The sequence below is a fragment of the Triturus cristatus genome, chromosome 7 (assembly GCF_964204655.1).
Source record: "Triturus cristatus chromosome 7, aTriCri1.1, whole genome shotgun sequence".
Taxonomy (NCBI): Eukaryota; Metazoa; Chordata; class Amphibia; order Caudata; family Salamandridae; genus Triturus; species Triturus cristatus.
The window spans coordinates 1387412137-1387484225 of NC_140590.1; positions in this window are offsets into that span (position 1 = coordinate 1387412137).

The window sequence follows — 72089 nt, forward strand, 5'->3', positions numbered from 1 at the left end:
CCCGGCTTCCCTGGGGCAGGTAACAGTGGTACTTCGGTACTTCCGTGGTGGTGGGCTCTCCAAAGCCTTAAGTCTCAAGCCTTAACTTTGTACTGTTGTTAGAAGTGTCCTTAAACCTTAATTATTCAACCGCGACATTCTCCCTAGGCTAACATTGCGATCCCGATAGCAACTTCTCGCACTGCACACGCCTCCCGTGGGTCCCCTTCCTCTTAACTGTGGGTGGATTCTGAAGGGGCCAGCGAACCTGAATGCCCTAGGCATTGCCTGTAGAATTGTCGTGGTTCTTATACCACTATTTTAGTATATGGTTTGGTCCCCCCCTGGGGCCCATTGATTTCTGTGCTATTTATTGTTTATAAATGCTTGTTTGAAGTGTAACTTTGCCACTAGCCACATAAAGTGACTGTGGGATTCTGTCTAGAATAAATACATATATTTTATATATATACCTGTGTGGGCTACTCTTTCATTTGGTGATTCAAGAGGTTATTATGGTAAAACAATAAGCTTAACACTCCTTCAAGACTTAGCCTGAAGGCTGCTCTCCACAGCTACCACTAGGATAGCTTTCTTTAACGGTTGTCTTAAACCTATCATCAATAGGAGTCGAATTGGACTGGTGCAAGGTGTCCCTATAACTAGGAACAGCATATGCCAGGCCAACTTCTCACATTGGTGTGCAGCGGTTGGATTCAAGCTTGCCATTGTTTTACCAGATAACAAATTGAATTTCTAAAGTGAAAGCCACAAGGTACCAAAGGTACATATAAATTCAAGCTAGAATACAATAAGTTCTACTGAACTTGGAGATGTGTGTAGAGGGTTTAGCACACCTTGACTACAACTCAAGAGAGGGTTCAGTAGGCCACACTTAGTGTAGGTAGATACATCACTACACTAAACATGTCTTCATGTGGCACTAAGGCTATGGAAGGACCCCAGAGGGTCCCAGTAGATAAGTATGATAATTTCACCTTTGCAGAGCTCAGGGAAATGTGCACCCTTAGAAAACTGAAGACAAACAAAGGTGCCAACACAAAACGTCTCAGGGAAATCCTGCTCATAGCAGACTTTATGGAGTCCATAGGGTCCAGAGGGACGGACAGAGTGGGAGGGCATCCTTCAGAAGAGGACACTCCCAGAGTGGACTCTGATGAGGAACAGGAAGAGGATGAAAATCCTGACCTGGAAGAAACAGACCACTCACAGCATGGAGGTGATGGCTCAAGAGGCACTCCCTCCACCCTTAAAAGGAGAATGGTGGATCCAAGAAGGAACAGATCCCCCTCAGTGGGATCCAACCATTCTAGGAGATCCAAAGGGTCCTCTGCCTCTTCTCAGAGAAGAGAATCCTCCCATGAGAGGAAATGCAGACTGATCAAATTTGAGCAGGCTAAGCTTGAGCTTAAAAGAGAACAGTTAGCATTGGACAGGGAAACCCTGGAGCTTCAGAAAGCTTCAAGAAAGTGGGGTCTAGAGATCCCTGGTGGCAGTGATGAAACCCCTAGAGTTAGAGAGAAAGTCCCTGACAATAGGAACCTCCACAAGAGTGTGCCCCCCTATCAGAATGGGGATGATATCCACAAATGGATATCTGCTCTTGAAAGGGCCTGTAGAGTACAGAGGGTCCCTGTAGAGCAGTGGGCAGCAATCCTGTGGCTCTCCTTTTCAGATAAAGGTAGAGACAAGCTCCTCTCTGTAAGAGAAGAGGATGCTGATGATTATTATATCCTGAAAGCTGCTTTGATAGATGGGTTTGGCTTAACCACTGATCAATACAGACTTAAGTTCAGAGACACCCAGAAAGCACAGAATCAGGATTGGGTAGACTTTGTGGATTGTGCAACCAAGGCACTGGAAGGTTGGTTAAATGGCAGTAAAGTTAATGATTATCAAGGATTGTATAATCTCATTATGAGGGAGCAGATCCTTAATAATTGTCAGAACCAACTTTTACACCAGCACCTGGTGGACTCTGATCTGACCTCTCCCCAAGAATTGGGAAAGAAGGCAGACAAATGGGTCAGAACCAGGATTAGGCCTAAGAACCAAGTTGGTGACCAGAAGAAGGATTCCACTAAGCCCAAAGAGAAAGGTGGGGATGATAAACAAGAAAAGTCCTCTGAAGGGCCCCAACAACCCAGTGCTGGGGGTGGGTCCCAAAATACTTCCTCTAATAACAAGAAACCATATTGCCATGTGTGTAAGAAACCTGGCCACTGGAAAACTGACTCCAGCTGTCCAAAGAATGGCAATAAAGAGAATGTTCCTCCAAAACCATCTCCAACACCTCCTGTTGCTACTAGTAGTAATCCCCCAGGTGGTGGGAGTGCACCCAAAAACTTAGTTGGGTTCTCTTTGGGGACACCAGTGGACTCTGGCCTAGCCAGGTCCCCTGCATTAGCAACTATGGTCTGTGATGGTGGCATGGGGTTTGCCAACTTTACCATGAGTCCCAGTATTCTGGGCAGGTACAGACAAGAACCAATAATCAATGGTCAGAAGGCTGTGGCCTATAAGGACACAGGGGCCAGTGTCACCATGGTGACCAAGAGGCTAGTGCCCCTAGATCAGCTTTTACCTGGGTTTAGCTACCAGGTGACCAACATAGATGGAATCAGGACAGATCATCCCATGGCAGTGATAAATCTCAGCTGGGGAGGGGTCACTGGCCCCAAGAGAGTGGCAGTGTCCCCAAACTTGCCTGTAGATTGTCTACTGGGGAATGATCTAGAAATCTCAGCCTGGGCTGAGGTTGACCACCAGGCCCATTTGAAAATGGTAGGAATCCCTGAGAGAGTGGATGAGACCCTGAGGGCCTCACCTCCACCCCAGGAGAAAACAGAAAGAGTGAAGCCTGAAACTATGGATCACTCTACCCAAACAGAGAGCATAGGGGAAGAGGAACAGTCCTCCCCCCACCAGACTACAGGTAAGGGTCAAGTTTCTCAGGGAACTGATCCTGCCCCTTGTGAAGTAACTGCCCCAGAAGTGGACAGGCCTGACCTGCCCCCCTCTCTGATGGCAGGGGATCCTTCCAAGGTGGTACCCAGTCTGGAGCAGGTATCCTGCCCCTCTCTAACCTGCCTCAGTCAGCCCAGGGCTGCAGAGGTCAGGGAGGTCAGTGGACCCTTATTGGGCCCCTGCCCAGAGGAACCCCCTCATCAACAGATTAGGGACACCCAGCAGAGTAGTTTCAGCCAGGTGAATATTCCTCTACAAACTGAGGGATCCCCCTTACCCCTAGGTATAGGCACCCCTCAAATGGATGTTGTTGAGCACAGGGAAACCTGGGGCCTAGCTGCCCCAAACCTTCCAGTGCCCTCCACTATTCCAGCCAAAGGGATCCAACCCCCAGCTGTAGGCAGCCAGAGGTTGACCCTTAGGGCCAGATATGACACAGTCATGGGCAGAAAGGCTTCCATAGTGGCCAGTGATCTGAGGAGGTTGAGACCAACCCAAGTAGGGTCTCACTTCCAGACTCAGACACCCCACCAGCCCACCTCTGACCCAAAAACCAATACAGGTAATTTCCCTAGACTTTGGAGAAACTCTAGAACCCCTTAGGGTAGGATTTCCCAAGTGGACCATGACACAGGGAGCAACCATGTTAGTACAGGTTCTTCCTTATATGGCCACTCAGGAAATAAAGGCTTATCTGGACAAGGTTAGCCTTATCTCCTTTCGTTTGGGGGGGGGGTTATGTAGGAGAGTGGAATCTGACTAATGGTTGCCCCCAACTTTTTGCCTGGTATTTAAGTGGTTTTTGACTAGTCTGGCTGGGATCCTGCTATCCAGGACCCCAGCCTATCTGCTTTCTCCCTAAAACTGTTGTGAGTACTCTAGGTACAAACCTAATTGGATGCTGGGCATGCCCTACCAGTCCCTTGTAGATGGTACCCTAGGTACCCAGGGCATGGGTCCCCCAGTAGGCCTACCAGGGCTGCAGCACTTATTGTGCCACCCTGGGACAGCCACCCAAACTGACACCACCAGGCCACTACTGTAGCCTGGGTAAGGTGGTGCTAGCACCCCTTACAGGGATGTAGGTACCCTATGTCCCATACCATACAACACATATACTCTCATAGGTCACCCCTATGGCAGGCCCTGGTAATCCTACAGGGCTGGGGGCTGAGGTATGTGTGAGGGGGGACCCCTACGTGAGTAGGACCTCTCTGCAACCTTCGTAAAATCGTTACTGGGTTGTTTGTAATGTAGCCATACCATATACTCTTAACCGCATTATAAGTTATTGCGTCATCGCTGTAACTTAGGAATGGCTACACAGAACCATATCGTGTTTGGTGTCAAACATGAAGGAATCATACCCCCAGTCCAGCCATGGGCATGGGGGCACGATTCCCCCTTGCTAGGAGGGTGATATGGGAAAAGCGGTAGAATTTGGACACCAATTTAAAAGTGCACATGTACCACAAAATGGCTACTGTTCGCCACCTACACGACTCTGGCTGGCTGTTGCTGGGGAAAACCCCAGCCTCGCCATCTGGACAATAGGGCTCCTGTGGCAGGGAGGTGCCAGCACCTCCCCAGACAGGATATGTGGATTGGAACAGGGTGGGTGCACCAAATGTCCTTTCAGAGTTGCACGTAGGCAGCTGCAGAGCCCCAATTCTGCATACACCGCCTGGAACCGGTTCAGGGGCGTCCTGCCCCTCGCCCAGGCGGGAAACACACAAAGGGGAGTGGGTGTAGCCACCCTTTCCCGCCTCTACTCTGATTGGTAGGCTCTCTTTTGGACCATCCCCTAATCTTGGGGATATATGGGAATAACTTTGCCCTAGAGCCTTAGATTCGTACAGGACTTCACAGAACTGACCTTCGACGAGCTGCTGCCCAGCTGACTGAAGAAATCTCCCTTGGGATAAAGGAGTTATCCCCCTGCTTGGCAGGCACCTAAAAGACTACAAGATACCCGGTTGGAACTTCGTTGCTCTCACGACCTTCGACGCCTTCCAGCAACCTCGAGGTGGGTCTCCAGTGCATCCCAGCGTCCTGTGAGTGTGCCCAGCAAGTCTGAGCACCCTGGACCACGTGGGTGTCGAGATCCCCGCATACCCCGAGACACCGGCCACCTCTTGTCCAGCACACGACCCCGACCAGTGGGGAAGTTGTGCTTTGGCCCATTCTTGAGCCAACCTTCAAGCAGCATTTGTGCCGACCCTCAGCTCCCTGGCCCACTCCGGTGGCCCGTGGGAGCCCTTTTACGCACTCCATTTTGCTGCCTTCCGCGGTCCCTTGTCTCTCGACTTGTGGGCCCTGACGGAGAACAATCTTCTTTTCTAAGAGTTCCTCTGGTTGCTCCAGGCCTGCTCTACGTTCCCTGCAAAGGAGAGCACCCTCAGACCACGTGGGTCTGCACCAGCAGCTGCTTTGTTCATCTTGCGTGGGTTGCGGTTGCCAATGCTTAGTGGATCCAATCGGGACACTAACACCGCAGCGACCCTCAGCCGACATGGGACAGTCGCCCTCCAGAAGCTGGCCTTCCTTGAAGCCTCCCGGAGCCCGTGACTGCAGAGCCCAGCTGTACCTTCCACACCTGAAGCACCCGACATCCACGAGCTCCTTCCTGTGAGCTCCCTGGTCACTGTGCTGTGACCCAGACTCTGTCCCCTCTGCTTTCAGGTTCATCTTTGTCTTTTCTTCAACTTTAATCTTCACGACTTCAACGACACTTCCAGCTAGCAGCAGTTTGGACTCCTTTTCCATAGAAAATCAGCCCGCGACCCGACACCAGAATCGACCTATGCACCCGGCTTCCCTGGGGCAGGTAACAGTGGTACTTCGGTACTTCCGTGGTGGTGGGCTCTCCAAAGCCTTAAGTCTCAAGCCTTAACTTTGTACTGTTGTTAGAAGTGTCCTTAAACCTTAATTATTCAACCGCGACATTCTCCATAGGCTAACATTGCGATCCCGATAGCAACTTCTCGCACTGCACACGCCTCCCGTGGGTCCCCTTCCTCTTAACTGTGGGTGGATTCTGAAGGGGCCAGCGATCCTGAATGCCCTAGGCATTGCCTGTAGAATTGTCGTGGTTCTTATACCACTATTTTAGTATATGGTTTGGTCCCCCCCTGGGGCCCATTGATTTCTGTGCTATTTATTGTGTTTATAAATGCTTGTTTGAAGTGTAACTTTGCCACTAGCCACATAAAGTGACTGTGGGATTCTGTCTAGAATAAATACATATATTTTATATATATACCTGTGTGGGCTACTCTTTCATTTGGTGATTCAAGAGGTTATTATGGTAAAACAATAAGCTTAACACTCCTTCAAGACTTAGCCTGAAGGCTGCTCTCCACAGCTACCACTAGGATAGCTTTCTTTAACGGTTGTCTTAAACCTATCATCAATAGGAGTCGAATTGGACTGGTGCAAGGTGTCCCTATAACTAGGAACAGCATATGCCAGGCCAACTTCTCACAGTGGTACAAAGTGGTGCATGGTATTTACTATCCAGCGCAAAAGGTGTTTGTGCTTTTCTCAGCACAAACAAATGCTTTGGATAACTTTCCGTCTAGGGAGTTATAAATATGGTCGATCAGCGCAAACAGCAACAGGCTTTGACATAAGCCCTGTTCTGCTACAATAGCAAGACTGGGCTTTGTTTAAAAATCTAACACCTGCTTGAAACAGGTAAAAACATGGTGGAAAGTGTTTATTTTTCAAAGTACTTAGCACAGGTGCAATGTGTGGGATCCTTCTGAGTTTGTCTAGGCATAGGAATGTGTGCTGGAAGAGTATGCTACCAGAACAGAGCCTATGCTAGACATGGTGTGAGGCTGTGCATCACACAAGGCTGCCCCGTTAGAGCGCAAGTGCCGGGGATGACACCAGCAGCCGGCAAATCTTAGTAGAAATGGATCTCTCCTGTGTTTTCCTCCTTGCACAACACAGCACAGCAAATCTGTTTGCCAATTGTTTTCAGTGATGCTGTGCTGCATCCTGAATGCTGTACAGCATGGCTACAGCGAAACCCCCCCCAAAAAAGCAACATGACGCACGCTAGATGCCACATCATTTTGTAGATGAACATACCATGCACGAACCCGCCCAAAAAATAATGCACATGCTTTTTTTCCTTTTTATTTACTGATCTGAATTGGATCAGGATTTCTAGTGGCACAAAAGATTTTTTTTTCAAAAGCTGGTGGGACGAAGCAAAACGGATGGTGCAGGCCGAGGGAAGCAACACAGAAGCAGGTGACAAAAGCGACACAGAGAGCGGGAGAAGTATGCAAGATGTAATGTGGACTGTGGGAAGGTAAGACAAGTACATGGGCAATAGAGAGAGCAACAAGTAGTGGGGAGTGGATTGGTGGAAGAAGAACAAGGACGAGAAAGCAGCATGGGGCGAAAAAGGGGTGGGAGAGAAGCACATGGGTGAGATAGAGCAACACTTAATGCAATGGATGGGGGAACAGAAGTACATGAGGGAGACAGCTGCAAAACAAATGCACTTTCTTGGAGTCCGCAACAAAAAGAAAAAAGTAGTGCCTGAAAATTAAGCAGTGGAAGCATACAATTAATAGGATCATGCCCCAGGAGAGGGACAAACACAGGAAGAGCAAGGAAAGCCCACTCAAGCTAACAGATAAAAAAAGCAATACAATGAGAGAGACAATAAGCCAACCAATGGTAAGCCCACTGTTAGATGACAAATAGGCATTTTCACAAGCAGACAGCCTGTGCTGTCTGATAGGCACGACCTACAAATGACCTGCTGTTGCCATCACCCCTGTGGCAGAAACAGGCTTCCTAGCGCCATGCACAATGTTTGCACCATAGTGCAGAGGTGTGTGTGTTTGATGTGTAGCATAGGAATTCTGACGGAAGCACACACCTCCAGTACAAAATCCTGTGCTTAAACAAAATGCAAATTCAGCTACATTCAATACATTGGGTATGCTCTAGAGTGCACTTGCAATGTGTGAAATGGTAGGAGGAATATAAACATGACTCCAGCTTAGCACCCTCTTCAAGCAGGCCACAAAGCCCAGTCTGGCTATTTTAGTAAATCACGCTTGCATCAACAAGTGGTGTTTCCAGTGCTGTGCCTATTTCGCGCCTGTCTAATGCCCCCTTGATGCAAAGGAATGCAAAGCACTATTTTTGCTTAGTGATCAGCACCATTTGTGCTGGAAAGTACATAACCTTCCAAGACTTTTTTCTGATTTACGTCACTTTGCTTGATTTTTGCGCCATTGCAAAGTCTTAGTAAATCTTCCCCATTGATTGTGTAATGTGTGTCTAGGCCGATGTAGCTTGTATATGGTATCTCTGCAGTCAGGCTTCACTAGTGGCATTCAGAAAAGGGAAAACTGAAATCTCTTTTCAGGAAAACCTCCAATCCAAGGGCTAGGTCACCACAATGAAGGGAGCTGGGAAGTGCTTTCCTTTGGCCATGTTCAGGCATGTGTGAGCGAGTGTATGTGGGTGAGGTTGCGTGGGCGGCCCGCAATAATGTGCAGTTCCACACGCTGACACCTAGCACACATCCATCAGTCGGTGTGACCGCACAGCCAGGGTTCCATCAGACCGTTTCGACAACGATCAAAAAAGAATGTCCTCTGTGACCTTTGATCTCTGGGGTGCTTCAGAAGGAATTCCACAGAAGATGCACTCAAGCGTGCGTAATCGACATAGTATAAGCATATTGCTTGACTGGTTAGTCCCCATAGGTGTTTACAGTAAATTAGCGCGAGGGCGCTCACACGCGCACGATAACTTCCTGCTGTTTGAAATGAGGCAGAGACTCTTGCTGCTGGTCCCAGCCATCCACCCACTCACCCTCGCAGCAGGAAGCACGTGCGCACCATTGGGAAGGAATGCGCTGGCTCAGCCCCTCACTTCCTGCCGCCATGCCTCTCAAAATGGAGGTGCATTCTTGCCACATCCCCATCCTATTCTGTCTGGAGCACTACTGTTCGAAATCTATATCTAAAGACCTCGGTAGATTTGATCCTGATACAGCTGAGCGTGCATCAGAACCACGACCTGGGATGTGTTTTTAATTGTGCTGATCCGCTTTGGCATGCTGTGTAGTAATTCCCAGCCTCTTTGAGTGACAAACATTTGCGCCTTTTTGATTCGGAAGTGCTCGCTCAGCCGCGCCTCAGAGGGCACCGAGGAGCTGAACAAATGTTTATCGGGTGACAGACTATGGAATACGCATGTCGCTTATACAGTTACCTTAAACCATGCAATGCATGGAGAAATTATGTGGCATTTTTTTTGAAGATCACAAAAGCTGCTTCTTCATCATTGATGCTTAGCAGGGTAAAATCAGCTACCCCAGCATGTCACTTATCCCTGACGCGGGCAGTTACAGGACCAAAAAGCAATCATGGCTCTGAAGTACTATTTACTTTCTGCAGTTCCATACCCAGACCCTGGCCCCTCAGTAGCAAATCGCGGGCTGTAGGGGGTGAAGGGTGGGACAATTGTAATTATAATTGTGATTGCATTTATATAGAGTTTACTACCCCTGAAGAGGCGTCAAAGTGTTTTTGGCGAGTGTCACGCTACTCCAGAACCCAAAAAAGATTTTATTACAAGACCAGAGGCTCATATTATGCTATCTTGTCTTGCTATTTATTAACAGTGGCCAAGTAAAACGAAAAAACTACATTACCCAGAAAACCTGGAAAAGAACTACAAATAGCTACATCATAATAGAACCACCAATGGCATGTCAATTAACCCAATAATTATCTTGATGGAGAGCAACAGTTCCTCTTTTCCTGCTGCTCACAGTCAAGATAAGTGTTCTATTCACTTTCTCTTCATATGGTTAAACATTTCTTGGTATACACTTAGCTATATTTATGGTTAACGTTTATTTTTTATTGTACTGTATTTGTTCAACCTCTGTTGAATCCATGTAGTTGAATGGCTATTGGGACACGTCAAATTACCTACTCTCCTCAAACCAACATGCTAAATTGCTTCACACGCTAGTGTGCGTAGCAGGAAAGTCAAGGAAAGGCAAAAAAAGTAACATTATACAACAAAACTTTTTTACAATGAGGATTTTCCAGGAGAGTGGTGCAGCATTTTACTGAACTTGCTGTATGCCTTAAGTCCTGTGTTTACTTCAGTACCTCAAAACCCATAGGGTGTACAGCCACGTCCTTTACTACATGCATTGTTATGCATACTACAGACTACATCATATGCAACTTAGGGGCATATTAACAAGCCAGGCGATAAAATTATCGCCGCTTTAGCAGCAGAAAACTGCCGCTAAAACGGCGACAATGGGCTTGATAATTTGCTCTATGGAATTCCAATTGAAGCCCATGTTAAATGTGAAGGACATCTAACATGGGCTTCAATTGGAATTCCATAGAGCATATTATCAAGCCATTATCGCCGTTTTAGCGGCAGTTTTCTGCCGCTAAAGCGGCGATAATTTTATCGCCTGGCTTGTTAATATGCCCCATATTTCCATGAGGTACACTAGGCAATCAATGACAATGATATAGTCGACGCGATGAAGTAAACAGAGGAAGCAGGTAGACAGGATGATAGTTTTACTGAAAGTCAAACAAAGGCTCACAAGAAGGATGCAGCACAACCACATAGCCTGTACACACAGAGTGAAGACTGCTCTCCGAATCCCAACACTCTATGTCCCCTCCTATATATATATATTATAACGTTCTACATTCTAACATGACATAACATGGATACTAGCTTACCCACAAAGTGAACAGCTACAAAAGCGAAGAAGCAATACACTGTCTATGCGAGAGGCAAGTAATAATGTATCTTCTACGTTTGATTAAGGCTTTTGATTTTAGCATCCAAGGAGGCGGTGAGGACCAAAGACTGCACAAATGGTATGCCTATAACACGAACATCTGGAGTTAAGTAGGAAGCTTTGTCTTGTTTGCCCACAGTAAGTGAGATGTTGGGCAAAGAGTGGGATATTGCTGCCTGGCACTACTGAGCAGTTGATTAAATCCATTATTTATTTATTTATGTGTTTTTATAAAGTGCAACTTTACCTGAAGGTGACAGAGTTCTTTACAGTAGAACCAAGCACATCACAAAAGGACTTAAGAGTACATGGATTAGATGTAAGATACGAAACAGATACATGAGTCTAAACATAAAAAGAAAATGTTATAATGGTGTGTAGAAAGATGCGCAATTTAAAGTAACAGTGTAGATATAATCTTCCAGTATTGGTGGGATGTGAGCACAAAGAGTATTGGCGGGAAGTGAGTGCAAAGAATACATAACATAATGATATTATATACCATAGCATTATGATCCTGACTGGTTGGATAGTTCAAAAATACATCCAAACAGCATCCAAGGGGCCCAGCTGCAAGCCCGGTCTCCACGATCACGCTGCATAGGAGAGAGCAAGCCAGGCTGTAGTCAACGTGCCCCAGGTGGAAAAACCTTCCCAGTTATTCCACTGCACTTCACCAGGCATCAGGGAGGCTCAGCAGTCCGACCACTTCATTGAGGGTCGATTGAGAGCCGCAGGCTGGGGGAGGTTGAACCGCAGATGTGAGCAGCGACAGTGTCCTCACCCACAATATGGCTGCCCTAGTCTCAATTCCCTGCACCAGCAGGTCGCGATGTCCTGGAGACTGGAGAGTCAGCAGCAGCCTGCCGCCTGCAGCTGGTCCTGGCTCGTGTTCATCCCTTTCCTGTGGGACGATATCTCCCCTTGTGGCAAATGGGGTGAACAGGGGAAGCAGTGCTGGTGGCCATCTGCAGGCACTAAGCAGGCAGCAGAGGAGGGTGTTGGCAGGCTCTCCCACACTGGCTGGATACAGGGGCACAGGAGAACGGGAGCAGCAGCGGGCTTCTGCAGCTAGAGCATGCCAGATTCCTGTTCCCCTGGGAGCCAGGAGGGTGCAGCTGGAAGGCAGCACTGGCGGTCATCGGGAGGCACCCGGAGGCCCAGGTTCCTTCCCTCCTCATGGTTGCTGCACGGTCCTTGCTGTGAACCCCACCTCGCTTGTTTCTGCCCTGCAGAATCATGGGATGGCTTCCCAAAGATCCTGAGGGAAGGAGGCTCAAAGGGGGCCCACTACCGGGGACCACACCCTATTGCGATTCCGGGTCTGGGAGCTCCCGACAGGAGCTTTCTATCAGTCAGTCATCTCTCCCTCTCTCCCACATAATAAATGTCTGCAGGCCACTGTTTGCTCCTCTATTTGCAGAGGCTACTGTGTCAGTGAGACTTTTACAAATGCGGACATTATGTATCAATCATCTCTAGTCAGTCTTGGATATCCTGATAAATCCTTAAACAGTCGAGGCTTTCCACTACTACGGCAAGAATATTTCGCACCAGTGGTCTCTGGCAAGTCCCTCATTTCAATTGGTTGTACCACAAAAGGGACCTCCTTCTTCCAGACTCCTGTGCTGTCAACCCAAGCAACTTACCTACGGAGCTATATGTAGCGAGCAACCTGATAAGATGAGGAAGAAGGACTGAAGTAGTGAGATTATTATAAGTATTCAAAAGAGTAATTTGGCCACATCTTTCTTGTCACAGTCTTATATTTGAAGATATAACCAAGCAAAGCTGCGTACGCTGCTTAATCTTAATAACCTCAGACACTGGATAACTGCAAGGAAAAGAAACCAAGTTTACTCAAGCTTAAATCAGTGAGTTAGATGTCCATACAGAAAACAATTGTCCTAAAGTCCTCAATTGGATGGTGATGTCTCACATACATCTAGCCTCTAGTGAGGTATAAAGATGAATGGAACAGTGCAAGAAGCTGCGATGTATATTTCAACTGAGAAGGATTCTTTAGACCCCGCTGAGTATACTTTCAAACTTCTTTTTCATGGGTGAACAACACCGGACAGGTAGGGTCAGAACCAAGGCAAATTTCAGGCTATCCACATAAGATAAGTAAACTTTTGGACCTGGCCCTCTCTCCAGGTTCACCCCAAAACATTTTGCAGTCACTGCCCCCTCCCTCATTTTGCTGAATGTGTTTATATTTGCTTTATGACTCTGTGCACTTTAGCACTGCTAATCAGTGCTAAAGTTGGTGTGCCTTCTCCTTTAAACATGTTAAAATTGGCTTACACCCAATTTGCACACTGAATCAACTTGTAAGTACCTAGTAAAGTGGTATTACATGTACCAAGGGCCTTTAAATTAAATGTTACTAGTGGATCTAAAGTGCTACGCATACAAATGATGGACAGAATGCTGACTAAACCATACATTCACCCCCAGTCAAGAGATCTGGTTTAGGTTTATCATTCTTTTGCTCACCGTGCCACCCCAGGTTAGACCCAGCCATATGCAAATCAGTCTTGACCATGTACCTTACGGGAACAGTCCAGCCCAAACTGCCAAGCCAGGTCTTCCCTGAACCGGAAACAAGCATCCTGGGACCTGTTTTGGGTTATTACCCCTCATCAGCCAGGCTAGCTTGAATCTAGTGGCACAGCGAGCAAGAGACCCACGTCTGAGCATACCTATCCCATTTAAGGCTAAAAGTGCTACGCAAACAAATGATGTATGGAATACAGAATAAATCATACATTCACCCCCAGTCAAGAGATCTGGGTTAAATCCATTGGGGCAGATTTATGAGCCCCTTGCGCCACTTTTGCGTCACTTTTAACATGGGAAAAGTGACGCAAAAGTGGCGCAAGGGGCTCATAAATCTGCCCCATTGTTCTTTTTGTCTCACCAAGAAACCCAAGTTTAGCCCCAGCCATATGCAAATCAGTTTTGACCCTGTTCCTTATGGGAGCAGTCTAATCTGATCTGCCAAGCCAGGTCTTCCCTGGACCGGAAACAAGCATCCTAGACCAGTTTCGAGGTATTACCCCTCATCAGCCAGGCTAGCTTGAATCCAGTGACACAGTGAGCAAGAGACCCACGTCTGGGCATACCCATCACACTTGCAGCACGTATTGTGCCACCTACTGAAGTAGCTCTTTAAAACACTGTCTGTGTGCAGTTTTAGACTATCATTTTGACCTTGTAAAATAAACTTTTTACCAGGCCTAAACCTTCATCTTTACGCCCCTGGGGTAGGCCCTATACAGCCAATAGGGCAGGGCGCAGTGTACTGAAAAAGTTGGACATGCACTTTTAAGCTTTACCTGTCCTGGTAGTAAAAATCTCTTAAATTAATTTTTACTGCTGCAAGTTCTACTTCTCCCATAGGATAAAATTTGGTTTCCTTATTACATTAAATTAGTGATAACTTTTGATTGGAAGCAGGTCGGAATGTCACATTTTGTCTCAAACGAATTGTAATTTTAAACCCTCTTTAATGGTAAAGTTGGATTTTGAGTCACAATTCTGAAAATGCACTTTTAGAATGTTGGCATTTTCTTTAGGTGTGGGCAAAATAGTCTGGTCCGCCTGTGGGATTGGCAGAATTTTGGTGACTCTGTGTTACTCTTGAAATGTAGAGTTCCAGGCAAATTCACCCAATCACTGGGTGGTAGAATTTTTTCTCATGCACAGCTCCTGATGGTAATTTGGTGAGCACAAGGGAGAATTGGCATCCCCTAGCATGATTTTAAGTCACTAGGAGGGTATCCAGCGAAATTAGAGCAGTTGCTGGAGGTTGCGGCTCTTCACGGTCAAAAGGCTGCCAATCGATTAGAAAATCTACTCTAGCAGCAGAGAAATCAACTCGAGTAGCTGCTCTCTATGGTGCACTGCATAGTGCTGTTCATGCTGATTTTTCAGCTCAGAACGTGCTCCCGGCACTAAATCACAGCACTAGCAGTATGACATGCCTATTTTCGCCCGTTGGGGAAACTCTGCAGAATCTAGCAGAGTTTTTATGTAACATCGCAGAATGTAACTTCGCAGAATGTAACTTCGCAGAATTCCACAGACAAGTTCTGCCCACCCCTGATTTTCTTGTCTTACTATTTGGTGCCTGCAAGCCATATAATGGGTCATATGTCTAGGTGTAGTTGACAGTTGGCCTTTGTGTATTTCTCCCAGACAGTATAACAGAGGGGGGACTTGTTGTTTGCAGGATAGGCTCTCCTGACCTGATGGGAGGGGGGAGCTGTCACCTACCACACTTGCACCTCAAATGAGCTGCCTCAGCACACACACAAAGAACTTCACACTAGCTTTTTAATACTCCAGAGGTCCTGGGACCAGGGCACGGGAAGGAAAGAAATTCCAGAACCAGATGTGGGGGGGAAGTGTAGACATTTCTCCCACTTCAACGCTGGCACCTGGTATAAATATTAGACCCTGCCCAACTCTTCAGTGCACTCAAGGACATGTGGCTACTACAGAATAATGACTGCCCTGCTAATAGAGGACTGCCCTGCTGCCTGAAGTCTGTCCTGCTGTCTGGGAAGGAAGTCTGGACCCACTTCCTTCATCTCAGGCTACCTGAAGTGACTTCATGGTTAAGCTAACTGACCTCCTGTTCAGAGCTACAAGGACATAACATGTTCCAGAGACCTCCCTGCAACTGCCCAACTGAACTGCTACTACTGGACCTGCCTGGTCCTGTAACCGTGCCTGTCTGAGCCCTGTTGACCTCTGCAACAAGAGTGAGTATCTGACCCTAAGAGGTGCCCCCCCAGGTCCTGGGCCCTTGGGCGGCATCAGAATGCACTCCTCTGAAGAAGAAGGAGAAACCCTGAGGTTTTGGTCTCTTTATGACCCTGAACGGGCCCATAAACACCAAGATCTAGCCACCCGTGATGACCGGAAACTCTGGTGGACCGAACTCTTCACGCTACAGCGACCACCAGTGAGGATGGCAACTTGAGATCTGCACTTTGCGCTACAGCATCCACAGCTCGCTGTGGTTACTAATTTAAAGTTCCAGCAATGATCGTCCGTAGTGCTGAACAGTATCTTTGCTCTACTGCGACAATAGTCTGTGACGTCCATTCTGCTCTTTGTGCTACAGCAATGACCATCCACAATGCTCTCCCTGCTCCTCGCAGCCTCCTCCACTGCAAACTGGACTCTTCACAACAGAATTTGAGAAGGTTAATCTTCAGCTCGACTAACTTAGTCTCTGTATCCCCCCTGCGCTCCATCGCAGTCGGCCAGAAGTTGTGACTTTCACTCGGTCTCGCACGGCCAGAGAATAGCCAGCGGCACTTTGTGCTTTTAGGTGCTAGACTTACCTAAAACCTTTGAAATTGCATAGCTCTGGTTCTACTGATTGGATTTTTGTTGTTTTGTGCCAAATAATAAATTACATTTCACTCTCTGTTTCAAAATTGATGTGGGGTTTTTATTGTACTGTGCTTTCATTTTCATTTTATTGCTGTTGGTGTGCTACATAAATACTTTACACATTCCCCTAAGTTAAGCCTCACAGATTTTGGGCTAAGCTGCTATAGGGTTAAGCACAGGTTAATTTAGTGACTTTGTGGTTCAACTAGACAAGGATTGTGGTTATGAAAAAAAATTGAACTCACATACATATTTATTACCTTTTCTGAAAATGTGGTTTAGATCGCGCCCTACTGGACCTATGTTGAGGATGCCTACTGTAGTTGAACTGCTTCCTTGCTTATTTCTGAATAAACATCTTGCTTTAACGCCCAAGCCATTAAAGTTACAGTTCTAAGCCATTTGATTAGTGTCATCTTGGCAGGTTTAAGGCTCTCTCTAGGTGGTCAACAAAATACAAATATATTTACACAATGTGGGATCCCCAAAAACGGTCCCAAGCAGTCCACTACTGCATATAGACATCCAACACTCCAATATTAGACTGCTCTGGGTGGGATACATCACGTAAAAAGAGAGAATCATTTTTTGATCACTGTGAAAGGACAAGGAAACCTTTGAAACAAGCCCCAACCAAGCCTTGGTTCAGGATGGTAACTACCCTCAATTCCCATGGCAGGGCACCCCGATATAAGGAGAATCCAGCAAAAAGATAATAATTCAAGAGAAAAGCAAGGCTAGGAGTGAAGGGGAGACCGGAGAAGTCCAATGCCCCTGGGCTGGGGCTGGAAGTGGTGAAGCTTCATCATATATTAGAAAGAATTGTCAAGGTAAAGGGCACCATCGCCTCTTAGCTGAGCCAAGTAGGGAAGCAGGGGATTGAATATCAATAATGCAGCATATAGAGTGACATCCGGGCCCAGAGGCCTGAGGAATCCACTGAACCCTGATTATTGATCTGTTTGCCTACCCCTACAGCCGCTAGGAGGTCGGTTTTACTTGCTTGCAATGGGGCCAAAAGCACCTTGCTATGCTACTTATAGGGTGTTCATGTGTACATACCAGTGGGGAACCTCCTCTAATCAAAAGAAAGTAGGGACACAACATCAACAAGAAGAAAAGAAATTAATGAAAATAATTAAATATTAAATATAAATTCATATAACATTTGAAATCATCGAAGAAAAATAAATTACTCTCACAGTAACTGTTATCCACGTTGCTATTGTAATCCCACTCAAATGCAGGGATTTCAAACGGGGGTGTTGGATGGTGTCCAGGTAGTCCACTTATCAAGTAGGGGTTGGGATAAAACAAGGGATCAGAAATAAAATAACCTAGGGACCCATGAGTACAACAATAGCTTACAGTTATAGGACATGTAACGATGGACGTAACTGAGCCAAAAGAGAGAGAGATATTTCAAATTTAATTTGATCAAAACAGCAAGTTACAGCAGCAAACTATTAAAAAAAAATAACACTGTATACATGCAACAACCACAGTGTTTCTCCTCACTCAAAAAGTTTACTGACACACAGAGATCCTTAGTTTATGATCCTGTATTGTTGCTTGCCTGCAGGAACTCCACACTCCCATAAACCACCTCTACGATGCCCATGCAGTGTAGATGTATTTGATGGTGAAGGTGTGGAAAAGTAAAATGATCAAAACCCACTCCAGGCTTATAGGGGAAATGTTCATTTCAAATTATAAATGAACCAATCCAGAGAGAAATGCCTTTGTGCTGTGACGTCATACGCAGGCTAGATGGCAAAATCAGTCAAACAACAGAGAGAATTGGTGGATGAATAAATATGCCCTCAATCGCAGTCTCAATAAGGGTAGCAGGATTATTTAAATATATTTTCAGTGTTTACAGATTTGTGAGGAAGAAGTAGACATGGAACAAGTGGTTCAGTTTGAGTTTGATCGCTCAGTGAATGGCTGCAGCTGGAGTGCTGCCCAGTGCTTGGGACAGAGGGCCTGAGTTTGGAAACAGATGTAAATCAATGGCTGTGGTCTTCTACTGCAGAGTGGGACCTTACATGCATGTGTGAGATCTCTGGTCAGTTGGCGGAGGCGGCAACTATGGAGAGGTACAGCACCGGTCGCTTGGAGGTTAAGTAGACCCGAGGTAAGAAGTTGGGTGCTAATGTACACAGCTGTACAAGGATCAAGCAACCTTCCACTGAATTGGCACACCAATGGTTGTCTCCAATCCCAAACCAATATAAAGGGGCAGAAGCCAAGTGGTTCCTCAGGAATGCTCTGATGAGCATGCGGCACTGGGATCTGATTCCTCAAGCGTTACTCAGCTAAGGAGCCCCTTCAGTCATGTCCTGCTTCATTTTGCAGAACATGTATGACAGGATTTATCTTCTCCTGCCCTCTATCCTTAAGGTACTCAGGCACATCTTCCAGACTGAGAGCTGACTTAGGGTCCTCCATCTGGATCATGCCTTCCCTACTGTGCTTCTTCTGGCAGGAACATATCTGGCAGTGAGCTCGCCTCTCGGGGGAGCACAGTAACTTTCACTGCCCAACTATTGCACTTGATATAAGATTAAAATGCTTAAACATGCCCCTTTGACTTAAAAATGGGTGCCTTATATACTGTCACTGATCTTAACAAGAACTATGTACCATGCTGATGAGATATGTTTCACATTTAGATCCCCTAAAACATTTGCCAGTGTTCAAGAAATGCAATGCAATTCATTTGACATGCCTCTCAAAGTACATTATTTTTAGACACAGTAAATTATCCTCCTCCTCCTCGGGCCTCGACCATCTCTCTGATTGTACCTCTACAGTGTTTTGCTGCCTTATGGCTAAATTCCTGCGATGATAAGAACACATACAAACAAGCAATGCTAATTTGCTTCCATATGAGACACTTTTGTCTCCAAAATTAAGATTTTGCAGAACATCAGATAAGAGAATGTGATGGGTTAATCTGCCACTCTTTTCCTGTTACACACAGCTCTATCTTTTGCATCCTGCTGAATAGCATCTTCAAATGAGCAGTCATTGTGGAAGTAAGCATCTCCATTGATCTTCAGTGATAAGCAAGACAAGGCAATTTGGTGAGGATTATACAGCCCTGACAGAGAGGACCCCAGCCTATTCTCAGCTCTGGACGAAATGAGCAGGATGGAAGTCATTGATTTCTCTATCCCAGAGGTACTGTCCACATTTTGATTTGCTGATGGCTACTGACTTTGATTTTACTTGATTGACATCTTGTGTGGCTAATGTCTGATACATAAACCCACTAACTAGTGAGAAATAATTTATTGGCATGAGTTGGTATACGCTAGTTTAGTGCTGGAACCCCTTGGAGACAGCGATGTTGCAATAACTGATCATGCATTGGAGGGCTGTGGTCTTCATTTTGATGTGGGAGTTGTAAGCCTATATTGGGCATCAGAAGAAAAAGTCTTGTTAACTTGTTGCATGTCAGTATGCACGCACATGGATTATATCCTGGGCTCTTTGAAGATTATTCAGAGTTTTGTGAAGTCGGAGCACTGCTGTAAATTGGTGTTGCCTCCACTCTTTCAAATTTGCAGTTCCCCAATCCTATTAGAGTGAGTGGAAGCGCTTAGCTTACACTAGTAGAGTCAGAAGTAGCTCTTTCTGGCATAAGCCATTTCAGTTGAGACCCAAAGGCTAGCATGTTAGTGGCACTCAGCCCACCCTATTTAGGACAGGACGATGGTTCCTCCTTTTACCCTCCCCGAAATGCCATGTAGGTCAGCACCAGGGAGTAAAAACATGGACTAGCCACCACGCACTGTGAGAAACTTCCTTGGAACAGGACACTGGGTTTTTTATTTTCTGAAAACAAATTCCTGTTTTGGGATTTTGTTTTCAGCAAATAAAGACATTGCAGAAAGATCAGATGGAATAGAATTATATTTAATATAAATTTCAAGCATACTTTTTTAATTCAAAGCAATGTTGATTTTGAATAAATACCAATGATGTGTACAGCACTAACCAGGCATTTGTCTATCAATAAAAGACTCAGGATACTCTTAATTTCTTCAGGGAGGGACGGTAACACATACTGAGTATGATACATTTTTAATATCACTATTACAAACTAGTGGCGTCATTACTCTGATACTCTGCACAGCATCCAAGGCCATACTACAGGACCAAGTGCATATGTGCAGTTGCATGCTCCTTAGTCTAAAAATGGGAGCCTGAATCTCATTCTCTGAATATAGAAGTGAGAAGGTCCCCTGATCATTCTGGTCCTCAGTGAGGTTTTATATGTTAATACTCAGTTAAATTTGTTCCAGTTACAGGCCTTTCCAGAAGATTATCTTAATCTGCCCTATCGCATCCTAACACAATTATATTTCCTATACCACTGATAAAAGGTGACAACATCTTTTTCTATGTAAGTGTGAACTTGCCACATAATCCATCATGTACTATGAAATTTGGTGATATATGTATGTATGTACATATATATGTAATTTGATGATATATGTATGTATGTGCATATATTGCCTACTGGCGGCTGCCAGTAGGTAAATATAGTTAGGACCATGCTTCCATAGGAAAAACATTTTTTGACTTGCCTATAACTTTGACGTAGTTTGACGATTGTTCATGAAACATTCCCAAAAAAGTGTCAAGTTAGGTCGTGTTGTGAATGGAAAGTTTTGGGGTGATCTGTGAAGCAGGGGCTGAGAAAAAGGGGTTAAAAGAACTGTTTCCTATGTTAATTCCCATAGAGTCTTTATACACTCCTGCTGCCCGAATCACTGGACGGAATTACACCAAATATGGCAGAAAGGTGGATTTTCTTCCGGAGATCAAACTTTTTTTTATTTGTTGTAAATCCGTTCAGTAATTTTGGAGATATTAAAGGAAATCCAAATTTGTATATCTAGGGTCTCTAAGCCTTCGCAAATAATGACGAGCTCATGCAGAAATCTGCAGAGCTCTGATTGGCTGCCAACCCTTCACCTAGGAAGTATTGGCAGTCATCTTGGAACTCGGCTTCAGCTGAGTCCAAAACAAATGCAAAAAAAAGAAAAGGGGGCAGGGTACGAACACCCCAACACGCTATCCTTGGTCCTGGGGTCCCACAGGAACCCTGGCAGAGCAAAAAGCATTTTTTTAAATTCACTGCAAAATTTGTGAATATTTTCAAATATCTCTGTTAATTTTAAAACAAAACTTCAAATGTAGTCCCTGTTTGGCCAGGTTCTGGGTGCCGTGCAGCACCCCCAGACAGATATATGGCCCTATGGACCACCACGTCCGTTGAGCTGGCTGTGCAGGTCAATGGGGGGCTGCGTGGCCCCCCTCCTGGAGCCATATATGGCCCTTGGGACCTCCACCCCCAGGGCCAGCTCCTGTTATCTCCTGAGGTGCCCACCCATGGGAAATAGCTGTTTGCTTTTGCTTGGCAGGCGCTGAGACAGCACCCGCAAAGCAAAAACAAACACTCCGCTTCCAGCAAGTTGGTGCTGTTAAAGTGCTCCTACTTGCTAGAAGCTGAGTTTTCATCTATTTCCCTGCCCGCAGGGAGCTGCATTTCCAGCAGCTCCCTATGTGCGAGAGCAAGAAGGCAGGGAGCTGGCTGGGGCCGCGGTTGCCTTGTGACTTCCTCCGCGGTCCCCAACATTCACTCTGAGTGCCCTGGGTGTCGCCAGGGCACCCAGGGAGATGTCGCTGGGCCACAGGGGATGGGGTCACCGGGGCCGAAATTGGCCCAGTGAGGGGGGACGTGCAGCCTCCATCTCCATTTTCATTAGTAGCATGTAAAGTGCCTCTAAGCCCAATCAGAGGACATTAGTCACTCAAAAACCTCAAAAACCTGCAGAGAAATACTTGACTTTCCTAGCAGTCTAAAGTAGTGCAGGAGTGAACACTCCCCAGAGTCATTCGGGGAACATTTGCAGCTCAACAACATGCCATTTAATTACTAAGTTACCTGTAATAAAATAAATAAAGGCGTCAGAGAATTTTGCCATTAACCATTGATGGCCCTTTTCAGTCTCTCAGACAGGGATATTCTCCTCTCCTAAGAGCAGCTAGAAGGACCTTCAACTGCTAGCATACATTGGAAGGTGTGCAAGTGCTTCATGTGATCTGTCATGCCTCTCAGGACAAAAAGTCATGTTAGAATCAGTCATTGCAAATAAACCTGGTCCTTCGATGGAGGTCAAGGCATGTGATCCAGTGTACCTCACTCAACACATAACAACCGTCAAACATTTCAGCATAAGGACCCTTCACAACAATTCACTCTGCAGAATTGTACCAACCTTCAGAGCCTCTTTTCTATTTTGGCTGCCAGGTCTCAACCAGCAAGCTCATGTATCCTAAAATAAAATAAAGCTCTCTAATATTTTTTTACAACACAAGCTTTGTGTGGTCTAAACAGCTTTATTCTTAGATGAGCTGAACCAACGTTTGACTCGAATAAACAATTCTTCTAAACCATGTTGCTATTGATGAAATAACGACGTTCTTCCAGAAGGTTCCATCCTTTCTGAGGTGTATTAATCTATCCTCCTCCACACCCCCCACACACACACAAAACACAGAAACATGCCATTCCTGTCACATAATCTGTACAGTTATGCTCTCTGTAAAAAACATGCAAACCCCCAAAACCGTTCCTAGGATGCTTGTTTCCAGTCCAGGGAGGACCTAGCCTGGCAGTTCAGGCTGGACTGTTCCCATGAGGCAGAGGGTCACGACTGATTTGCATATGGCTGGGTCTAAACTGGAATTGCATGGGGAGCAAAAAACAATGGATTTAGGCCCAGATCTCTGTGCTGGAGTGAATATATGACATTGTTCAGTATTCTCTCCATTAATTGTTCTTTTTGTCTCTGTAAAAAACATGGCAGTGAATCACTCTCGAAGCCTCACTGCTTTTATAGAGCTTGCCTGACTGCTGTCAACGTTCGTGCACCACTCTCACAGCTGCACTGTGCTCACAAGTTTACATGAGTACTGTCACAAACCACAGCACTCTCACAGCCAGGCTGTGATCTCGTTGTCCGTTCTAAATGCATTCGCAGTCTGCAGCAGCCTTTTCACAGCCACGATACAAAAGCAATTTTCACTTGCCAGGGCAACTAAAATGATGCAATTCTGCATCAACAGCACTTCCTGCATAATCTGGGATTTACAGCACTGTTCACACTATCCACAATCTCCAGCAAAAATGTGTTTGGAGATCCAACGTTACTAAAAAGAAGCCCAACAGAGAAGCGTGTTGCTAGTTGTTGCAGTTCATGTTAAACATGTGCTAAGGTGGTGAAACTTGTGCTCGTGCTGAATACATGTAAAAAAAGTGACGGAATAGCAAAGCAATACTGCCTTGCAATGGCCTGCATTATTCTACATATTTAGCCTATTGTTGTGGCACAATTTACTTACTCTACCCAACCACAAAATAAGGTTCTCCATCATTGCTGTATAATCCCAGCGGCCATGCCAATAATCCATTAGAAGATAGGGCATATGTGTGTGTTGTGGCGTAGAGTGGAGTGGTGTAGAGTAGAGTGGTGTAGAGTGGAGTTTCTTAGTGTAGAATAGCATACTGCATAGTTGGGTAAAACAAATGGCATACTGTGTCGTGGCATAGAGTGGAGTGAGGTACAGTGTAGTGGTGTAGAATGGACATGCATACAGTGGAGTGGCATAGATTGGAGTGTCGTAGAATGGAGTGTCACAAAGTGAAATAGAGTAGAGTGTAGTGTTGTAGAGTGGAGTTACATACAGTGGAATAGTGTAGAGAGGAGTGCCGTACAGTGGAGGATCGTAGAATGGAGTGGCATATAATGGAGTGTTGTAGAGCAGAATAGCGGAGACTGTAGTAGAGTAGAGTGGAGTGCCGTAGAGTGGAGTGGCATACAGTGCAGCAACGTTAAGTGTAGTGGTTTACAGTGGCATGACATAGAGTTGAGTGCCATATAGTGTAATAGCGTAGAGTGAAGTGTTTGTTGTGAAGGGATTGTTGTACAGTTGGATAGCTTAGGCTGAGTAGCGTGCAGTGGAGTGGTGTACATTGGTGTCGTATAGAGTGGAGTGGCATCGAGGGGAGTGGTGTAGTGTGTTATACTGTACAGTGGAGTATCATAGAGTGGAGTCACATATACTGAAGTGGCATACAGTGGAGTGGTGTAGAGTGGAGTGATGTACAGTGGAGCAAAGTACAGTGCAGTAGTGTACGATGGAGTGGCGTACAGTGGTGTTGGACAGTGTGGAAAAGCATAGACTGTAGTGTCATAGAGTTGAGTTGCATACAGTGAAATAGCGTAGAGTGAAGTAGTGTATACTGGAGGGGCTTACAGTGTAGTGACGTCTCAGAATGGAATGGCATAGAGTATAATTGTGTACAGTGAAGTGGTTTAGAGTGTAGTGGCATAGAGTAAAGTGTGGTAGAGTGGAGTGGCGTACAGTGGATTAGCACAGGGTGGAGTGGCCTACAGTAAATTACCATAGAGTGGAGTGATGTATGGTGTAGGGAGGTAGAGTGGAGTGACATAGAGTAGAATAGCAGGGAGTATAGGGCGTAGAGTGGAGTGTCGTACTTGAAACAAATGTAGCATGAAAGTAGGTGAATAGATGTAGATTTAATGTGCCATGAATATAGGTTATGAGGTGTAAATGCAAATTTTTAGTAGTAGGTGAAAATATTGTAAGTAGTGTTAAAGTTATGTGTTAAAATACTTAGCAATATATTGCGTCATGGTTAACTGTGGTAACTTTGTGGTATACCACTGTATATGCCGATAACAATGCAGAGTCTGATTGGTTGATGGCTGTCTTTATCAAACGTAAAAGGCAGCCATGTACTTTTCAGAACACATTTGCTGCATTCTGGGTTAGGGCCTTATATAGGCAGCCATGTACTTTTCAGAACACATTTTGCTGCATTCTGGGTTAGGGCCTTATATAGGTATGTATTACATGTTATAATTGTTCCCTATCTATACCACTTTATAAATGTGATAATAGAGAAATGTATTTATAATTTTTATATATTTTTCCTGCAGTGTATGGAGAACTGTGCATTTTTTAGCATAAGTAATTTCAGGTATTGCCGTGGTACTCCATTGACTTTTTGTGAAGCTTTAAATATGTAAAAAATTGAAAATACATTGCACTGCACTATATTTGTAAAATATATTTGTAAAATATAGTCAGGGTCACTAGAATTATGTGATTGTGCAGCTGCGGTGATTTTTGCATATTTATAAATTTGCCGCATGTGCCACATAATCCACCATCTGCTCCATAATCTGCAGGTTTTAACAAAAACTAAATTTTGTTTCTAGCTCAAACGGTTAAAAAAATACAAGAAATGCAGCAACATGTGTTGCTGCGCTGTGGAGGTCCTTTGCAAAGGTTGACTTGTCACCTTTCTGTAGCTTATTGCTATATATGGGTGATAAACTGGTACTAATGAGGTTCAACTAATGCCCAGTTAGTGTTAACAAATTTAAAAATGACAAAATAATGAAGTAATACTATTACAAAATGTGTGCATAATTTGCCTTTTCTTGCCCCATAATTTACTCATTCCTGCCACATAATTTGACCCTCACCTGCCGCATAATTCCAGTGGCCATAATTATATAATGTAGTACGATGTATTTCAATTTTTTTTAACAATTAAATATTTGTTAACTTTTTTAAGTACCACTGTACTCCTGACACAGTACTGCAGCACTCCTTACATTTAAAAAAAAGTACATAGACACTTACTTTAATAAAGTGGTAATAGGCAGAGGAAAAATATTAAACCTAAAGCTTACCTATATCTAAGGGTGAAATGTAGAACACAGCTAAAGTATACCTAAAAACAACATGGCTGCCTTTAACTTTTGTAAAGGGGGATTGTAGCTACAAGAGCAACCCTCCAACACGTGGGAACTTGGGTATAAAATTCTAAAGACCTACAGTGGTTATCATAGTAACCAAACAAAATTGTACACATATAAAGAATATTTAGGATGTGAGAGAAGGATAAGAAGGTTGTCTGTGTAAAGACACCCACCAAACAAAATGACAATATCACAGAAAAAGTCACATACATATAATAATAACCCTCAAAATAATGAACAAATAATAATAATCATGAAAAACACTAACGAATTTAAGTGATTTTTCCTATTGTTTTTCGTGCAAATTATAGTTAACCTAGGACCCCAATTGACGTCACTGGTGAGTCTAGGGTACTTATAACCACATATATTATGTCCCATGTGCTAAGAAACACAGCAAAAACAATTTACAAACACAGAAGTATATCAGAGAGAAGGAAGCTGTTGTTTATGCAACAGACAACTTATCAAAATGATTAGTAATATCGATAGCATCCAGGAATTCAACAAGTTTACTGTATGATTTGTCAACGGTGTTACGACCCACAACTAGATGATCATTAGTTTAAGTTTGTGTTTTCAGAAAGAAACTCTTGATTTAGGAGTTTGTTTATGAAAAAAAAAATCTTTTAAAAGGTCAGTGTTCGTTTGTCAAAACCAACAGCAGATGCCCACCAAACTTTTAGCACCTCTCATCATGACAGAGGTTCCTTTCAAAGTACAGAGATTACTGCTGCGCTAGTCGTCACTAGACGGGGTACCATCGGAATGGTGGAAGTAAAGTCCTCCTCCAACCTGACGACACTACTTTGTCTGTCAGAGCATCAATAAGGACCTTGATCTTGAGCCAAGGAGCATTAATAGGCAGCTAGGTGATCCCATACGTGGTGCCCAGTAAGTTAGAGGGATACAATTCCTTCATTCTAAACAATAGAGCACATACCATGCCCAAAATTTAGATTTTATTGACTTTAACATCTGGTAGAATTTCTTAAATACACTTTAATAGCAATTAGAGCATTGGAATGTTGAAGACAATGGAGTGCTCCGGGATTTTAATGGCTGAGGGAAGCCCAGCGCATCAACATTCAATATTTTCCTTTCAGAGCTGTTGCTGTCAACAAAGGCCTCATGGAGTCTGAGAGGATTTCAACCCCCTCGGCCTCCATGGGGCCTTTGTTTTACTAATTAGAACATTATGCACTTCAGGGGTGGAATGTTCTAATAGCCCTATAGCCCTCCATAGCGGAGTATACCAGCCATTAAAGCTCGCTCCCTTGTTAAGGCCTTTAATGGCTGTATATCCTGCTTTGGCGGGCTATAAGGCTATATTATACTTGTTTCAGAAAAGCCTCAGATTTGGTACATTTTGGAAGAGAATCCTTCAAAAATCCAACATTTTTTCATGGAAAGAGCTTTGAAATTCAATGTAGCCTTGGACAGTACGAGGAAGTAAATTGCAGGTACAAAAATGTCTTGTAAAGCAGAACCAAAATAAATATCTGTTGGGATCTGCTTGGAACATGTCTTGAACTTGTGCGTAAGCTCGTTTAGCTTAGTGGGGTTCCACTCTAGAATGTGGCTGATTTCCTGGCCGGTGCGTGGCGCCCGCTCCTGTGCCAGTTGGCGTTGTCCTCGCGGTGCAGCGAAGGCTCACGCACCGTCACTTGGTTACTGTTCCTGTTCCCACGTGCACCGTTGCCAGGATACCGGTCCTTGTTACTCGAGCCTTACGTCTCCATGCACTATGTCCACCATGTCAGACACCCCGACGTGCCACCCGCCATCTTGGTTCAGGCTGTTTCGATCCTGTCCAGTCCTACATCTGTTGTTTGGCCTAAGATCGAATTCCTAAGTGGCACACAACAGAGTTCCTATCCTGTGCATTCAGTGATATACACACCGCTTTCCTGCTAGTCCTGCTTTTGCCAGTTCTGCACTTCGACTCTGCGCATTCGGTGATGCCCACACCTTTCTTCAATTCTGGTATCATTACTCCATTTTATTCTGTTATTGCGCATTCCGTGATGCGCACACCCTTGTTTCTCTCTGCATTCTCTGTGGTTTCTACATTCCTTCAATGATGCGCACATTTTATGGCAATTTCGATATTGTGCATCCGGTGATGCACACACCTTTGTTTTCTCTCTACATTCCTTTGTCGTCAGTGATGCGCACACTTCATGACATTCTCCTGTGACGTATTTGCACATTGTTACTATAGACCTGCACCATTTGCGCACTCGGTGATGCGCACACCACCTATCAACTTTCAAGCTTCCATATAATTCTCTGGGCACTCTCACGTAATTTTTTACCATTTTGTCTGGGTTTATCGACTTGCTTAGGTTTGCAGTTTGTGTTGGTGTTGGGCACCAATTCACCCACGCTTGGCCATGGATCACGTTTCGGTGCCTCCACCCTTTTTACAGTCTGCTGGTACACCACCTGTTCAGTGGGAACAGTGGAAAGATACTTTTGAAGCATACTTGGAAGCCATTGACGGTGAGACCTTTACTTCTAAGAAGAAGAAAGCACTCTTGATTTACAATCTAGGCTCTGAAGGTAGGAACATTTTGAAAACCTTACCTTTAGAAGTGGTAAGTACTCTTGTAAGTGGTGGTGACAATGGAGATTCTCTACTCATTGATGACTATGCTTCTGTTGTCAAAATCTTAGATAAAAGATTCAGTCCTAAAAGAAATATTGTTCTTGAACGTCACAAGTTCCTAAAACGCGCTCAAACTCCCGGTGAGTCCATTCATGATTTTGTTGCTGCTCTTAGAATCCTAGCTGTCACCTGCAACTACAGGGAGTTTAGAGATGAGATTATTTGTGACCAATTAATTGAAAAGACGTCTAGCAAAAAGATCCAAGAAAAATTATTGTCCTCTGATGATCCTGACTTAGAAATTACACTCACGTTGGCTAGGAGTATTGAGCACTCCCAATTTTTCGTAAAAGAAATGGGTTGTACTGCCTCAACAAGCGAAGTCAAACTCTTAAATATCAAAATTGTCTCTAAATCATCGAAGGGATCCACCGCTAGTGTTTCACATCCTACTACACTTTACCCCAAAGCCAAACCTGAACAAAATGAGGTCATGTGCTTCCGTTGTGGGAGAAAGCCATATTTAGGCAATGTCAAATTTTGTTTTACCTTGAATTAAACTTGTTATAAATGTGGAAAGAAAGGTCACTACTCCAGAATGTGCAAAGCTTTCATGGTTAAGAAGAGTTCAACTCAGGTGGTGAAGGCCATTGCAGAAAACCTGATGGATTCTGATGATGAGAACTATGAACTGTTGATGTTGTCCCCTTCATCGTCTCACGCTGAAGGTGTTGTCGAACTATCTTCTTTTGGGGGGGTCTCAAAAATGGAAATCTCCTTCCTGCAACATTGGTGTTAATGGGATTTCCCTTAGTTTTCTTGCAGATTCGGGTTCGCCTTTTACCATCATCAATGTCAAAGATTTTAGCAAAGTAGTCAGCGTCCAATTGGAACAGTCTAAGATCAAAATCTTTGCATATGGGGGTTAAAGAGTGGAAGTTTTAGGAAAGTTTTTGGCAAATCTGGCTTTTAATACTGATCAAGCTACAGAGACTGTGTTTGTAGTCAAGGATGGTGCGAACTTATTGGGGTGGGACGAGCAGGGCGCTCTTAATATCGTCCTAGACCCTAATTATTCTGATATGGTGGTATCCCGCAACGCCCTCTGCCAATTCTATAATCTCACATCTCCTGATGCGTCTCCTGCCCACACTGTTACTCAGCTATCCAATGACAAGTGGACACACATTTTTCCTGAGGTATTTAATGGTGAACTTGGGAAACTAAAGGGCTTTCAGCATTGCATTGTACTCAAGGATGGTGCAAAGGCTGTAGCTCATAAAGTTCGCAAGGTACCCTTGAGACTACGTAATGAACTCAAGCGTGAATTGGAATGTCTGTGTACAGCAGGGCTTATTGAACCTATCGAAGGTTCGGAATGGTTGGTCCCCATTGTTTTAGCGCGGAAATCTGACAAATCTCTCAGGATGTGTGTTGACTTGAGAGATCTCAACGCTAACATCTGGGTTGATCGTCAACCACTATCAAACATCAACGAGATGTTGGCCGCTCTGGAGGGTGCCAGGTTTTTTACCTCCCTTGAAATTTCTTCAGCGTATCACCAAATTGAGCTGTGTAAGGAATCTAGACATCTAACATCTTTTGTCACTCCATAGGGTGCATATCACTATATTTGCATGCCTTTTGGCCTTGCCTCGGCTTCAGCAGTATTTCAGAGATTGATGAACAACCTATTTAGGGACATTGCTGGCATCGTAGTTTTTTCAGGACGATATTCTTGTTTATGGGAAGACGGAATCTGAACACGATGAGAGGGTCAAGCATGTTCTGAGCATTATTAAATCTTGTGGTTTAACGTTGAGGGCAGATAAGTGCAAGTTCCTCCAAGAGGATGTTGATTACCTTGGTCATCATATCTCACACAAGGGAATTGAACCCAAACTTTGAACACGGACCAACTTCCCTCTTATTTAGGGCTGGTAGAGTATTACGTCAAATTCGTCAGTAACTTTTTCACCAAAACCGCTTCAATGCGGAACTTGCTAAAGAAAAATGTCAAGTATTTATGGGATGTTGATTGCACCAACAATTTTGAATCAATCAAACAAGAAATTGTACACGCTCTTCCCCTTAAACTTTTTAACATTAATGACCTATGTATTGTAGTCACTGATGCAAGCAATGTTGGTTTAGAGGCATTCCTTCTTCAGAGGAGGGGTGATGGTCGTGAAGAAACTATAGCCTTCGCTTCAAGGACCTTAAGGGGTGCCGAGAGCACCTACTCGACCATTAAAAAGGAAGCCTTAGGTTTGTGGTGGGGAGTCCAACACTTCAGAAATTTCTTGTGCGGCAACGAGTTCATCTTAAGAACCGGCCATAAACCCTTGGTCGATTTGTTTACCATCAAGGGAGGTGGCAGGGCCATGCCACGCATTTCTAAATGGCAATATAGACTACAGGAGTTTTGCTATCGGCTTGAGTATGTTGCTGGAGCCAAAAACCATGTTGTTGATTGCCTATCCAGATTACCTCTCTCATGTGAGGATGATATGTTGGAGTGTGATGATTTGGAGATGGTTTGTGCGGTGTCAACAAGAAATTTGGTGTTCATTCCCCCTCTACTATTGTGCCCTCCAAATGTTCACGGGATGGAAACTATTCATTCTGACCGTGTTCCTTCTAGGGGTGCATCCACCAGATTGAAGTCTGTTCGTGCAAAGTTTCATGGTTACAAAATGCTGTAATGTTGTCTCCGTATTATGCTATGTTGCATGTTCTTAGTCAGCATTTGTTTACTGTTTTTTCCCTCATCTTTATTCAATCTTTGTTCCTCATGTTTTTCTTTATTGTGAAGGAAGGGGGGTGTGTTGGGATTTGCTTGGAACGTGTCTTAAGCTCGTGTGTGAGCTCGTGTAGCTTAGTGGGGTTCCACTCTAGAATGTGGTGTCCCACGGTGGCAGTTGCTGCCGGGACCTGGAGGACGTTAGACCCAATAAACTTGCCTCCTACCTTCAACGCCATGTCTTCTTTTCAATATCTTATTTTGAAAGTCTCAACATTTTATGACAATTGAAGAGTAATTTAGAGCTTGATTATGAGTCTGGTGATCCACGGACCGCCAGATTCGTGGGGGCGCGGTTGTCGCCGTCTCCTGACTGTATTGTTATAATTAGGGCAGTCGGACCGCCATTGCTCCACCACAGCTGCAAGGGAACGGCCGGTGGTGCGGTGCTGTAAAGGTAGTAATATGCTTGGCAGGATCACAACAGGTCCGTCAAGCATATTGCAAGTTTCTTATCCACAACTGTTTTCATAGTGGTTCCTCCTCCATGAAAACTGTGGTGGAGAGGAACAAAGGGGGTCTTCAAGGGCCTCCTGGTGCCTTACGCCTTGAGGATGCAAACAGGGGGGCACAACTTATGCCCCCATGTGTGCATGCACACCAGTTCCTGTACGGCATGGACGTAATAGTTCATGCCGTGCAGCAACTGTTTTTGGCATCCCCACTGAGGTGCCCATTTTGAATTGGAAAGCCAAAAAAAAGCTTGCCAGACAGGAGGAAACTCCTAACCTGGTGGATGTATTGACCACTGTTATGGTGGTGCATTGTGGGGCGGACACGCACCACACCGCCATTCTCGCAATCAGGACCTTAGCCTACAATTAAATAATAGCAAAGTAAAAGTTCATTATCTTGATTTAATTGTTTGTGGGTTTTGAGAAATTATCTAGAACATGAAGCCCAGCTGCGGTGCATTGTAATGTCTTCTATTTCACGTCAGCATGGTATTTGTTCCATTTAAATGCATAATTTACTGCGCTGGAACACAAATGTTTTGCATTGCACTTTTAACCAATGTCAGTTTTTCAGTTAAAAACACAATCCTGACCAAGTTCAACGCTATGAACTCGGTAGCAATATTTTTTGTATACACTTCATCAGGGCTTTAAGTGGGATGACAAAAATGGAGGGTCTCTCAAAGGGGTGTCGCCGAAGTAATTAAGGGCATGGCTTAAAAACACGTAAGCTAAAAATCTGTGTTTAACATAGTGTGCCGCCCGACTTATTTTTGCTGTTTCTGTAATTGCATCCAGATATATGATACAACAAGTAACATTATACCTTCAACAAGTCAGGACTATTGGCTTTGTCAATGGTTGTTAGTTGCATAAGATAAATAAGCAGCAACCATGGCTTGTTATATGTAATATTGAAAAGGCTTCCACTTAAAGCCCTGGTGACACCACGATGATGTTGTTGCTCCTGCGTTTCTCTCTTTCTAGTATTTCCCGTCCACTACAGCGCTCACCTGGCATGACGATTTGCCGTAACTTCTCCACTAGTGAGAAGTGAGCATGCGCACATAATGTGCCTGCTGTCACTGCAGTCCGGAAAAAAACGGACCGCCTGTGCAGGGCACAAAACAGCCCGATAGGGACCTGTTTCGAGGTCCCCTTTTAAAAACTGCTGGTGCTCAGCACCAGCAAGACCCGGTCCACCACAAGCCCTGCATACAACTATGGCTTTTTTGTATATAATAATGAAAATGCTTCAGTTCTTGCGCGAGAGGTTGTGGCATAATAGCTAGAGCTGCCAACTTTGGAGCTAAGGATGCAGGTAAGAGTCTCAGCGTCGGCTCAACATCCTGTGTTTTTGAGCAAATCACTTAATCACCCATGCTTACCAAAAAATAAAAGAATATGTCCTTGTTGCTCATGTAAAGCTGTTCGAGTTTTGCAATATAGAACTGTAACAAAACAAAAAGTTACATCCAAAACAGTGAACTGCTCCAGAGTTAAGATTATTTTTCCATTCTCAGAGGGAGGACGAAAATGAAGAGCCCAATGTGGACCTGCTTTTAAGAACTGCCAGTGCTCAGCACCGGCCAGAGCCGGCCCACTTAAAGCCCTGCACTTCATCAAAGGTGTCCAGGACTTTCAAGGCAAAATGATCTTTTATGAAGGCCAAAGAAGAGTCCAAGATGTGGCACGAGAGTACAAGTAGTTTATTCTTGTAGGCAACAAAGTATAAGAGATGGAGTGGACATTGAGGAAATTTGCAGACCCCCACCACTGGAGGTGGCGGCGGAGACGTAGATTCTCACACTTTCCTGGCATGGTCACGTCTACACGGAGACACTTGGGGGCATATTATCAAGCAGGGCGTTAAAATTGTCGCCGCTTTAGCGGCAGAAAACTGCCGCTAAAGCGGCGATAATGGGCTTGATAATATGACGCAGAGAATTCCCATAGAAGCCCATGTTGATACCAGAACAATAAAGCGGCGATAATTTTAACACCGTTTCTTGATAATATGCCCCTCGGTAAGCTGCAGTCCACGCGCGCAGATGGAATTGACTCTAGTTCGCACGCGCCTCTCTGGCATTGTGCATTGCCTGGCTAATATTGTTGAACGCTGAACAGGAAGATGTAAGGATGTGGTAATGACATGAGAAGCGCTGTTTCTTTGCGGGCTGAGGCGCGCTTCCTCTTCAAATGAAGATTACTCCTCACTTTTTCATCTGCATAGGCCTCTCACAGTGACACGACAGTGTGACTTTCATTAATGGGACTCTCAGATTTGAATGCGCATCTTCTTAATCCGCGAGAGCTAACATGGGGGCAGTGGAGGGTGGAGAGTCATAGAGTCAGCTAAGAGCATTCTTTCTGAGAGGAGCGATCTATTATATTGAAGGCTTGACTAGCAGCACTGGCTCCTTTGGCTGCAAACCAGGCTGCAGTCAAAATCATCTTATTAGCAGAGGCTAGGAACTTGAGCAGGATTGGCTTCACATAAAGAGGTGGTTAACAGGCATAAAATGCTTTCTAAATAACAAAAGATTACCATCGTCGAAAAATGTGCATGCCCAGAAAATAGATTGTGGTTTCTGTGTGTGCTCGCGCGCCATAGGCCAGTTCCTGACTGCAAATTGTGATATTACACTCTCTACTGGCGCATATATGTATTTTGTGATATTCCCGTGTTTTTCAATCTTTTTAGTGGAGAAGTTTTATCCACCAATGTTAATACTCTGTAAGAATCTGCTTCTTAGGTGGGGCTGGGCTCGCCGACCCACCAAATAGTAAAATGCAGTCAAATATTAAAATTGACCAGAAATGCAAATTCATCGAACTCAAATTTATTATATGTCAGTTTTCCTCATACATATTTATTGTGGTAATCTTGAAACACGGTCTGGATTTTCATATTCAATGAGTCGGCAAGTCGAGTTCTAGTCCTTATAGCAGGACGGAAGGTCTGAATTGAGTGGCATTACTAATAGTTTTACATTTTGGTATTACTTGGTGGAATTATCACTCAAGAAAGTTGGTTTTCAGGTGAGCGCTTGCGACAGAAAAGGGTTTTAAAAGAAATGTTGAAATGGGTAACCTCGAATAACTGATTGGCAGAAATCAAAGTTAGAGACATAGGGGCATATTTACAAGAAAGTCACGGAGCGCAGCAAGTCCATGACAGGGAAAAGGCAGGAATGAGACTTATTCAAAACAATACGGCACATTCCTGCCTTTGTCCCAGCACTGGCGCCCAATGTGCTACCTAGTGCCAACGCAGCCTCCGCTGTAAGGAGGATTGTTGATTGAACACCCACTCAACGCCCATGGAACTCCTTCCCAGGGCAGAGTAATGCAACACAGCAATTTGCTCTGTGTTGCTTTACTACTGATTTATGAAGCAACCCAGGGCCGCGCAAGGTGGCCTTGAGTGGCTTCGTAAATCTCATTTTGGGCCTTTGTCGCTCTTGCACCAAGTTACATGATGCAAGAGCAACGCAACCCCTCACATAAATATGACCCACAGAATGTGTGAAGACGAGGGTAAAATGTAGCATTTTTTGAGAAAGCAGATGTCATGCCTTTCTTTGAAGCCGGGGTCTTACATATTGTCTTAAAGTGATATTTGATTATTTACAATGGGATCCTCAGGCAGGGCCGGACTGGGAACCGAAACCAGCCTTGGCAAACTGCTCGGCCACCCCACCTGGGGGGGCTGATGGGGTGTGGCCGAGCTGTTTGAAAGGGCCGGTTTCAGCCGATTTTGTTACCGGGGGCCGATATTGCAGGCCCCCAGTTACAAAACGGCCCCCCATGGCAGCTGACCGGGAAAACGCCGGGTACCCGCTACGGCCAGTCCGGCCCGGTCCTCAGGTCACATATAACCTTGTTTACAATGGGATCCTCAAGTCACATAGATCATTGTTTACAATGGGGTCCTCAAGTCACATATATCATTGTTTACAATGTGTTCTTCAAGTCACATATATCAATGTTTACAGTGGGATTCTCAAAGCACATGCTGTATTAATTTTTGTATGGTTGAGGAAGTACTGTATGAATCAGGTAATTCTTTTGAAACAACTTTCAAGATTGTTGTACTTGGTTGTCCGGGGGTCAATTTACGAAAATTGGAGAAGGGTGTTTTGGGAAATGGAAAGCGCACTTATCCCAAGCCTCTACACCCTTCCCAGCACAGGTGTAGCTATCATAAGAACAGCAGGTGCAGTTGCACATAGAGGAAGGGGGAATGGGGACCCTACTCTCCCAGCTTGTGGTTGTCTTTCCCTACTCAAACAGTAAGGAAGTGGACCGAATTTCCTTGCTCGTATTAAATTCCATGGCACCCTTGCCATGCCACTGCTTCCAAGAGAGTGATCTTCTTTCTGAAGAGCAGGCTCGGACAGGGACAAAAACTAGGCCCGGGCACCAAAATAAAAGTGGCCCCCGTTAGCAAACCAAGTAGGTAAAATTGGGGCCCACATTTGCAAATCAGTCCAGGTTTTAACTTGTAAAGAAACGCTGAATGGGTGTTTGTAAGGTATGGGACACTAGATGCATGTGTGCTTGCTGCAAGCAATGTTTGTGGTAATGTCAGGAAAACCAACAGTAATCAACAGCCTACCTGGTCATAAAGCAGGGCCCACAAACTGCTGAAAAACCGGCCCACACACTGATCTATCAGACCAGCCCATCGGGAACTGTGTTATTGCCCGAGAGGCCAGTCCGAGCCTTCTAAAGAGTGGCAACTTTCTAATGTCAACCTTGAATCTGTTGCCACATATAAGTTTGGAGTCCACAGGTGGCACTGTGGTACTTTTGAGGGTCTAGGTGACATACCATGACAAACAATGGATCCGAATAAAGGGCTCCTTCACTGGTGTAGCGAAGACTATTAACGGGCACCCATTATCTAGCGCAGGAATGTCCAACATAAATATAGATTTCCAAGATATCCACAAGATATATATTTGCCTGCAACAATTGTAAATGGTACTCATAATCACTGGTGATCCTGAAAAATCTAACATAGGCCTAGCCATCCCGAGTCCACGTTGGACACCCCTGATTTAAAAGATAAAAGAAACTTTTTAATTTGGATGTAGAGTTACCCACTTTAAAGTGGTTGAAAGATCAGAAAAATGGGAGATGGAGCAGCTGGCAGTAAATGGCATGGATCACATTCAATAATTGAGCAAAGTTTTGTGAGGGCGAAGCCTCGAGTTGTTTGATGCATCTGTAGACTGCATATTTTTTTTTTACATTTTCTCCTGGAAAATCACCATTTTGTTTTCCTTGGGTGGCCTCTGACCCCAGATTCTGTACAGTTCGTATCATCTCTCTATGAAATCAGTGGCGCTAGTTACTGCAACTATCGATGAAGAGACGGAGAACTCCCTTGTTGCTTGGTTCCTCTGGCACTCTGTCAGATTGGGTGAACAGTCTTATTACTATGCCACTGGGGTGAGGCCTACTTCTCCTCCATCTGCAAGAAGAGGCCATCTTTAAAGATAGGACCCTGCCATTTCTTGCTGAGTGTGTGGTCAGAATGTGATAAGGAATGTCGGAGATCCCTGTCTGAGGAATTCCAGTAGTGTGACACACGGTTAGTGGTCCATCCTGTGAGCTTGAACGTTTTATGCCCTGTAGTCCCTGCCAACATCCTTTATGGCTAACAGCTGTTTTTGAGATATCTCATTTGGGACTGGGATGCACAGCCTGCTAGTCCAGGATAGTTTCGAACAATTTAAAGAGGAAGGTTGCCTGCTAACATGCTCCTTAAAAATTTGGCAGAAGGATAATCCCTTTCTGAGTGAGAACTGGAGTTCTTTTCATCACTTTTGGACTGCATAGTCACTGGACCTTTAGAGCCAGTACCTTCAAGATTAAAACTCAGAAGAAATCTTAGAAACCTCTAAAATGCTTTATGAACATTGAAGCAGCACAAAGTATGCTCCTGTGTAGCTGGAACCAAACCGGTAAGTGGAGAACTGTCTTAGACCTTAAACAATTTCCTAGCCATGCAGAGTCTGTCTGGGGGCTGGAGTATCACCAGAAAAACAGGGACATTAGCCTGTCAAGGGCCTGTCTGTGCCTATTTCCAGAAACCTTAGAAGCAGCCTGAGGGAGGACCAGCTACAAAAGAGAAGCAGACCAGACTGATTGCAATGACAAAGGAAGTGTGGAAAGGCAGCGAAGGAATGGCTATTCTTGCTTGTAGACATACCTTGCTGTACCAATTAAGACCCCTTTTCCCATACTACAGCACACTTGCCTGTCTTGCTGGCACAACAAGGAGCTGTGATACCTCCCTTTGGTGCACCAAAGAGTTTCTGGAGACACTTGTGGTCCTACCATCCCCTATCTACAGGCCTCCACCTCATGTGGCATCAAGAGCTATCAACCAGTAGTCCAATTACCTGACCCAGTAATATGGACTTTGCATTAAGCAGCGGTCTACATTCACCAGAGAGCCCTCTAAATTTGTCCAAAGGTATCTCCAGTCCAGTAGGCACCATCTGGTGAAAGACATTTCTATCACAGCTGCGGGATCTTGAAATATTATCTTTCTTAAGTGCCACTGGGGCCAAACTTTAATTGTGAGGCTCCTAGGGTGACTGGAGGCCCTTTGGGACACTGAAAATTCAAGAGATGGCAACTGAGTTTCTAGACAAATAGCCAGCAAGTGTTCAACATCTCAGTATCTGGTACCCATACACAAAAGCATACCTCAAGGACACCAGAAAAATGTGTCACAGACCAATTTTGAGAACCAGGAACATTTATGTCTAACTGCAACCCCAACTCTAACCACATGCTAAGAGAGCTGCCTTGCCTCTGTTGGATGTTAGAAACTTTGTACACAAAATCCAAACAATTTTTTAATATCAATGAGCATTTGTATTTGATAGGTATTGTGATTTGTTGTCAAATCACCACTCAGGAACAAACCACAGGCCAATGCCTTCGAAATTCCTTCTGGACTTTCTAGAACTGTTGCGCTAAATTTGTCTGGCACTTCCAGATGCAGTGTATATCTTGATAGGACATTCGATCTGCATGTATGCAAGAAAAGAGCAGAAATTTTCCGGCAAACCAAAGACAAGAGCTTTGCAGAGATTATGACCTGTGATCTTTTGGGTGACCAGGACGTCTGGCCTGTTATGGGTCATATCTCTGTAACTGTAAGTACTTTACTGTTTTGAGAAATATCTCTGAATGTAATGTGGGATTGTTGCTTCAGGCCTCGTCTTTTCCTTTCATTTTCTGTGTGCTCTTTGCTGCTTGCTCCGAACTACTCTTCCTCTGTGGGGAAGGGTTCAGCACAGCTAGTGTTGATATGCGTCCTTTGGGAGGAGTGGGGCCCCAAGTTGCCTTGTGTTTTCACACTTGTCAAATGAGCCATCATGTGGCACAAATTAGTGTTTTAACCAATGGCGTGTCGAGAATCAACTCTACTGTCTTCGGAAAATGTATTTAATGGACAGTAGGTTAGCTAGGCTTGCCAAAGATGTTTTTATGAGGCCAGGCGGCAATCCATATTATCAGAAGAATGTCAAAGATAACCAGGTTAGTTTAACTACAAATATGCTTATTTCCCGTAATAGCAGTGACGGCCAGCACGGATCGGAGGTAGGGGGTGGATGCAGAAGGGGGGAGGATGTGGGGGGAAGTGGGTATAAAAAAGTAAAATAAAAAATTAAAACTTGCCTTCATGCCGCTCCCTCGCTGCGCCTCTCCTCCTTAGTCCTCCCTCGCTCGACCTCAACAGAAAGCACACCCAGGCTCCTAGTCAGCCAATCACAACGCTGCCTTAGCAGTGTCATGATTGGTCTGAGTGCCGTGTTTCAGTGCTCAGACGCTGACTGGGGAGCTGGGCTTGTTCTCCACGTAAGCTGTAATGAAGCCTGCATGGAGAACATGTGAAGTGCGCAAGACCGTTTTGGGCTGCCCGAGAGGGCAGGCCAAGCAGTCATTGCGCACTTAGGAGGGTGCTACCTACTGTTTTTTTCCCTACCATGGACCATCATGCGAGCCATGTCGGTATGGAGTAGGGAAAACACATAATAGCCCCCAGGAAAAAGCTCCCTGTAAATCAGGTCCCCTTTTGTTTCTCTGTTGTTTCTTTGCAAGAAACAAACTTCCACTGTAGGAGCTCAATGGGCACAAAAAACATGGCATCTACTAGGTAAACCTCAATGGCGTCTATGGAACCACTGCACAGGCAGCTCACAGAATACACTGAGATATCCACCTATCTGGTGGGGATCCATAGATTTGACCGGTGTCCTCTTCTAGAGAGCTGGGACCATAACCTCAACTAACCGGGCTGGTTAGCAGGCCACAATTCATGTTATCTTAAAGATATATAAATGTACTACAGGTAGTAAGGAGGTGGGGGATTCCTCCTGTCGGAACTAGGGCCCTCACACATCTAGCAAGCTAGATGTCATGCTTCATCATATGGGCCTGCTCCTCGTCGGGCCGGCGCTGCAATGCCCGACGGGCACCCTTGAAGGGGCTCTTTTTCGGAGATCTTCTGTTCCTCGCCGTATGGGTGCTGTGGGTGTGAGGTACCTATGTGGATGTAGATGTGCAAAGTGAATGGTAAGACAGATAAGGGAGTCCGCTGTGGTAAATTTTATTCTGAGAGGGACCCAACCTGGTTTAAAAGTCAACAGGGAGGGGTGACTACTTTGTTATAATGTGACTAAAATTGCACTCAAATCCCAGGTGATCAACATGTTTCTCGCCTCAAGTTGTCAAAAAATGTTCAGTGGCGATTCTTCAGGACCAGGTGAATAATAAAAACTATCTACACATGTGTGGCAAGGTGCAAACCTACCTACCACTAGTTGTTCCCCTGGGGCTACTACCCATAGGGACAGAGGCAACATGTAGTACAAAAGAGAACACAACAGTCTACGTAAGTTCACTCAGGGCGATAGTTGTGTGATGTGTTCAAGTTACTTTTTTTAGAATCTTAAAAGAACTTTAAAAAACAATGCTAGCATGCATTTCATTCTTGCGCTGTATGTGTCTCTCATTAGGAGACCCCTTTAGTACACCCTTATACATGGGTGGTGATAAAACGTGGTGGTGGGAGGTATGTAGACTCACATATTTAGGTATCGAGTACTGCCTCATAAGTGGCAGCGGAGTGTTAAAGACCCAGTCTGTGGTGTCTCTGAAAATATAGAAGCGACATGTATCTCACTGTAAGGGGTTAGTGCACTGATCTTTTGCTCAGTGTCTGTGCCCAGTAATGCAATAAAAACAAAGGGTGCTGGTCAGTCCGGGTGATGCCTGTATTGGTGACCCTGAATCTCCTCCAAAATCCATTAAAAACTCCATTAGAAACTGCTTAGGCCAAAGTCAGTGTGCTTGGGGGATAGTAATTAACGTACCACACCACTGGGGGCTCAAGAGGGCCGGTGTGATAACAGCCGCATACAGACCCCCTAGGTCCCGACTGCGTGAATGGCAAATACCCGACTAGATTAAGGCATAAGTTACAGGTTCCAACAAATGGCAAAGGACAGTCACTAACACCGGTACCCCTTACCGCTATACGTTGCGGTAGACACGTAGAGCCTCCAACAAGTAGTACCAACTTACCCGCTCCCGCTCGGAGCCTGCTGGCTCACCTACCCCTCTCCGCTGCATCCAGGAAGGTGTCTCATTCCTGTTCTGCACTGCATTAAATACCCTCCGTGGCTCAGGCAGTGACGGGCGCGGGAAAGCCAAACGGCTGCAGCTGGTGTCGGTGCAAGTCATGTGATAGTGAAAGTGCTCAAGTGACTGATCAAACACGGTGGCCATCTTGGAGTCCACATGCAAGATTGTGCTGTAGTACGTTGAGGTTTAGCACGGCTGTGTAGTCGTGTAGATGAATGCATGTAGGGGTACTCAATCAATTATTATTAATATAAGGATGGGGCCTCCATGTGGCGGCCATTTTGAAAAGAATTGTAAGTGTGTGGCCATGGGGATAATGAGGAAATGACTAGTGAACTCCTCAACCAATAACATCAATGTTTGTAATTTTAGGATGATAGCTCCACGGTGTGCCAAATCTTATGAGCTGTGTAAGTGACGGCCCGTGTAGTTAGAGTATGTAGGCATGTTTGTGGGGGTGCGATCTCGGGGCGCTAGTGGGGTTGGTTCAGTGTGGTAACCTATGGGTCCTGGAACTAGTCGGTACGGTCCTGAATCTAGTAAGTGGTGAGAATGCAACTTTTACAGGGGTCCTGCGGTAATACAAGGTGCAAACCCGAATTTGAATTATTAGGGTGCATTCCTGAGGCTCTCTGGGGCCTAAGAGGGGGTTCACAGTGATACAAATAAGGTCATAAGGGTTGGCAAGGTGTCATTCAATGATTCAGAGTGCTCCACGGGATTTCGTCATTGAGGCCACAATTAGCTGAATCAAGACGATACACCCATCTCTGCTCCATCCTGAATAGGGCTGATTGTGTAATCTGTTGGTGTGCTTCCAGGACCACTCAACGTAAGCTCTCAGGAGGGTGTTGGTGTTCCGTGAAGTGGGTGTAGAGTTTCGTGTTTGTCTTAATGCAGCGGATATTACTTTTGTGCTCAGTTATTCTGGTTTTAATGGTTCTCATGGTCATACCTATGTATTTTTTCTCACAGGGGCATGTCAATAGGTATACGCAACGTGTCGTGTTGCAATTAGTATGTTTTGTGATTCTCCATGTGAACCTCTCAGACAGTTCAAGTTCTTTAGTGGGTTTTGTCTGGGGGCAAACGGCACATGATCCACAAGGGAAATGCCCTGTGATAGGTGGAAGATCCCATATAAGTCTCTGGCTAGTCCCGGTTTTGTTTTGAGGTCTTGTGTGTATCAACAATTCTTTAAGATTGTTTGTTCTCTTAAATGCAAATCTTGGTTTTGGAAATTCAAGGGACCCAGCATTTAAAATACCCCAATGTTTGTTCACGGCTTTCTTAATCATGTTCGATCTGGGCGTGTAGGTGGTAACACAGGTGAGGGTATTGTTGGGTTCTTTTCTTTGTACCTCTAAGAGGGTCTCACGGTGATTGTTTCAGGCTCGTTTCATGCATGTTCTGACTTGTTTTCTAGGGTATTCTCTTTTCAGTAAGTTTTTGGACAGTAGTTCAGCTTCAGTTTTTTAGTCCTGTATTGAGCTACAATTTCTCCTTATGCAGGGGAATTGGCTGAAAGGTACGTTGTCTTTGAGGGTCTTGTGATGATAACTGCTGTATAATAGCAAGCTGTTTATATCTGTAGGTTTTTTGTACAGGGTTGTGTTCAGTTGACCTCTTGTAATCTGATCGTCAGATCCAAGAATGGAATTTCTGTGTTGGAAATAGTGTAGGTAAACTTCAGGTGCTGGTTCTTAGTATTGAGCCACTCACAAAATTCATTGCAAGTTTGTGCTTCGCCTTTCCAGAAGATGAGTATATCATCTATGTATCTCTTCCACAGTCTCAGGCTAGCTCCGAAGGGGTTGTTGGCGTGCTGGATTACCTCTTGCTCGAATGCCGCCATGTATAGACATGCTACACTGGGTGCAAAGGTACTCCCCATCGAAGTACCCTGAGACTGGTGGAAGAGTTGTTTGTTGAATTCGAAGAAATTTTCTGTAAGGGCTATGGTGGCACACTGCATTATAAATGAGATGGGGGTAGATGATACCCATTCACTACCCATCAGAGCTGTTTCTATCACCGTCAGTGTCTCTCTCTGTGGGATATTTGTGTATAGTTATTCTACATCCAAGGTGACTAATAAGTTAATGTCAGTAGTGTCTTCCAAATTCCCAATGATACATAAGATATCAGTGGTATCTCTCACGTAAGAGGGAGTCTGTTTTACCAATGGTTGCAGATAGTGGTCACAAAATGTGGACATGGGTTCCAAAAGAGAACCTATCCCTGATACAATTAGTCTACCTGGGACTGGGGTGGTCCCCTTGTATATCTTTGGTAGCGTGTAGAAATAGGGAGCCTTGGGGTCTTTAGTGATTAAGATATCTGCCTCTTTTTTGCTGACCCAACCGTTGCTCTCTGCTTCAAGAACCATAGAGGCAATCTCTGTTGCCAAACGGGCTGTAGGGTTCACTGTTATCAGGGTATAGAATTTTCTATTCTGAAGTTGGCGTAAGCATTCTGTGTCATAATCCCGGGTGGATTGTATGACTGTTGCTCCTCCTTTGTCAGCCTGTTTAAAGGTAATGCTGGTGTCCTCTGTCAGTGATTTTATAGCTGCACGCTCTTGATTTGAAAGATTGTAGAAGGGGACTGGAGTAGTCCCAGTCTATGGTTCTTTTAGCACTGCTTTTTCCAAAGTCAATACTTCTGCTGGCACCATGCTCGTTGTTGGAGTAAAGGTGGATGGATTGCGCAGACCTGAGTCAGTTTGACTAGTTTCTGGTGTGTCCTGAAAATATGCTCTCAGGCGCACCTTCCTAAACAGTTTCTGGATCTCACATTGTTCTTGAAACCTGTCTACCTTAGGCGTAGGCACATATCCCAGCCCTTTTTCCAGTACTGCTTCCTCAGTGGTTGTCAATTGTCTATGTGATAAGTTCACTACAAGACTATCCTGCCCCATGTTTTGCTCTGGGTGTCTACCCCATTGGGTTGTACATCCTGCCATTGTACCTGTTTTTGACCTCCTCTTCTGCGCCATTTTCCTCTGCCCCAGCCTCTGCCTAAAAAAGGTGGGCTATCAGTGGGATAGAATTGAGGTTGATTAGGAGGGTACATCAGAAACGGCCAGTACGGTGGTTGTGGGCCATGAAAGTGCTGCATGTTATAGTTGGGATACTGCTGGTGGTTCCTCTTCTTTTGGTTAGAACCTCCCCAACTCTCATTGCTCGAGTTACTACTAGCTGAACCTCTTCTGTTTGTATCACTGCTTTCATCAGAGGAATAGCTATTCTTGTTAGACGTATAATCTGTCTTTAGATATGGGTACACTTTTTCTTTTCAAATCTCTGTATATCTTTCTGAAGTTTGCTGACCTTCTGTTTCATCAGAAACTCCTTCTGCCCTGCAATTTCGTTGTTAAGTTCAGTTAGTTTGGATTTGAAAAGGGTGATCTGAATGGTAGTTTTAAGTGCCCCTTCTGCTATCTGTATTCTAATAAGGAGAGCGTCCGCTAACCTTTTTGCTGTGTTAATAATGAGGATGAGTAAGTCCCTGGTGCATTTCCATGCCACCAGGGACCATTCCTTCTTAACGCTGCGTCCTCCAGAAACAGTCTTGGAATTTTTTTTTAACTATCAGACCATTAGGTTCTGCTATATTGGTCCTTAAGTACTCTGTCATCATTGCTCCATGGAGTGTTATTTTGAGCCATTCTCTCTTCATTGTTGCAAGGGAGGACAAATCCTCTGTCTGTGTCCCTGAGGCTGAAGTGCCTCCTGCCCCCAAGATGGAGGGGGTATTCCTAAGAACTTCTGCGGCCATTTAATCGCCGAAGCTGAGACCTGGGTTGTCATCCATTGTGATGGAAGCCCAGTGGTGATATAAAACAAGGGGGGATTGCTAGCAAAAGTCACGAAGGGTGGGCCAGGAAGGAATATTGTCCTTCTGGTAACCTGATTAGTCCCACGGGGATGCCCGTGTAGAAGTCTATCAAACAAAAGGAGGGACGAATAGGGGTTGTGTAGGTCCAACGTACATGTCGCTTCCATTTTTTCAGAGACACCACAGACTGTGTCTTTCACACTTCGCTGCCACTGATGAGGCAGTACTCGATACCTAAATAGGTGAGTCTACATACCTCCCACCACCACGTTTTATCACCACCAATGTATATAGGTGTACTAAAGGGGTCTCCTAATGAGAGTCACATACAGCGCAAGAATGAAATGCATGCTAGCATTGTTTGTTAAAGTTCTTTTAAGATTCTAAAAAAAGTAACTTGAACACATCACGCAACTATCGCCCTGAGTGAACTTACGTAGACTGTTGTGTTCTCTTTTGTACTACATGTTGCCTCTTTCCCTATGGGTAGTAGCCCCAGGGGAACAACTTGTGGTAGGTAGCTTTGCACCTTGCCACACATGTGTAAATAGTTTTTATTATTCACCTGGTCCTGAAGAATTGCCACTGATCATTTTTTGACAACTTGAGGCGAGAAACATGTTGACCACCTGGGAGTTGAGTGCAATTTTTGTCACATTATGACAAAGTAGTCACCCCTCCCTGTTGACTTTTAAACCAGGTTGGGTCCCTCTCAGAATAAAATTTACCACAGAGGACTCCCTTACCTGTCTTACCATTCACTTTGCACATTTACACCCACATAGGTCCCACACACCCATGGCACCCATACGACGAGGAACTGAAGATCTCCGAAAAAGAGCCCCTTCATGGGTGCCCGTCAAGCATTGCAGCGCCGGCCCGACGAGGAGCAGGCCCATATGATGAAGCATGATATCTAGCTTGCTGGGTGTGTGAGGGCCCTAGTTTCGACAGGAGGAATCCCCCACCTCCTTATTACCTGTAGTACATTTATATTATTTTTTTGGGTGGGTAATATACCGCCAAGGAACTTCGTACCCTTCTTTTTTGTAGACTGAGCACAGGGCACGTACGTTGGACCTACACAAGCCCTATTCGTCTCTCCTTTTGTTTGATATCTTAAAGATCTATCTCATTTACCTAAGATGCTCTGAATCTACGGATTTTGAAGATTTCCGTATGTGCTATGTACAATATGTGAAATGAGACTTTCAGTGGTGAGCTGCACTTTCACTCATCTTCAAATTTAGCTAGAAGCTGAAGTAGTGTGATCACATCATAAAAGGAAGGAGAGTTAAAATTGAGCCACAATGGCTGGTCAATTTCCCGGCTATTCCCGGATATGACTCAGCCAGCTAAAAGGTAAAACAATTGCTGTCCATACAGCATGGCACGTTTTCCTTGGTACTGGTGTGCCAAGAGTCGGCCATCTTGTAAAAAAAATGTAGCATTCTATAGCCATGTGATGAACAACATTAGTCATTGGCTATCACTGGACTTGTAGGTCCAAACCAAAGGCATGTGGAATTAAGAAATGTAATGGACAATAGCTATCATTACTGACCATCTCCAAGGTCAGCAATGACAGCAGCAAATGGATGTGTCATGGCTGTCATCTCCCTGCTCCTTTCCATCACTTTTTGTCGCTACTCTTCCTCTTTGCAACAGTTTCCTTTCTGCTCATTGCCACTGCTTAAAGTGTGTGTGCGTTCTGAAAAAAATTCTAAACAGTCATATGCCGATAGTTACAAAGGGATCTGCATAGCTCTCAAAATCCTATTCAATAAGTTAAGGAAGAGCTACAGTTGTATGATCAATTCATTAACAGTAGGTAATGCCCACAATAGAAAGCATTAACTATTGTTAATTACAAGACACACAGTTATGGGTCAAAGCCAAAGTCACAGGATCATAATGTTTCACAAGATGGCATCGGTTTACTATACTGGCTCAGAGAATGCTTGGAGAGACACACAAGTGGTGTTACCAAAGTAGGGAATAGTTTAGCATAAATGTTTAAAAGTTGTGTGATGCATTTTTCACAAAGCTACTTTAAATGGCATTGTGAATGAATCAGTGCTCTAATTGGACAGGTACTGTCTGGTACTGAGTACCTGCACTTCATTAATTTGAAAGAGAGAGTACCTGCACTTCTCACCACTGCTGCAATGCATTTCATGGGAGGGTACCGCATATCTCAGGAGGAAACAAGTACTCTAAGAGCGAGGGCCTCATTTATGAGGTTTTACAGTAGGACAGTGTGGTAGGCCTTCCTGCTGCGCAGCCCTACAGCAAAAGAAAAGGGCAGGAATGCACTGTATCTATGAGATACGGCGCATTGCTGTTTGTTTCCCTGGCGCTGGCGCACAATGGGCTGCCATGCGCCAACGCAGACACCATGGTGCAAGGGTGCCTGAATTGTAGGGATGATTATTTTTGTGCAGGAAGGAAAACCTTCCTGCACAAAAACATCAAGAAGAGGCTTTTTGCTCTTTCTATGTGTGCAGCGCACATAGAAAATGGAAAAACGAGGAGAAATAAAGATATGTCTCCTCATTGTGCCTCCCTTCCGCCTCCCCTGGGAGGCATACATTTTTGGCCTGCCTCAGATTTATGATTTCTCTGTGTCAAAAAGCCATGGATGTTGCTGGGAACGCCCCCAGCAACACCCATTGCACGCCCCTTCAACGCAGAAAGCTGCTGTTAGAAGGTGGTTCTGACACCATGGGCCGCCCGGATTTTTCGCTTTTTGAGCACCTTATTGTGGAGCTTTTACTGTGGGGAGCCTCATAAGTTGGGACTCACCCAGAGTGAACTCAGGATGGAAGAGACATGCCAGGGAAAGTCAGTGTGTTTTACTGTGTTTTCACTTCCTTGTTCCCCTATGGGAATGTGGAGCCAGGGGCTAGTTTAACTTTAATTAGGCCTACAGAGTCCAGACACGCACTTAAGTCCACTGTAGCATATGTGAAAAGAAGTATTCTGCAGAGTCCAAAGTCATATTTGTACTGCATTTGGGTCATCCAGAACTGTCATATTCCTCTGAGCCAGCCAGGACCAGACCCAGGCTGAGGGCTGACCTCAGCTGGATGGATTGATAACCTTTCTTCCACGAGCTAGGGCCTCCTCTCCACGAAAGGAAGATGGGAGGGGCTGCAGGCCAATGCATCAACTGCTGTCGCTGGATGCCAGGCACCGGGCTGCACCAAGGAGGGAAGGTAGCATGGAAGGAGTTGGGTTTCAGAGGCCATGTGGCCAGAGACACTGGACGACGCCATTTTTCACAAACACAGAGGCTGGACAAGAAGGAGGGAGCAGGGGCAGGAAAGTGATGTGTCGCTGTTTGATAGGACCAACAGGGACTTCCTGCCAGCCCCCTACTCAACTTTTAAAAAGTGCTTGCACAGGAAGAGAAGCTCTCTCTGGGGTGTGGTCGGCAGAGGCAGAAGGTGCTGGAGCCTGGCGCAATGGGCAGTTGGAAGGAGAGACCCCCTGACTGCCCCCAGGACCCTAACAGCACCAGAAGGAAAGCCCAGGACCGGTGCGCAGGAGCAGTGGCCCCAGCGCAGGGAGAAGAGAGGCCCAGGGCCAGGCGAACGGCTGGCGCAGGGAGCCAGTGAAGACCGTTCCCTGCAGAAGGCACCCCCTTGGAGACCCGGAGGAGGAAGGAGAGTGCGCCCAGTGGCTGGGGGGCGCCACCAGGTGCAAGAGGACGCGAAAATGGAGAAGATCGGACCCCTGGGGGCTGAGATATGCCCCCCAGAAGGTACACGACCTTTAACCTTTGATGGGACCGACGACGAAGCACGTGGGGCTCCGCCGCCGGTCTGGCAACTGCCCCCGGGGTGGGTCAGGTCCCGGGGGCTGCCCCCCAAAGAAGAAAAGTCGAGGTGCGCCGTCGCGCACTACGTGAAAGTACCCCCGCGGGGTGCCAGGAGCCCACCCTGGCCCCCGCCGAAGAAGGAGGATGGGGAGCGCCGGAGCGCTCCCCGGGAAGCTGATCGTAAGCCGGGAGCCAGGAGCCCACCCTGGCCCCCACTGATGCTGGGGGTGGGGGAGCGCCGTTGCGCCCCCCGAAGATGTGCGGGGGCCCAGGACCCCATCCCCGGGCCCCGAGGGTGGAGAAGGTGGGGGGGACGTGCCGTCGCACTCCCCCCGAAGAACCGCTCCATGGAGGAGGCGGCGTGTCTGCCCGCTGGAGCGGGCAGACGAGAAGAGTCGTGCCGGCTCCCGCGGCAGCACGCGAGGGTGCTGTCCGGGCCGGGAGCCGCCGGGGGCAGCCGGGGGTGGGCTCCCCAGGCTGCCCTCCATCGTGGAGGCAGGCGGGGGTCCCGGGTGGGACCGGGACCCCGAACCCGGAGATAAGGCGCGAGGGGCCCGGGTGGGACCGGGCCCCCGAAAACAGAAGGAGCGGCCGGGGGTGGGCTCCCCGAGTCGCCTCGCAGCACCTGGGGGTCCGGGTGGGACCGGGCCCCCCACCGAGGGGAGAAGAAGCGGCGAAGCCACCAGCATCGCCAGCGCGGCTCTCCCCGGCACAGCGGGAGAGCCGCTCATCTCATATTCATGGAAAGGAGCTCTAAGCGCCCCATAATGCCTTGCAAGGCATGGTGAGAACATAGTTTTTGGCGCCGGGTGGCCTCCAGAGGAGGGGGTCACCCTCATGAGTGAAAGACAGTGCATGGGGGCTGCAGGAGCACCTCAGCCTCCCCCAGCCTAACGGAGAACCGTCCCCCCCATAAGTTTCATGGGGCATCTGAAAGAATAACCCCTCAAGGGCGCAGCCAGCATCTATCATCTTCTGGGCTGGAACTTATGTTCTGCAGCGGAGGGTGTACGACGAAGGACATCCCCTGGAGGTGAAGTGGTGTAACTGCACCGAACTGCATTTACTAATAGTTATTTCTTTCAGAGGGACTGAAGTTCAATGGTTTAATGTAATGTGCTGGTGTAAGGTGATGTCATAAGCCAAGTGGGGTTATGTTGTCAGACAGTCCTGCTAGGGTGTCTGGCGGTATATGCGTAATCCTGTGATTTAATCTGTGATGCCTTTAGAGGCTGTAATTGCAATGCATTCAAGTGATCAACTAAGGTAATGAGTACTGTCATTCTAAAGTGTGCGTAAACATGGATTCTTGCTGCTGCGCTTAGGTGAAGACCCCAGACTGCTAGTCCTTAAGATATAGAGGTGCATACTTTATGGTCAGTAGGAGATGCTCAGTCAGGGTCATGTGTCACCAAGGCAGGTTTACCCCTTTTTAATGCTGGTTGAGGTAATGGGGTGGGTCGCCACTGGGATGGTGCCAGTGCGCAGGGCCCTCGCTCCAGGTTATGTTCAACTAACTGCATTGGGGGCAAGTTGATGTGCATACATGGGTGTGGTGGTACTAGACCCCACCCCCCCCTGCGGGAGGGGTGGAGATGTTATGCAATGTCACAAAGTAATTCCAACAGCTTATGTATATTTGTAAATTGATGCATGGTATTGAGTAGTGTGTGTGTTTAATAAATGTACTCTTACTTTTATAAAGCAAAGTACAGACTGGACAATCAATTATTGAGTGTTATTTTTGTGCACCAGCAAATGGCGATTACTAGCCCACACCACCTCCCTTGAGTAAGCCTCAGACTGCTCTGCAACGCTACCCTCTGAGAGTCAGGCGCTACAATTGGGTGTTTGGTTCCCAGTGAAGGACAAATGTAGTCATGTTATTTGTGCAGGCCTCACAGATGCTGCCTCGTTTTCCAACATTGGTGTCTAGCGGCGGGAAACATAGTATCCCATTCTGGTGTGCATTTATAGCATTTGATAAGTCCAGTTTTGCCACACATTACCTATGCAGCAATGAGCAAATGGAAGAGCGCAAGGCTCTGAGAAGGGTTCAAGGTTTTGGTTATGTGAACTAAAGGTATGGGAAAGGAAAGCCCAGCGCCCATAGGTGTCATGTGAAGTTATTATGGTTTAAATGTAAGCTGTATTGATATGACCGCGCTATGTTGATTATAATGTGCTAGCGGGATGGTGCTTTCCAGGAAATAATTACATACAAATGTTCTAAGCCATATGGTACACCTTTGAACCCTAACACTACATACACTACACCTGCAGGAGGAGGGTGTCTCCTCGAGAGATAGGGACAGCAACTGATACCTACATCACAGGTGGGGGTGTAGGGGCGGATTGACCTTCAAGGGGGACAGGAGAAGTAGGGGTCCTGGGAGGTTCCCGTGCTTTGGAAGGGCAGGGAGGGTTCCCACAGGAGGGGCCCCAGATATCCTTCCCCCACTGGAAGTTCTTGCTAAAGGTGCAGGCCAAAACCACTGGAAGGGTGGGGCAGGAGGTTCCTTTACCCCGGGTAGTAGCGCCCCAGGGGTTCCCATGGCGGGGGACCCCAAGAAACTTTTCCCACTGAGGGAGGAGGGTGTGGTAGAGTTGAGTGTCAGGCAGGTCCCCCAGGTTAACTGGTGGGGAGGTGAACAACCCAGGGGTGGCCCCTGGTAGTGGGTGGCCCCCAAGGAGGGTCGTTCGTGAGTGATGGTGTGTAGTGGTAGCCCCTAGGTACCCTAGGTGGGCTAGGTAACTGACCCAGTGGAGATCTGAGTGGGGGCGATGTGCTCCCTAGTTCCAGGTGAAGGGTTAGTGGTGGACCCTGAGGTGTCAGGGTCGGGTGACTGGTGACCAGTCAGGTAGGCCCTGTGGGACTTGAACCCCAGGACCAGAAGATGGGGGTGATCCCCTAGCTCGAGGCAGGAGGTGGACTTCTGTCAGGTAGTACCACCCTGAACACAGGTGGGGCCTATCTTAAGTGAAGGGACCCTGTGTTTCGCGAAGGGGTGGTGCAGGCCTAGCCAGGATCTTTAGGGTCCCTGGCTGAGAGTGGTAGTACTACCCTGAAGGCAGGTGGGGCCTATCTTAAGTGAAGGGACCCTGCTCTTCAGAAGGGGTGGTGCAGGCCATCCAGGGACCATGTAGGTCCCTGGGCGGTCTCCCAAGGCGCTGCAGGGAGACCGGGGAGAGCCATGAGAGGTGGGCCTGGGTCTAGCTAACTCGGGGCCCACAGGTTCTCTAAGGGTACTCCGGGAGGAGAGCGCACCTCTCGGAGGGAAGGGTACATAGGCCCTGTTCTCGCAGCGGAGAACAAGGAAGGGGTCTAGGTTCCCGGGGTAGTTTCCGTGTGGAGCTACTGACGGGGGGAATGAGCTGTAGGATGTCTGATGAGGCACCCTCAGTGTTCCTCCCTGGCACTGCCAGTGTGGTGGTGAGGCCGGTCTGAGGTCCTATCAGGGAGCCAGGCCAGTGGCCAAAGAGTGCTTTTCTGTGTGGGGAAGCACAAGTGGCTGTGCTTTCTTTAGGGAAGACAGTCGTCCCGAAAGGGTGGTGGCAGCAGAATGACCTCAGCGGCAGGCTGAGGGTGAGGGTCCAGAGAGATTGCATCTTTGGGGTGCAAGGACCAAAACGGAGAGAGGGTACTGGTTGGAACAAACTCTGGAAGGGAGACCAGCTAGTGACCCAGGGGATGGGATTTAGACCTATCCCAGAAGACCGCATCAGTGCTGAGGCACTGGACCCTTGTCCAGAGTAGTGGTAGGCATAGTTTTGCATGCCCAAGGGCAAAGGTGAGCCTAGTTAGGCTGTGTCCATGTAGACCATGAGTGACCTAGAGGTATCTAACCTAGAGCCCGGAGGGTTCTTAGGGTAGTCTGGGATCCCTGTCATGGGTGGAGATTTCATGGATGGGAGGAGTAGGTGGTCTAAGCGGATAACTTGTCAGTAAGGGGGGTCTGGTCAGAACCCCTTATAACTAGTTATCGCTGACTACGGGAAGTGTACCCATGTAGAGTGGCTACTTCTTCCCTGTAGGAATCAGCTGGGCGCGGCGTGTGTTAGAAGGTGGTTCTGACACCATGGGCCGCCCGGATTTTTCGCTTTTTGAGCACCTTATTGTGGAGCTTTTACTGTGGGGAGCCTCATAAGTTGGGACTCACCCAGAGTGAACTCAGGATGGAAGAGACATGCCAGGGAAAGTCAGTGTGTTTTACTGTGTTTTCACTTCCTTGTTCCCCTATGGGAATGTGGAGCCAGGGGCTAGTTTAACTTTAATTAGGCCTACAGAGTCCAGACACGCACTTAAGTCCACTGTAGCATATGTGAAAAGAAGTATTCTGCAGAGTTCAAAGTCATATTTGTACTGCATTTGGGTCATCCAGAACTGTCATATTCCTCTGAGCCAGCCAGGACCAGACCCAGGCTGAGGGCTGACCTCAGCTGGATGGATTGATAACCTTTCTTCCACGAGCTAGGGCCTCCTCTCTACGAAAGGAAGATGGGAGGGGCTGCAGGCCAATGCATCAACTGCTGTCGCTGGATGCCAGGCACCGGGCTGCACCAAGGAGGGAAGGTAGCATGGAAGGAGTTGGGTTTCAGAGGCCATGTGGCCAGAGACACTGGACGACGCCATTTTTCACAAACACAGAGGCTGGACAAGAAGGAGGGAGCAGGGGCAGGAAAGTGATGTGTCGCTGTTTGATAGGACCAACAGGGACTTCCTGCCAGCCCCCTACTCAACTTTTAAAAAGTGCTTGCACAGGAAGAGAAGCTCTCTCTGGGGTGTGGTCGGCAGAGGCAGAAGGTGCTGGAGCCTGGCGCAATGGGCAGTTGGAAGGAGAGACCCCCTGACTGCCCCCAGGACCCTAACAGCACCAGAAGGAAAGCCCAGGACCGGTGCGCAGGAGCAGTGGCCCCAGCGCAGGGAGAAGAGGGGCCCAGGGCCAGGCGAACGGCTGGCGCAGGGAGCCAGTGAAGACCGTTCCCTGCAGAAGGCACCCCCTTGGAGACCCGGAGGAGGAAGGAGAGTGCGCCCAGTGGCTGGGGGGCGCCACCAGGTGCAAGAGGACGCGAAAATGGAGAAGATCGGACCCCTGGGGGCTGAGATATGCCCCCCAGAAGGTACACGACCTTTAACCTTTGATGGGACCGACGACGAAGCACGTGGGGCTCCGCCGCCGGTCTGGCAACTGCCCCCGGGGTGGGTCAGGTCCCGGGGGCTGCCCCCCAAAGAAGAAAAGTCGAGGTGCGCCGTCGCGCACTACGTGAAAGTACCCCCGCGGGGTGCCAGGAGCCCACCCTGGCACCCGCCGAAGAAGGAGGATGGGGAGCGCCGGAGCGCTCCCCGGGAAGCTGATCGTAAGCCGGGAGCCAGGAGCCCACCCTGGCCCCCACTGATGCTGGGGGTGGGGGAGCGCCGTTGCGCCCCCCGAAGATGTGCGGGGGCCCAGGACCCCATCCCCGGGCCCCGAGGGTGGAGAAGGTGGGGGGGACGTGCCGTCGCACTCCCCCCGAAGAACCGCTCCATGGAGGAGGCGGCGTGTCTGCCCGCTGGAGCGGGCAGACGAGAAGAGTCGTGCCGGCTCCCGCGGCAGCACGCGAGGGTGCTGTCCGGGCGGGGAGCCGCCGGGGGCAGCCGGGGGTGGGCTCCCCAGGCTGCCCTCCATCGTGGAGGCAGGCGGGGGTCCCGGGTGGGACCGGGACCCCGAACCCGGAGATAAGGCGCGAGGGGCCCGGGTGGGACCGGGCCCCCGAAAACAGAAGGAGCGGCCGGGGGTGGGCTCCCCGAGTCGCCTCGCAGCACCTGGGGGTCCGGGTGGGACCGGGCCCCCCACCGAGGGGAGAAGAAGCGGCGAAGCCGCCAGCATCGCCAGCGCGGCTCTCCCCGGCACAGCGGGAGAGCCGCTCATCTCATATTCATGGAAAGGAGCTCTAAGCGCCCCATAATGCCTTGCAAGGCATGGTGAGAACATAGTTTTTGGCGCCGGGTGGCCTCCAGAGGAGGGGGTCACCCTCATGAGTGAAAGACAGTGCATGGGGGCTGCAGGAGCACCTCAGCCTCCCCCAGCCTAACGGAGAACCATCCCCCCCATAAGTTTCATGGGGCATCTGAAAGAATAACCCCTCAAGGGCGCAGCCAGCATCTATCATCTTCTGGGCTGGAACTTATGTTCTGCAGCGGAGGGTGTACGACGAAGGGCATCCCCTGGAGGTGAAGTGGTGTAACTGCACCGAACTGCATTTACTAATAGTTATTTCTTTCAGAGGGACTGAAGTTCAATGGTTTAATGTAATGTGCTGGTGTAAGGTGATGTCATAAGCCAAGTGGGGTTATGTTGTCAGACAGTCCTGCTAGGGTGTCTGGCGGTATATGCGTAATCCTGTGATTTAATCTGTGATGCCTTTAGAGGCTGTAATTGCAATGCATTCAAGTGATCAACTAAGGTAATGAGTACTGTCATTCTAAAGTGTGCGTAAACATGGATTCTTGCTGCTGCGCTTAGGTGAAGACCCCAGACTGCTAGCCCTTAAGATATAGAGGTGCATACTTTATGGTCAGTAGGAGATGCTCAGTCAGGGTCATGTGTCACCAAGGCAGGTTTACCCCTTTTTAATGCTGGTTGAGGTAATGGGGTGGGTCGCCACTGGGATGGTGCCAGTGCGCAGGGCCCTCGCTCCAGGTTATGTTCAACTAACTGCATTGGGGGCAAGTTGATGTGCATACATGGGTGTGGTGGTACTAGACCCCACCCCCCCCTGCGGGAGGGGTGGAGATGTTATGCAATGTCACAAAGTAATTCCAACAGCTTATGTATATTTGTAAATTGATGCATGGTATTGAGTAGTGTGTGTGTTTAATAAATGTACTCTTACTTTTATAAAGCAAAGTACAGACTGGACAATCAATTATTGAGTGTTATTTTTGTGCACCAGCAAATGGCGATTACTAGCCCACACCACCTCCCTTGAGTAAGCCTCAGACTGCTCTGCAACGCTACCCTCTGAGAGTCAGGCGCTACAATTGGGTGTTTGGTTCCCAGTGAAGGACAAATGTAGTCATGTTATTTGTGCAGGCCTCACAGATGCTGCCTCGTTTTCCAACAGCTGCGTTAAAGGGAAAAATATGTACGAGGCAGCATTTAGACCAGAAAAGTGGCTTAGTGCTGCCTCGTGACTATGGAGCAGGCTCCGGCGCCACAGAACATCACAAAAAGTGACATCCGGCGGCGCAAGGGGCCTCATAAATGAGGCCTTGAGTACCTGAACTTCTACATTTCTATTAAAAGCACTGGAATGACTGCCTTTCGAAGGATTTGCGAGGTACTCGCCCTACTCAATAGATGGCATTGGGTAGTACAGACGAAAACGGTTTATTTTGCACGAATTTGCGACATCATTGGGTCCCGTTATTACAGGAGGTGACTGTTCTTTGGATAACAGAACCGAAAACTACATCTATCTCAAATTTAAATAAATAAACATTGTTAATCATTGTACTGAGGTAAGGATAGAGCCGGTCTCCTTTTCAACGTCTCCCTCTACCGTAGGCGGTGCTTCCTCTCAAATCTATAATCAGGACTGCTGTCTCCGCTCCTTATCTTGACACAAGCATTTCATTTTCTACACTTCCTTTCAAAGTGACTGCATTTTTTTCTTCTGACCGGATTCTACTTCACAATACGCGAAGGGTCTGAATTTAATTTGTGTAATGTTTCTGCTGGAAAAAAACCCTAATTAAAAAACCTGTTTAATGCTTGCAATTCCAGTATGATTGTATTACATTCTCTCAGGAAAGTTAATGTTACAGACGTTTTACACAGATGTTTTAATTAGACATCGTTATTAAAGAGAATATTGTAGAAATTAACACAAGACCCTGCCTGCGTAATATGGTCCTTTGTCTGTATGGTTACAGTCCCTGACTGCATAATAAGGCACTTGGCTGTTTTACTACAGTCCCCGTCTGCGGCGCGTGGGCCTTGGCTGTGCTACAATAGAGTCCAGATTCTGGGTACGTCCCGCTTCCTGGAATCTTCTAGAAAGTACCCGTTTTTAATTAAACCGTAAATAAAAAGAAATAAAAAAAGCACTTGTAAAAAGAAAGCATGAAACAGATAATTGTTCTATTTTATTTGCTTTTGGGGGTCTACTGTTAGGACTTTTTGACTAGGGCAGCGACGTCAATAACAGTAACACCCATGCATTTACAGTCTCAAATGTAGAATGGTGGGTTGGAACCCTTTGACAGCAGGCAAGATATTAGTGTAATTTTATGTAGGCATCGTGTATTTATTCTTTGCACACAGAATTGTGCAAAGTTCCTCATTCTGACCTTTGTTAAATTGTGTAACATATCTATGCTTTTTTAACCAATTATGGCATACACAAATATTTTTCACAATCACAATTTTGCTGTGCATAGATGCTGACATGATGCAAAGCTAAGCGAAGCCAAAACAGCGTCAATCAAACGTCGTCTGCAAAACAATTTTGCATCGAAAATTGATTCAAGAAATATGGCGCAAAACCCGATATTTCATGCAAAGTGCGGCAGTAGTACAGTCAATGCACATAACATACATATTTCCAAAGTGTATGTTCGCCACTTGAGGCATGCTGATGTGCACTAACAGATGTTCTTTGTTACCCAACTCATTAGTACTCATTTTATTGACCTTGGAAGGATGTCAGGTTGAGTGGATTTGCAAAGTGTGATCATGAGATCCAACACAGATTCCATGGGAGAACGCATTAGTCTTCTGAGGCCCGTGGCCACAAATATCCCAAGATTTCCATGCAAAGCTACAGGATCTTAAGTTATGCATGTAAGCGCAACCTAGCGTTCTGATGAATGCTAGCACCAAATGGAAACAGATGCCAACAATGGACGAAAGTAATTGAATTATATTTCTATGCATAATACTTGCCATTTTCATAAAAATACGCATATTATGGTATTTACTAGGCCTGGGCTAAAAGTCCGTTCCGCTCGTGGAAATTGCGATAATTTGAGATTTTTGCGTTCCGCGGAGAGCGCGAAAATGTCAACATTTCCGCAATCCGCTTTTTACCGGAAATTTTTTGCTTGCTCGCGCTGTAAAATAATACATTATCGCGTGCGCGCGATTGCCTTTCCTGAATCCCTGCGTTCGCCGACAAGTTTTTCCGATCCGGTCTCGTTCTCCACGAGATGTTGGATTGTTGGTAGCCATTTGCGCTGTCTCGCGACAGTTCGCACACGCAGTAACGTCATTCGTCGTGCGATCACGTCTTTCTTCTCGCGATCATGCACCGCGAGACAAGTGAAAAGAAGATGTCCGCGCCCGCGAGCAACCGCATGGGTAAGTTGGCGAGCCGCGACCACGCAGAAAATACCACGAACGGGCGGGAAGAAAACTTCCGCATCTTCGCGATATTTCCGCGTGTTTGCAGAGATTTTTAACATTTTCGCGATAATTTGCAAAAGTGAATTTCGCAAATTCCGCCCACCCCTAGTATTTACCCCTGGGTGTTGTCTGTGTGGAGAAAATTGGGCTAGTGGGTATGCGATTACAGAACTCATGCAAGATACCACTTGTTTTGTTTTTGTGCTGTGGAACAAAGCTACGTTGTTTATTGTGACATAAGAATGAAATTATTTGACGCACATGGCTCATGACATAAGTGGTGGTGGATGTGTTGTAAGTAGTATGCTAGTCAAACAAATGATGGACGGAATGCTGAATGAATGAAATATTCACCCCTAGTCAAAAGGTCTGGGATAAATCCATTGTTCTTTTGCTCATCATGCCACCCCAGTTTAGACCCAGCCATAAACAAATCGGTCTTGACCCTGCTCCTCATGGGAACAGTCCAGCCCAAACTGCCAAGCCAGGTCCTCCATGGACCAGAAACAGCATCCTGGGACTGGTTTCAGAGTATCACCCCCTCATCTGCCAGGCTAGCTTGAATCCAGTCAGACTAGTGACGCAGTACTATGAAAACCAAATGGCATAGTCCATTTCACTAAAATGTTTGCAAAGTGTACTTCTACAGAAAACAAAATACACAACAATCGCCTTGTAGGGAAAAAACATGCTATTTCATGATGTTTGCAGAAGCGAATGCACACAATACCACGAGGCACCGGTATGGTACCAATATGATCCGGCTGAAATATCATGTTCAAAATATTGAGTTAACACTAGAAAACCAACACCCAATGGGACAATAGTTTTTAAATAGTATTTAGAACACAGTACGTCTGTCATACAATTTTGTTTTACAATATTTTGGCATACTACCACTACCAGAAGAAATGCTAACTTACATCTAATATTCCTAACCCTTTAATCCCTGTTATTAAACTATAATGTGAGCCCTATGGGGGTAGTGTAGCCCTTGACTAGCACAACAATTGTGTTACACTAGGGAAAGAAGAAAAAACTCTGAAATGAGTACGTTTCAGTTATGCATTATTTAATTTATTTATACATATCTCATTTGTGAATATATTCATCAATTCACACAGTTAAATATCATACTTATACAAGGTGCACCTAAAGAATGACGGTGCAGTGAGAGTGATGTATATGGTAAATAATAAATGCATTTGTGACATGCACAACATATATACATGTGACTGATAGGGAAAATAGAATGTTTTGAAGTCCACACTTGTGAAATCAGTGTTGAGATCTGATTTCTAACCCTGGGCGGAGAAGGCAAATCTCCGCACACTCCGCAGCGGAGCGGAGTTGGCCAGCCCCCGTCTCCACCCCCTATTAAGAAGTAAGTTAATAGTAACTAAAAAAAAAAACTTAAAACCACTTACCTTTTTACTGCATTGTCCCCGGGCTGCCCTCCTCCTCTTCCTTGCTGTACCGGTAATGCTTGAGAAAACTGCACATGCGTGCATGCCCGCACATGCGCATTTCTTGCTTCATGGGTGTTGACTTCAAAACATTCTATTGTCCCTATCAGCCACATGTATATATGTTGTAAACAGCACAAAGGCACTTTTTACTCACCATTTATCACTCTCACTGCACCATCACTCTTAAGGAGCAAAGTGAAAAGTTAAAAACGATCATACCTGGATTTCGTCACCGACAGGGTCGTTTTCCTCGGGTCAAGTTGCTGATGTGAAGGGAGGTCCTCGAGACTGAAGGTAAGCAAGGGAAATGGGTGAGTGTGCACCCTAATTCAGTCAATTTCGCCGGCTCAAAGCAGGTGATCAGCCCACCATGGTGGCTCGACGGAAAAAAAGCACCTCGTAATCTGTACAGCGGTGACCTTGTCTGTATCACCCTCTGACAGCTGCCTTCCCTGTACCACCATCGCATTGGTCTGCGAAAAGCTGGTGGTGTCGGGCAGATTCTGGCAGTCTTTCCTTTAGCAACCCCCCAACATCGTAAAACTGCCAGCAGACTACCAGCAAGTTGGGCGGAGAATCCAATGCCACCACGGCGGTGAGACCTTCACTGCCAAGATCGTAATCAGGCACTCAGTATCCAAAGATTGATTCAGTGATGTCATGAGTGATGTCACTGACCATGTCATGAGTGATGTAATATGTGAGGTCATAGGCAGTGCATTGCGTGGGGCACAAGCTATAAGTAGCTCAGTTAACTATAACTGTGGAATTTCACTGGTTTTGTGTGAGTGAAACCTGAGCCTAACTATAAAGTCCCTGTAACCTTTGTTTTTTTTCAACTAATGTCTAAGGTTTTTATTATTCCATTTCCGAACTATAACGTCCGGTAACCTTTTTTTTTCAGTGAATTTCCAAGGTTTTTTAAATGCTAATTCCTAGCTATAACATCCCTGTACCCTTTGTTTTTTCAGTGAATTTCTGTGGTATTGTAAGTAGTAGTTTTGTTTGCAGAGTGGTGGAGAGAGGGGGCTGGGCCTCTGACCAGCTCTCAGGAATACCGCTAGGTAGGACTAACAAGAGGTACAGGGAGGGCTTCTTGGCCCCAAGGTCCCTTAGGAGTAAAGTGGACTTCAACCCCTAAACAGTAGTGCACCAGGAGGTGAGTTTGCAGAGTGGTGGAGAAAGGGGCATGGCTCCGGAGACCTCTTAACAAGTCCGTTGTTTGGGACTTACTGGAGGTGACAGGAAGGGTAGTTAGCCCCCAAGGATGTCCTTGGGGGCCAACTACCACTCATGTTACCGCCAGTAAGTTTCACACAGCGGGATTGCTGCGAGGTTGTCGGAGGCTACGCCCCCTTTCTCCACTACTCTGCAAACATGCCTCCTGGTGCACTACTAGTAGGGGGATGAAGCCCCCTTGGCTCCAGAGGGTCCTGGGGGGCCAACTATCCCTCCTGTTACCTCCAGTATGTCCCACACAATGGGATGGGACTGCTGACAAGTTTTTGGTGGACATGCCCCCTTTCTCCACCATTCTGCAAACGTGCCTTGTGATGCACTACTAGTTGGAGGGTGAATCCCCTTTGGCTCTCGAGGGTCCTTGTGGGCCACCTACCCCTCCTGTTGCCTCCAGCAGGACCCACACAGCTGTTTTGCTGAGAGGTTGTCAGAGGCCATGCCCTCTTTCTCCATCACTCTGCAAATGCAACTCCTGGCGCACTACTGCTTGGGTGAAAAAGTCCACTTTAGTCCTGAGGCCCTCAGGGGGTAAAGTGGAATTCATTCCCCAACCTGCAGCGAGCCAGGAGGTGCGTTTCCAGAGTTTTGGAGAAATTGGGCTTGGCCTCAAGTCCTCCCAGCAAACACACTGTCTGGGACTACTGGAGGTAACAGGAGGGCTTGTTGGCCCCCAAAATCTTTAGCATTCAAGGGGACTTCATTCCCCAAAAACAACTGCACCAGTAGGTGCGTTTGCAGAGTGTTGGTGAAGGGGGCGTGGCGTCCAGCGAATTGCCAGAGTTTTTTATTTTATCTCTTCTTTTTTAGGGAAGGGGGCTGCAGAGCCCCCCTTTCCTGGGCCGATGGGCTGTCAAAAAGAAATTCTGCTCAGCTCTAGTAAGTGAGAGCCTTTTTTGCTCTCGCTTACTAGAAGCAGAGCAGTGTTTCTTGTGGCTTGGAGGGAGCGGTGCACCCGCCAAGACATCCCAAACTGCAATGTCCCAGAGATGGGCACCAGGGACATTGCTGGAGCCAGCCTTGGGGGGTGGCGGTCCCCAGTGCCATCTAGGGCTGCAGGAGTGGCTCCATGTGGCCCCCCTCCTTTCTTTATATACATCAGGGAGGTGGTGGTCTGGTGGGTTGCGGTGGGGCCGCGAGGCCACCCGCACTTAATCTAAAAAAAGCCCTGTGGAGGCGGTTTTCCCCGGGGCTGCGGGGGGGTCCGCATGTCTTCTCCAAATTTCTTTTAATTAGAGCCCCGGGGCGGTTGTGGCTGTGGGGTGGTCCATGCAGCCTCACTATAATTTACAATAGAGCTCTGGGGGGATGGCGGTCCTGTGGGTGGGGTGACCGAGAGGCCCCCTGTTTAAAAAGAAATAAGGCCCGGGGAGGTGGTGGTCCCCAGGGCAGGGGGGAGGCCATATAGGTCTCTGCTGCATTCATATTTTAAGAAGCTCCAGGGAAGTGGTGGTCCCGTGGGCAAGATGAAGCCCTGGAGGTGGGCCTGTGCACCCCCTCCTTAAGAATGCCACAGGGACCTGGCCCATCCAGGGGGGGCGATACTAAACTTAGCGTCAGAGGCCACGCTGTATCATTTTGTAATTTTCAGCCGCATCCGCGGATCCTGCCCCAAAAAAATTTCAAATGATTTTTTGGGCCCTGCGGGGTCCCAGTGGGACCTCCCCCTCAAGAGGCCTAGTGGGGTCAGAGTGTTTCTACCCTGCCCCTTTCCTTTTTTTCTTCTTTTTTTGTGGGACTCAGTTCAATTTAGTCCCAAGTTGGCTGCCAACACTTCCTGGTTGAAGTGTTAGCAGCCAATCAAATTTCAGTAATGTTTCAGTAGAATTTTGGGCTACCAGATATCTATATTTTTTTAAACTTAAATATCTCTGAAACTTCTAAATGGATTTACAGCAATCAAAAAAGCATGCTTTCTGGACCAACATCTAGCTTTCTTCTAAATTTGGTGTAATTCCGTTCAGTGGTCCGGGCTCTAGTCATGTTCAAAAATGAAAAATCCCCTAATACATAACATGGGAAAAACGTGTTTTGGGACCCCCCCTTTTCTTGGCTGCTGCTTGACGTATTGCCCTGAAACTTTCAACACAGCAGCTGAGCGAAAAAGGGGACGATTTTTGAACATTTTGTGAAGATTCGTCAAGCGGTGCCAAAGTTATTGGCAAAACAATAAACGCTTTTCATATGGAAACGTTGGTCCTAACTATAACTACCTACTGGTGACCGCCTGAGATTATATATACATAAGAAAAACACATATGAAACATCATTTAAAAACTATAATTAATACAAAAATAATTTTAATTAATGTGAACTAAATATAGAAATCATATGCGAATTCCCCATTCACTGAGACACCTAATCACTCACTTACACAGTCAGTCATGCAACCAATGAATCATCCATACAGGCACTAATACACCCACTGATTTACCAATACACCTTAGTATATATATTTAAAACTCATAAACATTTTTAAAACACTCACAGTCACCAGATGATGTCATCAGTGATGTCATCAGTTTTGCCATTTGAGATGTCATGAGTGATGTAATCAGTGACACTGACCATGTCATGAGTGATGTAATATGTGAGGTCATAAGCAGTGCATTGTGCGGGTGCAAGTTATAGTTAGCTCAGCTAACTGTAACTGCCAATTTTCATTGATTTTGTATGAGTGAAACCTAAGCCTAAATGTAACCTTTGTTTTTTCAATGAATATATTTATATATATATATATATATATATATATATATGTGTTTGTTATTTTTTTACTTTTAAGTTCTAGTTAATGTTTAATGTAATATATTTTAAAAAAATGTTAGTTATTGTTTTTTATAGTTACCACAGAATATAAATACATATAACTGAATTTATGTATTTATATATTTATTTTGCATTACTATTTAAAACCACTTTTAAATTATATTAATATTTTGCTTTTCTATAATCTAAATAAATCACACATAATTATATACCTATGAATATTTCAATATTCTTACCTTTTTTCGGTCCCTACGCTATTACATATTATTTTTCACTTGATATTTTTGTAGTTTACATACAAAGTATGCAAAATTGATATGTTTTAGACAATAATATTCTGATGTCTTAGTATTGTTCTCAATATTATATCATACAGACCTAACTATACCTGCTTCAGCTGTAACCCACTTATCCCTCAAGCCACAGCTGGTGGCACGACAGAAGCAAATAGCTTTGTGAAGGACATTAAAGTTGACCATTAATCTGAGTTCTCATCTCTCTTGTGCTATCCACGTATGCCTTCAAGCGCCTTACAGCAAACACATTACAGTTTCATGGAAATCTAGGCTAGGAAATGGAACTTGTACTGGACTTTCTTCTCTTTTCTATGTTAAAGGACACATCCTCTTGTGTAAATATGTTACCTGCTAAATTCAGATTTAAACATCAGGAAATCTCTGGCAAATAATTAAACAGAGCAAAATTGCCAACTTGGCCAATAGCTGCTTCCTTGTCAGATCCTCATTTCCAATTTGTTTTTTAATTAAAAAGCATAGAACAACATTTGTATCCCACTTTTAGTGTAGTTATGCACTGTGGTAAATACCAGCCTACCTCTCTCAAGAGTTTCCCAACTAATGGGTGTTGGGAAAGCATAATCCTCACCTTGGGTCTTGGTGCAGAATCTGTGCAGGAGAGGGGAAAGATGTGTAGCTCATCCGCAAAGAAGTGGTAGGAGACATATAATGAGGAATCAGGAAAAACATGCCATTCATTTTTGAATTATATGTGCACTCACAGGGGCAACTAAGCACTATGAAAGGTGACAGTGCTGCTGCCCCCCAACCCAGCTGGGAATATAGATACTCACAGTGGCAACATGATAACATGTAGCATCAAACCCCTGAGGCCACAATGGAACCTCTTCACATCAGATTGGAAACCAGTTCTATTCACTAATCATGACCACCAGAAAAAAGCTGAAACAAAGAAAACAGGGGAAATCAGCAATACAGAACAACAGTAACCTGAAAATCAAGAGGACAGTGTGTTGGAGTACAGTAAAATGTGTTATTGTGCTTTGGACGATAAGCCTATCTCCCGATATAGGGTTAGGCTGGGTCGGTACCTTAAAATTCGACAGACACTACGTAGTACTGAGGCAGCCACAACCTATGTTCCTAATCCCAGATGAAAGTTAGCTTGAAGGTGACTTTACACTTCTATTGTTTATAATTTCATGATGAATAGGAAATGATGCCTTCCCAGGGGTTTTTGTATGTCAAAAGTGAATTCATCAAAATCGAGGTCAAATTCACCAATTTACCTGATATGTGGTGGACATCAGGTATTATTTTTAGAAGATCAACTACATCTGTCACCAGTTCTGATAAAGTTAAGCTACCCCAGCCGAAAATCTGGAGTTGCTTTGGAGATTTTTCAGCAAATTTGTCAAGGCAGCACCCCAAGGACCGGTAGCTATACAATTAAGTGGAAGAGTACATATAGAGACAAATATGCACTACTAGTGTTTCTGGTTCTGGGCTTATAAAGGCAGGGACAGGTGTAGATGTGTTGTGAAGCATGATTCAGTGTTGCAAGGGGTGCATGCTGTCATATTCTTGTGACTTAATGAAATGATATTAGGTGTGGTAATGCGTGGCTCTGTGGGATGTCTTATGTGTAGGGGCAGAGCAATATGTTGTAATAGAGTGACAATGCATGGCAAGGTGTGGTATGGTGTGGTATAGCATGGCATGTTTGGATTTATGATGTATAGTGATTTCCTTGGTGGGATGTGAAGATGGCTTGGATAAGAAGGTTTGGTGATGAGTGGCATCAGAAGTGGTGTGATATGGTGTGGTGAGGCGGAATGTGCGAAGTGTGATATGGAGACGGCTTGGCTGAGAAGATTCAGGGATTTGCGAGTGGAAAAGCTGCAAGATTCTAATTTTTATTGCTAGCAGTGGGAAAAATGAGAGGTATCACGTTATCCCCTATACCGACCTGTGAAACTCATAATCTGTACATGATTATAGTGAAGAGGAGGATGCATTTTATAGAAATATGCACGTTGATACTCCACAACCTGGTATTGACAATAATCCACATAGACCTTCTCCACCCGATGTTCTCTCAAAATATCCTGTAGTTATAAAAAAAGAGCAACTTAGATGTATGGTGTTCAGCTGGAACAGGCACAGGAGGATTCATGTTTCCTGTTGGAGACAGGTCTTAACACAGGAAAAATCAGTTCCTACCTATATGGCCAGGTATTGCTGAGTCTCCTCTCCAGAAATCCCCAGTCTCATCTGACACTTGTCCCGCCCACGCCCCCGGGGGTCCCAACCCCTCCTCTCTCCCCCGAGGCATAAATGCACAACACACAATGTCTTGGCTTAGGGGTCTTAAAACCCCGGCCTTACTTTATTCACACATAACAAATAGATTTAAAAATGTATACTTACAACATTTACAATATGCAGAAAAGACCCGTCCATCAATCCACTGCATCAGTACACCAAAATTCGTATACATGAATATGTACATTATTTCAGATGGCTAACCATAACATGTTATCTAATACATAGCCATTCCTGACATAAACTTAATTATATACATTATTCCTTTCCTGCGTATCCCGAGTTGAGCCTATGGGCAACATGTCTGGTCCAACAACGTGCTAGGTCCCACCCTCCTACCGGAGTGACATTGCGCAGAAGGCCCAGTTCCCCATAAGGTTATATCCTTCGGGCACCCCCTACGCACTCTATATTATCTCCAAGGGGCTGTGCTGTTATGCCAATTTTTGAGCCCATGCGCGTGTGCAGGGGTTGGCCCAAAAGGCCACCGGAAGCAGAACTTACCCTCCCCCAGCACCTTCCAGCCTACCGGCTGTAACTGCCCCCTGGATTTCCATGAGAGACCACTGCCCCCCCCCAGGCGTCCCCAATGACAATGGTGATGCCGTAAACAAATTCCCACCAATCATGACCTTACCGTAGACCAAGGATTTAAAGAAGAAAACAATTTGGACCATCTGCAAAGAAAACACAAGAAAAAACACACTGCACAACATCAAATCCTGCTGCCTCAGGGAATGGTGGGTGGGGAAAAAAGAGTGTCAGTCTCCGTCCCATAGATGGCCTTGCGGAGGATACCAGCAGTGGAGCGGCGAAGGAAAAAACTGTCCTGCCACTCCACAGCCCCTTTTAAAACCCCCCTTGAGGAAAACTGTCCAAATCTGGCTTCCGGACTCGCTATTCCCTCACTTGAGTGCTTCCGGGGCCAAGCTTGTGATGCCCAATCAGTGCGAGGGGCAGGGGAGTGACAGCCGCATCACGCAGTGCCCAACCCCTGCCACGCCCCTTTGTTGTTATGGGGACCGGCACAACTGCAATTGGTGCAGCGTGCCCGAGTCCCGGTTGGTACCTTGACATGCAGCCTAGTATGGTTCACCAGGAGGATGAGGTATTCAAAAATCTAACAGTGGTCAAATCAGTTACTCCTAGAATTGAAAAGAAACATAGGGCATCTGCCACCAACCTACATATATTAAGAGTAACATGAATCCAGACTCCCTGATAAAGTATGGCTAAGAGGAGATTGCAGAATCTGTCCTCAACAACAAGCCTGCCAGCAAAGACAGCAGATATCTGGTTGAGGTGGTAAAGCAGGTGCGGATGCAAGCAATGGGAGGAGAGAGAGGAGCTGTTTTAATGCCACTCTTAACAACAAAAATAACAAGCATTTACAATGCTATAGGTTTTGCAATTGTGAGTTTTTGACCTACTGGCATTGTAAAAGTTAAAAAAAAAAGAGCATGGTGTCCCTGAAGAGGGCACCGCGCTCAGTATTAAAGTAAAAAAACAAAAAAAAAACAAGCGCGGTGTCTCTGACGCGGGCCCCACGCTCAATATAAAAAAAACAGTGTGCGGTGTCCCTGAAGCGGGCACCGCGCTCGACATCAAACTTTATAAATTAAATTTAAACTGAGCACAGTGTCCCTAAAGCGGGCGCAGCACTCAGCATGCAAATACAACAAAAAAAACGCAGCCGCCATTGTCCCTGTCAATGTCAATAAACAAAATAGTGCTCACCCACTAGATAAAGCAGAATATGTAACGAGCCAAGTAATAGGTCCAGTCCTTAAGGGCAGTGACAAATTGAGACAAGGTGGTACCAAGGAGGAACTAACAAGCCTCATAATGAATTGGAAGCCAGCGTTTACACAGGACATTGACACAAGCCATTTCAAAATATGAGCGGAGAGTGGGCGCGGCTTCTACTCCCTACTCTATTACAGCATGCCTCGCAGAGCGAGCAGCACATGTGCACTGCTGTTAGGCTCGACCTAAAAAGCAAAACCTATTGTTCAATAAGACATACCATATCAAGAACATGATAAAGATCGTTTTAGGAAATTAGCTGATACAACAGGTAGGCTGCATAAAAGAACTGTATTTTGAAATCATGCATGGCCTAGAATTTGAGGCTCCAACTGGCATTTCAATTATATGTTATAGATAATCCAATAATGAGTGGACATATGTTTAAAAGTGCAGTTAATGCGAAGCTGAAAAGGGACAATTGAAATGGCAAGTACTACGGAGCCGTAGAAAATAGAGGGACCTACTGCAGAGTGATATCGACCCAAAGAAGCTTCATGGTAGACAACCTTTTTTGCAAAACTTAAAGATACTCCCAAGAGAAGACTTCAGGCACTACACATACTCAAACACAACAACAACACATGAGCCAACTGCAACATTGCTTTTGAGGACAAGGCAGAGGGTAGAATCCCCCAAGGTGCTGTCAGCAACCACTAAACACTTTTATGTTCAAAAGATTTTATTGAGTTTTTTTATTAAGCAAAACATAAAGACAATGCAGAAAAAATATTATTGAGCGAAAATACCTAATCATAATATAGAGATACAAAAGCAGCAAATGGATTGCAGTAGGTAACAACATTACAATTACTCAATGAAAAATTAAAAGGGGACGGAAAGGGAGACAATTAGAAAACTATTGCATTAACTAGTAGATAAAGAGCTACTATAGCAAAAACATTTTTCTAATAAAATTACAATACCACTTAACACTTTTAAGTGGGAAACTGAGGTTTACCCAGTGGAATGAAGAAAACCCCCCTGAAACAAATGAATGTTCATATCTATGACACACAGACTTAATAATTTCAAATTCCTCACATTGCTAGACCAAAATGACAGCAATAAAAACAGATTGCATTGCTCTACTTCTAAATGTGTTACAGACTCAACTTGTGTAGGAACACTAGAGGAAGAGCCACAGAAAGAACAAAACTAAAGATTATTTTAGCTTTATTTTCAGGCACCAAATCCTCAATTTGCAAAGCCTAAACTAATATATGACAGAGAATCAAAGATGACAAGAAATAATGCCGATGCTCAAGCAGAAGGATGTCCTAGGCACATTAGACATTGTGGAAGCATTTTCTCACATGCATTTTTTCACATCCTTTTGACCTAGAAGCACAGAAAACATCTATGGTTTGTGGTGGAGGAGAAAACATTGCCAATTTGAGAGCATTAACTTTTGGCAGAAAATCAGCAGCAAAATGCCTATCTCATTACCAGCATATCTAGAGTACATACATGTCTACCCGAATCTGGAGAGTGAGCTCCTGAGATCTCATTTTAAACCCAAATCAAAAAAAGTGAGCAGAGATGTATTGTACGTGAAGAAAACACTATGATGTATCTTCTCTCCTGTTACTTAGGCCTTTCTCACAGGATACGGGTAACACTAGCTTTATCTTTGTAGTGTCTGGATTACACCAGTAGGCTCCATCACAGATGCTGTAACCACTCAGGGCCTCATTTATTTATTTATTTATTGACGTTCCAGTGGCGCAATGTGTCACAGCACATTTACATGGCTTTTTATGGCCTTGTAAATATGTGCCCATTTCATACAGAACACTGCACGAAAGGGGGGCGTTCCATGGGTGGTGCTGTGGGTGTTCCTACGCAACACCCATGGAATCTGACACATTCCCAGATTTACGAGGAATCGTACGCCTGGGAATGCATCAGTATCTTAGGGAGGCGCAATGAGGAGAATTTTTTTATTTCTCCTAGTTATTTCCGTTTTCTATGTGTGCTGCATTCTGCAGCACACATAGAAAGAGGAAATCCCCTGAATTGATTGATTTTGTGGAGGAAGGTGTCTCTTCCTGCACAAAATCAATCAGCCCCACAAAGCAGGCACCCTTGTGCCATGGTGCAAGGGTGCCTGCTTTGGCACATGGCAGGCAAATGTGCACCAGCGTATGGGAAAAGGACAGGAATGTGCTGTATCTCATAGATACTTCATTGCGGCGCAGCCCTGTGCCAAAACCTTATAAATGAGGCCCACAATTGGAAAGTGACAATGAATTCAGAATGCTGCAGCCAGACTGGACCTAATCTGAGCAGACAGGGCCGCCCTGTTCTAAAGTTACACTAGTTACCAGTCACATGAAGAAACCCGTATATAGCCCTCTACAATGCTAACTTGCAGTGTATGGGAAATTACCAATCTTCTTACAGGCTAAACTGAAATTTCACAGTCAAAGTAAACATCTTAGAAGCCTTATGGTTCAGCTACTGATAAATTAAACCTTTTATCTAAAAAAAAATGGATTAGGGAAACTTGATATTCATTTGTACATGCATGCTCTTTCTCAAGCTCCCAAAGAGAATAAGCGTCATCAAAAGCTGGCTTGGATTCAGGAAAGCAAACAAGATCTGACGGTTCCCAAAATTGCATCTCAAATGGCGCTCAGGCAATGTCATTCTGGTTGGTATATGGAGCGGTAAGCTATCCTGAACCCTACCTTCACATGACACTCAATGTGTAAGCACTGCTACAAACCAAAAGTTTCACATTTGGAGACGTTCTCTGGGCCCTATGCATGACACCAAGACACACCACCCATGGATGGAACTTCCACTAGCACTTGGGGCTACATCAAGTTGTAGTAAAGCGCTATGGAAATTCTTCCAGGGAATATAATGGAATCATGGTAAGGTAGCATTGTAATGGGAGCAGGTGCCTAGGCCCAGCCCCTACTTACTTGAGAGTGGTCCTCCTACCAGTCAAAACCCTATCCCACCCGGTTCCTTCTCTAGGCACTTCCAACTTGCTACTTATTTCACTTGCTTTTGGCTTGCTCTCCTTTCACCCCTTGTGCCTCCGTGCGATTTTTCACTTGTTTTTGTCTTTCTTTCTCCCGCTTTTGCTTGCTCTTTTACACCCCTTGTGCCTCTGTGCCCTTTTCCCTGTTTCTTGTTTTTCTTTCACACGCTTTGCTTGCTCTCTTTTTCAACCCTTGAGCTTCTATTCCCTTTTTCACTATTTTTTGTATTTTTTTCATCCACTTTTGTTTGCTCTCTTTCACTCCTTGTGCCTCTGTGCTCTTTTCAATCATTCTTGTCTTTCTCTTACCTGCTTTGGCTTGCTCTCTTTTCACCCCTTGTGCCTCTGTGCTCTTTTTCACATGTTTTTCACTCTATTCTCCCATTTTCCTGCATGCTTTCTCTTTCGCCCCTTGCGTCTTCTCTGACTTTTCCACTCAGTTCTTGGGTCTGGTTCTCCTGCTTTAGGCCTTCCAATCCCTCTGTCGTTGTTTCTCCTCCTGCACTTTTTTGCTGCCTATCCAGGCTCCTTACCTGCTCTTCCTGACAATTTTTCCCATGGCT